We start from the raw sequence: 71,793 nt of genomic DNA on the forward strand, positions 1-71,793 counted from the left end.
ATGTTGTATAAATGGAATTATACAGAATGTACCCTCTTGGTACTGGCTTCTCTCACTCAACATGATACTTTGAGATTCATCCACGCTGTTGCTTGACTCGAGCGTGTTAACATTTACTGCAGAGTAGTATTCCCTTGTGTGAACATACTATCTTTTTTTTTTTAATTCATACCCCTGTTGAAGGACATTTGGGTTGTCTTCAGTTCTTGGTGATGATGAATAATGATGCTATAAACATTTGTGCGCAGATTTTGTGTGAACGTAAAATTTTCACTTCTCTAGGATAAGTACCTAGAAGTGGGATTGCTGTGTCCTCTGGCAGGTGTATGTGGGATCTCAATTTTCAGTTTCGTCTCCTCTGACAGCTGTGTCCTGTCCACGTGGTTCCCTTCTCCAACACGTCACGCTGACCACTCACTGACCTCACTAAGACTTCCAATTCACTGAGCCTACCAGTTTTTCACTATCAACCTCTTTATTTCTTTTCCTTCCTCCTCACCCAACCTGGTATTTCTGGTCCATGCCCTTCTCCTGGAAATGTTCCTAACTCCCTCAAATATATGCTCCTGGCTGAACCATAGCCTGGTAAACTCAACTACCCACCCAGCCAGCCTCCATTAGAGTAGAGCGATGTGGCTGGAGAAAAACCCACAACTGTGCCAATAGGTCGATTCATGACAACACATCTCACTTGAGCTCTCAGTCCTGACTATCAATCTGACCTTCTAAAGTGACTATTTTATACTTGCATCTCTTCAAACCTCTGCCAGCCTCATACATCACTGAGGGAAATAGAAGCGATTAGAGGTTGTTGGGCATCTTTCCAACCACCAGTTTCACCTGACAGACTATGTATGCCCCAACCCCACTCTCTGGGTTCCCCACTTTAAGTCATGAGCTGCCCATGCTTCTACCCAAGCCACCTCCCCACGGTGTGCTGGATTCCATCCACTCCCACCATACTTTTTTTTAACAACTTCACTCTTGCAATTATCCCTTCTCTTTCCTCCTTCATCAATTTCTCCCTCTGTTATCACCATACAAACATTTCGTAATATAGTTTGTCTTAAAAAATGACATCCTGTTGGGCGCGGTGGCTCACACCTATAATCCTAGTACTTTGGGAGGCTGAGGCATGAGGATTGCTTGAGGCCAGGAGTTCAAGACCAGCCTGAGCAAGAGCGAGACCCTGTCTCTGCAAAAAATAGAAAAAATTAGCCAGGCATGGTGGTGCGTGCCTGTAGTCCTGGCTACTTGGGAGGCTGAGGCAAGAGGATCACTTGAGCCCAGGAGTTCAAGGTTGCAGTGAGCTATGATGATGTCACTGCACTCTAGCCCAGGCAACAGTGAGACTCTGTCTCAAAAAATAAAAAAATAACATCCCTGAAAAAAACAGTAACTTTACAGAAGAGAAACATGACAAACACTACCTCGGCTAAGTGATCAAGGTTAAAATCAACAGTGATAAGTCAACAGTGATAAGTACATGTTGACAGCATGTACCCTTGATGCAATGGGATGTGATAAGAATGGCACTTTGCCTCTGTGGTCTTCCTCTGCCAAACCAGCAGCCCCATCTAATCAGAAAAACATCAGAGAAATCCAAATTGAAGGATGCACTACAAAGTACCTGACCAGAACTCCTCAAAACTGTCAAGGTCATCAAAACCAAGGTGACATGATGACTAAATGTAATGTGATATCCTAGATAGGATCCTGGAACAGAAAAAAAGTAAAAACTAAGGAAACCTGAATAAAGTACAGATGTTAGATGATAATGTACCAATATTGGTTATTAATTGTGACATGTGTACCACAGTAATGTTAATAATAGAGTAAACTGGGTGCAGGGAACTCTCTTAGTCTTATAACTTTTCTGTAAATTTAAAAGTATTCTAAAATAAGTTTATTAAATATTAAGCCCCCTTCCCATGTGCAAATCCCCCTGACCCATGCCTTCCTCCAGCTCCACTCCATTCCACTGCTTTCCCTCACAAAGAACCTTCTCGAAAGAGCTGGATATTGCTACCATATCTGTGCCCCCACCCCAGCCAGCTCATTCCTTAGTCCACTCCAACCAAGCTCTGTCCTTAACCCCAGCCAAAACTGCTCTTGTTAACGTCGATGACGGCCTCCATGTTGGCAAATCCTGGAGTCAGTGTTCTCCCCCATCTTACCTTTCAGTCCAGTGTGTGGCCCAGTTCTCCATTCCCTCCTTCCTGCAGCACTCTCTTTTCTTGGCTTTTGGGATACTATACTCCTGGATTTTCTCCTACTCCTTGGCTGTTCCTCCTCTGACTTCTACCAGGGGCCCAGGTTCTGTCTTAGGACCTTTGTTCTTCATTGTCTATGCTCTTGTCTTGTAGGTATATTTCATCTCATCTCATGGATTTAAGTACAACTTACCTACTGTCGATTCCCACACTGGCACCTCCAGCCTTAATGCTACAAGATAGGGACTCCCATCATGCCCATGTGACAGAACAGCAGACATGGCCTCTCAGATGTTAAGGAGCTTCCTTGAGGCTACACAGCGGCAGACAGCAGGGATGGGATTTGAACCCAAGTCTGTCTGACTCTAGGCCTTTGCTGCAAGCTGCCAGGTACCCTGCTGCCCCCTCCCTCTATCCCAGCCCCTGTCCCAACTGGTCCTGGGACCTCCTGCATTTGCTGCTCATTCCAGCTTCAGGCTTTTCTCCCCCTGGTCCACTCATGGAATGACCTCTTTTCTTGCCCCCACCTCTCTAACTGTCTTCCATCCGAGCTGCGGTGGGGAGTTTCTGTACTCCTGAGACCCAGGCTGGTCTTGCCCGGCCTACTCTGAACTCTGCAGGAGCTGGATCTACCCTAAAGAAACTGAGGGCTCGTTTGCATCTACCATTGTCTTGCTTTCTGGCCCAAATACAGCTGCACACTTGGGGACAGGCAAGCACAGTAACACTGGCACGGTTGGGGCAAATGCGGGCCATGGGCTGCCACCGTCACACACCATCTCATACAGTGGTCTGAGTTGCCCAGGGTGGCTTCTGTTTCCTCTACTAGCTGGTAAGGTTTTCGAGAAAGGGATCACGACTTCACTGAGTAAGTATCATTTTAAAAGCTGTGTGTGTGTATTAGATGGGATTCGGGGAGTACTCCAAAACCCTTTTCTGCTGGGTCATGGGGGGCCACGGAAGGTTCAGTCTAGTGATAAAGGAATTGAGTTAGACTTCACTGAGGTCACAGAGAAGTCAAGCAGTTCCCACAGGGGTTGCTGAGTTTAAAGGAACATTTGGAAGAAATGGGGGTGACTTGCGATCATGATCATTTTGCAAGAACTGAAAGTGCCCGAGGGACATGACAAGGAAGAGGCCAGGACTTGCAGGCTGTGGTGGAAAGGGCAGTGTGGCAGGCCCGTGTGCTGGCTGAGAGAGCGAGAACTGACCTCAGGGCAGAGGATGCAGTCCCTCTCATCTGCATGGGTTCAGTCTCAGTCCCCACAGTGCTGGCCTGGACTATGCCTTCCGCCCTGCCCTCAACTCACTCTGAGACTGCTCACTCTGTTTCCCTGGGCCTCGGTTTCCTCATCTCTAGAATGAGGAGGTTGAAAATACAAACGAGGGGCTTGGGTGACATCATTTCTCGGCCCCTCTCAGCATCCTGAGTCAGTCTGAGATGACACATCCAGAGCTGTCTCACTAGCCCTGGGCCACCCCTGCCTTGAAAGAGGAAGAGCTACGTTAACCTGACCACTCTTATGTAGGCTTCCTGGTAAAAGTTCTTTTTCACAAAAAGTAGGGGATGGGCAGGGGTCCGGGAGAGGAAGGCTGTAGGTGGTTGAGTCTGCATTTCCTTGATCTCCAGATAAGCCATAGTTCATCCCCATCCGCAGTGGGAATGTGCACCAGAGACCATGCTGAAGAACAGGGTCAGAGCGGACAGGCTTGGCCTCCACCAGGTGGAGCCTCCTTGGTGCTCTCTTGGTGTCTGGGGTCTGAGTCCCCCTCCTAGAGAAATTTCTCACCCAAGGCTGCCAACCAAGGCAAATGCTGAGATGCCACACCCCACTGGGGTTTACTTGCCTAGTATCTACAGTGAGGAGGAACCTCAGTGGCTGAACGAGTGCCCATGTGTGCAGAAGTGTGTGTGTGCCAGCATGGCTCCTCTGCCCTTGCACACCCAGCCATGCAGGCACAAACCCACTCCGAAGCCACCTGCATTTTGAAAATAAAATATACAATCAGGAGCATTTCAGTCAGTCTTCACTGGATTGCTTGAGACAAAACATGAAGCAGTGATGGCTTGTGTGGGTCCTGTGTCTTATGCTTGAGTTCCGTAGGGAGGCTGAGCCCCTCTAAGCCATCAGGAACCATGGTTTTGTTGTGCTCCTTCTTGCTAGACTCGGAAGCAAGAAGAGCTTGGAGCTGCCCTGCACCCTCAGGGGCAGCAGGGTATACTCACAGCCTTTGGTATGGGTAAGGCCATAGGTTTTGCCCAGGGGCAGCATCGTGGACCCCATGGACTCACTGAAGTTGTTTGTTGGGGGCTGGGATGGTGTCCTACCCAGGCCTGAATCCTGAAACTGCCAATGCTTGGAGGCAACTCTGCTCCCGAAGGATGTGCTGAGATGTGTCATTTACAGTTAGAAAAGAACAGGAGGCTGGGAGCCTGGCAGAGCCCAGAAACCACAACCTGAGGGTCCGGGCCCCAAGTTTGGGAAGTGAAGAGTGAGCAAAAGAACCAGAGGAGGTCTAAAGGTTACAGTAATAAAGACATGAATTTTCTATTTGAAAATGAAAACAGGGTCTTTTCATAGACTCTATCTCCCAGTCAGCAGTGTAGGATATGAGAGGAGAGAAGCTGGTCAAGAACTTATTTTTCCCATCAACCAGCTGACTTGTGTAAGTCACTTAGTAAGATTCTCAGTTTCTTCTGCAAAATGGGTGCTCACAGCATGGCTTAGACGGGATCAAGTGAGCTAACAAGGTAACATGTGAAACCACACCGCATGGACCAAAGTGCTAGGCACAATGCATGCTGCTGGAATGGCTGGTTCTAGGACTAACAACGTGAGCAGAGGGCAGCAGGGACTGCAGGTCACCATTTGGCAAAATAAAATTTAGGGAACACATTGTGCTCGTGTTTAATTCTGGGCTTCCACTGTGCCGTCTCTGGCCAAAGTTATCTTTGCTTTTCCCATCCACATTATACGTGGGAAGGCCCCATCCCACCCCAGCCACCTCCAAGTTGAAGGCCTTTCTGACCGCTAGAGCCCAGGCTGCCCCCTTGCCTTTAGAACCTCCATCCCAAAGGGCAGTGTGTGACACATATGGACCAGCATAGCTCTCAGACTGCTTTGTATCATTTTCTGAAAGCAAGGACCATGACTTCTTTCCTTGGGATCCTTACAGGATACGAAAAAGCAACCCTGAGGCAGATGGAAAAATACCTACAGAAATATGGAAAATACAATATGGCTTCTCAGTCTTAGATAACTGCCAAGTATTAACAATAGCCTGTCCTCCCTTCACCCGCTTCCTGGACGCTCAACTGTTGGCTCATGTGTAAAGGTCAGTGCCAATGTTCATTTTCTATGAACTATTTAATATATACTTGACATCGGTGTAGCCCATGATAAATCCACAGGAAATAAGAGCCACCAGCAGTGGTAGGATCAGAATACTTTAATAAGATATCAGTGTCAAAATACATTTCCTTATAAAGTTAAGCTCCCATATAGTTATAATGTCAGTAGGAATTCGACAATATAATAATGTTCATGAAAACGTTACATTGACAGGTAAGGTTAATATGAAGCCTGGAATATTTTTCAGAGTGTTTTAGTAAAACTGCAAGGGTAAAATGCCCTTAACGCCTGGGCAACACACACAGGAAATCAAATACCAGCGTTTGCATGTCAGTAACCCTTCAAGTCCTGCTGCCGTGTGTTGGGCAACGCTGTGACTAATTTTTCTCATATAACTTAAATTTGTTTTGAAAGTTAATTTTTGTTTTTGGCGATAAGTCCATCTGGGCTCACCAAATTCTTGGCCTGATGTGCTTTGTGTGTGTTTAGAATCTTCCTTGTACCCATGACAGAAAAGTTCCATATAATCGGTATTTAAAAACCAAAGGGGTCGTCCCTCTTACCCAGTGAGTTACAGAGTGCTCTGAGAACACTGTTTTCAGTGCTTTCTACCTATACATATCACCTCCTGTGATCCCGAGACCTCAGCGAGGGCCCGAGGCTGGGGGCCGGCCCGCTGCTCGCCGACAGGGGGCGCTTCACCTCGGCCGCGCCGTCCTCCCTTGTGTGCACCCGCCCTCATCCAGCGCCACGTGCTCCCAGGTGGTGAGCTAGGAGGACGTGGACCAGATCACTGCACCGTTGCTGAATCCTTCGCTTTCTTTCTTGGATTCCCATCTCAACCATTTCATGGTAGTCTGGAAATGCTCAAATGTGCCGCGTGAAAGACCATCAGAGTCACAGAGCTCAGTGCACTTGAAGGGCTAGCAACAGAACCTTAAGAAAAGTTAAAGCACTTCCCCTCCCTTAGCATTCTCTCCACCCCCGCCCCCCTGCCGTGCCATCAGACCCTCCTGGCAGCGATAATAATACATACATAGCACATAGAGAACGTGAGGAGACAGCGCGCAATTATCCCACTCAGTGATTCCACGTCTCGGATTGTTTGTCACACCTATGGCGTGTCGCAAAAGCAAAAAGCCACTAGAGAGACCTTGAGCAGTGTTAGCACAGGCCTGAGGGAGTACTGTACAGTTCTGCAGTGACGGCAACACTAAGAAAGATAAAATTAACAGCTTAAAAAAGGATCTTAAAGTGATTTTGTGAGCAAGATTCCATTTCCGTTTCTAAGTTTTTAGATATTACAAAGTACCCATATATATGATAAACACTTAACCCAGATATAAATTCTTTTTTTAAAAAACTCAGTTATGTTTTTGAATAATAATAATAAATCCACCGAATGGGGGTGGGGAAAACACCAAACAGTTTAGGAAAAGCCACACTGTGCAACCTTCACAGATAACCACAGACGTTGGAGTTCACCCTTCACATTTCTTTTTGTCTGAAAGTCATATCAAAATTAGAGCAAAGAGTCGGCTTAAAAAAAGAGATTGAAATTTACAATATGGTGATTAGTTTTACAAAAGAAAGAAGGGCTTTGAGAGGGAGAAGCCACAAATCAAGTTTGGAAAGCGAAATCCTTTCGTTTCTCTTTGGCAACAACAATAACAAAAAAATCTTTTTGATTAAATGAAGCCAAAGCTTTCCCTACAGAGAACAAACATACACCAAAAGTGTTAGTATCAATATTTGTGTGTGTTGAGGGGAGAGAGGGTGGGTGGGGAAGGAGAGGAAAAAAAAAAAAACTATGGATAATATAAATTAGAAGTAATTGAAGGTTGGGAGAAAAAATTTAAGAACATTTTCATTGACAGAGCAAAACGGAACAGGTAAAACAATTGTGTATTTTAAAAATATAGATAAAGTGAGCATCTCAGAAAAAAGGCCACTGCTTGGTGACCTGGGCAAGTCTGCCAGGTTAAGTCCATCCTGTAAAAAGTGTGCTGGCGTTAGAAATACCTAGTTGCAAATACAGACGGAGAGAGTGAAGCTGGTGGGACGGCATCGGCAGAGGTGCTGCCGGGCGGGAGGGCCTGGCTCAGGTGGCCTGGTCCAGGGCTCTGAGGAGGTCCCCTCCTTGCAGGAGTGTGGAGCTTCCCGGCACGGGCACGTTCACCTCACAGTCATATCTGGTCAGTTCGGGCAGCAGGTAGGGCTCAAATGAGGGCCCCAGCAGCCGGCTTGCTATGCCTGCAAGAATGGTTGGTATCGTATTATATTTTAAAAGGCCTAGACCAAACATCTGGAAAAGTGTCTGTTCCGTAAGAGGCTGGTGGGGATGAGAAGGGCAAATGCAGAAAGAGGCGTGTCCAGTTTCTGTGACTGGTGGGTAGGGATGGGGCGGCCCTCGTTTCGCTCTGCTCCCTCGGTGTCGCCTTTCCTGTGACCTGCTCAGGGATGGACCCCGCAGAGAATGCATCTGCCTCCAGACCCCTCGCCCAGGTAGGGTGCTGAGACCCAAGGAAGGGAGAAGCTCCAGTTGCAGACAGCAGCACAGGCGTGTGTGTGGGAGGCTGGGTAGAAGGAGCCCTCAGGAAGTCTTCCTGGGCATGGAGGATGAGGCTTTCTGGAAGAGCCTGGGTTGCCCACCCCATGCCTGCCAGGCACTGGCAGCAGCGAGGGAAGGCTGGGCAGAGGGGAATTCTGAACCATCTGGCACCTGCACATACACACATGTGCACACACATGCACACACACACAGAACATACACATGGCCTCCTCTGAGATTCAAGGGCCTGAAAATCCAGTTTCCTCACTACCTGGCAGCCCCTCCTCTTCGCCCCTGGGCCTTTCTCTGAGTAGGTGGATGGGAAGGACAGAGGGGAGACTCCCAGCACTCAGGAAGGGAAAGCTCAGGCAGCAGCAAACGGCCTGGAAGTGGTGCATTCTGCCCCTCCGTCAGGGGCCTGCCCGTCAGGGGCCTGCTTTCCCTTCCTTTCAATATTCAAGGTAACTGTGGGCTTCATAACGGGAAGAATAACACTGGCTTCCTTTTACTGAACACAAATGTATAGCAGTCACTGAACTCAACACTTGATGTGCAAATCTCTCATCTAAACTTACATGGTCAACAGCAGAGCTGGAATTTGAGCCCTGGTGACGCTGCAGCCTGGACTCTGAAGCACAGAACTATGATCTGGCCCAAAGTATGTTGCTGAGGAAGTTGCCATCTTTTAGGACAGGGATCTGGTATGTTTTTACAAAACTACAAATTATGTTCTTGCCAAACAGAAACCATTCTCGTGAAGAGATCTATGTTTTGCAAGATGCTATCAGACTAAGGCAGCCCAGGGTCACAGGCAGGCAGGCATGCTGCAGCCGAACCTTCCAGAAAACAAATCCTGTGAGGCAGGCCTGCCAGAGCTCTCAGCTCACCCTCCCCACAGTGTATTCTCTGGAACGTTCTCAGCCCAGATCCTGCCTGAACTCAGGCCCTTGGGGTGTCAGAGGGGCTTTAGGCAGTAAGGCGACCTGAAGACCTGAGTAAAGGTCTCAGGCTCTGGGACTCTCAAGGCGGAGAGAGCCCTGGAGGTCACCTGACCATGGGAGAGCTCCTTCTAAAACACGGAGGACAAATGGCCTTCCAGCCTCTGCTGCACTACTTCTGGGGAAGGAGGGCTCGCTCCTCTCGGGTTAGCTGCCTTTCCACGCAGCAAGCTCGTCCCCGCAGGGAGCCGAGATCTGCCTTGTGCAGTCTGTGCCTGGCCCTCCTCACCCTCACTGCTCCCCAGCAGTTCCTGGCCACCCCTTCTTCACTCCTGTCAGCCAGTAACCTTCAATTTGCAGAACAATGTCCTAGCAGTGGCCAAACCAGTGTCCAGCCTTCTCGTCTGCCTTCTCTCCTTTGGTTTCTCTAGCCTGAGTTTGTATTAGTTTTTTTTGCCATTTTAGTCATGTCTTAGACCCACCTCCTGGAAGGCCTGTCACCAGTGTGTCAGAAGGAACTTGTGAAGAGGTGCCCTGAACCCTGGGAATCTGGCAGCTCTTTTGGTAAGTCATCGCCAACCATCCCCTGCCTGCTCTGGAAGAAAGGTGGGCTCGGCCCTAGGGGACCCAGGGCTGTGGCAGGCTGAGGAATCCTGCTAATAGATTCATTATGGCACCTGGGAATGGGCACTCAGCAAAGGCAATTGTCTTAAGTCTCTGATGCTTCTCCCAGTACCTAACTCCTGTTCTGGGAAGGCGCTGGCCTCTCGTCTCCCTGCCCCCTCAGGCCTCTCACACACAGCAGACCCCAGGATAGGGCGCCAGTGCCTGGGTGCACTCACCTGACACCTTGTGAGCCGATGGCAGGCCATAGTCCTGGTACTGGGTGGCATAGCACGGCAGGGGGAACCTACTCTTCGTGTTTTCCCCAGGACTCATGGTAGACGGTGGCTGTGGCGGCGGCAGGTGTCTCAGGGGCTGGTCCAGGCCCCGCATGGGGTTTTGGGGGAACTCATCTGAAAGGCCAAAGCCAGAGAGTGAGGGTAGCACTGGCCCAGAGAGGACGGGAGAGGCCGCCACACCCCCAGCATGCCCTTTCCTTCGCAAAGGTGCTCAGAGCCCGGAGATTTCTGACAGCCTCATCCCAGCCAGAACGGGGGAGTGGGGTGTGTGGAAGGCAGGGCAGAGGACACCATCTGTTCTGATGAGGCCCAGAGAGGCAGGTGAGGCCAGCGGTGAGCAGAGGGTGGGCCCCTGAGCCGCGGCCCTTCCAGCAGAACCCCCAGAGGCCCTGGCCTGCTGCTCACCATTGGGGACGTTTGCGTTCAGTGGCTTGTCGGGCATCAAAGGGCAGCTCCCACCCCTGAGGTTCTTCATCCGTTTCCACATCAAATGTGAAGTGCTGCTGCCTGGTGGATCCCCCTGGGTGTGGGAAGGGCAGAGGTAGAGGGGAGAGGGCCTTGGAACCAGTCCCCAGGCTGCGTCAGGGCGGGTGAGTGCGGAACGGCTCCACATCCCACCCCTCCCTGCAGCCCTCACAGCCAGCCTCCCTCCCAGCCTGCCCTTGTGGCCAGTCAGGGGATGGCTCACCCCACTCATGTCCTGGAAGGCTTGCTCCTCATACTCCAGCTGTCGCTTCAGCTTCAGCTTGTTGGAGAGGGCTACCATGGCTGGGCTCATCACATCTGGGCCCCGAGACCCATAGCCCTTTGCAGACCTGCCAAGCCCAAGAGAGCGGGCCGTGAGGGAGTCTGGAGCCCCGTGCCACCCCGGCCTTCGCCTGGTCTCTAGGCCTTTCCAGACCTAATACTCATGACTGCGGTGACTTGAAGACCCCGAGGGCATAGTCTATGGGCTGAGCACCTGCCCTGTGTCCCTCCTCAGATGCGAATGGCTTGAGCCACCTGCACACATGCCCAGACAGTCCTGGCCTCCTGTGTGGTGCCCAGCTGAGCAATGTCCGTCCTGAGGAGGGTTTCTTCTGCCTCTGTCTCTCCCTTGCCATGCCCAAACCACTCCCCTGTCTTTTTCTCCCACTGAAGACCAGTCAGGTACTCCATGAAGGGCAGGTACCCCAGACAAGCATCCCCAGTGGACCCTGGGAGCTGCAAGCCATAGACCAACCACTGTGGCTTGGCCCAGCAAGCTCTTAGTTTGGTGAAATGGGGCACGTGGGGGAGATCAGAAGGTGGGAAGGGGACAGCAACACTGGCACCTGGGCGCAACCCAGAGAGGCTGCTGCAGTGGGGGCCCCAAGCAGTCAGGGAGGAGGCATGGGCATCTTTTTACTTTTCTTAACCAGGGTTTCAGGAGAGAATTGAGAATATAGTCACTCCAACAATTTTCTGTGTTCTGTGGCTCAGATGATGAGCCCTGGGTGAGAAAGGCACTCTCGGGTGGTCTGAAGGGAGACAGCCATACAGTTTCAGGGCTCTCAGTAAGCCCCTTCTCTTCTTTTCCTGTCCTCATTCCTGGTAAGAACCTGTCCCACTCTGGGCCTCACTTACCTCGAGGTGATCCCCCCAAAGCCTGAGCTGTCCGAGTGCAGAGAAGGGCTAAATGCAGTGTCAGCTATCCCCCCAGCCCAGTGGTACTTCTCTGCCCCCTCCCCACACAACCACACTGAGCGCCTCTGCCACTGACCTTGTCTTGAACATGGAGACGTGGGGTGAGGAGATGGGGGGCCCCACTGGCGGTGATCCCAAGGACTCCGTGTGCTGATCCCCAACAGGCCACTTGGTGGGCCCGAAATGTAATGGTGGATCTGGGGGCCACTGTGTGTTGGATCTGCCCCCCATGGAAGAGAGAGGAGTGCTGGCCTGGCCACAGCACGGTGGCAGGGATGCCTTGCTTCCGGCATCAAAGAAGATAGAGGACATGGGCCGGTGCTCGGGCTCTGTCTTCTTGCTTCCCAGCTGCTGCTGATACTTGTCCAGGAGGAAGGGACTGTGCGATGCTACAGGGGCCAGTGGCTGGAAGATGTTTGTCATGGTACTGAAGCAGGGCTGGGGGGTGGGCTGCGGGCTCTCTGGCAAGGGCTGCTCCTCGGGGCAGATGGGGCTCAGCTGGAAGTCTTCCCCATCCATGGGGATGTAGGGCGCCAGTGTCTCCAAGTCCAGCTCATTGAAGTCCGTCTGGGGGAAGCAAAGCACAGCCTCACGAACACTATTCCAGCTCAGCCCCTCATCCTTCCCAGGCCCCTGCCAGAGCCATTTATCCCAAGCACAGCTTCACAGCTGCTCAAACACCTCTACCCACTCCCTAGGGCCTACCGGGAAGTACTTCTATCTCGTGACACTAGCCTTTTGCCACATTTGTCCCCTCTTCACCCTGCACTATGACTCTCCATGTTCCACACTGGTGCCACTTTCCCAACTGACCAGAAACTCTCCTTTCTTCCACCTTCTCTCTGGTGGCCAGGCCAGCCCACCTCTTCCACAAAGCCACCCTGCCTACTCCAGGCTGCGCTGGTTCTCCCATGACACTTAGGCCTGCGGGGCATTGAGGATGGCTTGTCTTCATCTCCCTCCTACACCCTGGCACAGACCTAAGCAAGCAGGAAGAGCCCCGGGTGCATCCGTGGACTCTCCCCGAGTAACAGCCAGGGGCAGAGGGACTTTTGTTCCAATCAGCAGATACTCAGAGAGCATCCCTTAGGTCGACAGTGGCACGATGGACACTATAGGGAATACTCAAAGGAGATGCAGAAGACAGTGTCTGCCTCCAGAGACTGACGTCTTCCCTGGGGAGATACTGCTTACTAATGAGCACAACTCTAGGAAGGGTTGAAGGAGCAGCAGCAGACAGCTGTGATTAAGCACTAAGTGATAAATCCTAGAGGAGTTCCCAGGAGAGAAAGAGGGCCACAGAAAGGCTGGAATGGGAAGTTTTGCTAAAGAGCTGGAACTAGTGCCAGGTAGGGTATGAGGAGCAAGGTGGCCATCTGGACAGACAGCCCAGACTAAGACAAATGGGGAATGCGTGGTCTTCCCTGAGGTTTTGTGAACATGCACCCATCTGCCCACTTCCTCCCTGAGTGCATAGTTTTTGCAAGAACATTAGGCCTTATGTAATAATGAATGTGTTCCTAAAAAGTTGTAGGTAAATGAAAATTTATCAAATAGTTGTCAAACTGCATTTCAAATAAAATGATTACTAAAAAAAAAAACCCAAGATGAATGTCTTTGTGAAGAGATGAATTGTCCTCTATGTTTACAAATGTTTTATAAATCTGGATATGCTTTTTGAATGTAGAAATGTAGAATGTAGAAATGTTAAGTAGTGTATTTTTTTCACTGAGAAAGTTATCCAAGTAGGAGATAATTAAAGAACTAGATGTGACAGAGGGCACAGGGGTGACCACAGGCTCCATTTGCCTGCACCCACACCCATTTAGGGAACCGGAGTCTTTGCCCCACCAAACAGTGGGCACGCACCTTCTCCATGCCACCTACCTGGGTGCTGCACTGGTCCTTTGCTTCTGTATCCATGGCAAAGAGCTTCTCAATCACTTCAATCTTCAGGTTATCATCCAGAGATGAGTAGTAGTCTCCAGGGCTGCTGGGCTGGGGGCCAGGAAGGAGGGGGATGGAGTCAAGGATATGGCCTGAGGTCTCCTTGGAAGTTCAGCATGGAAGGAGAAGTACGTCCTTGGACCCACAGATTCAACTCTATTCCACCAAATAAGTATTTGTAGAGGGGCCACTACTAACAAGCCATGTGAATTGGGCCAATGCATCAACCTCTCTGAACCTCAGTCTCCTCAGCACAAAACGAGGCTAGTATCCATTCACAGGCTATCTTGAGCAAACAAGATAAAGGCTGTGACCGTCAGGACTCTGTAAACTGCAGCTCTACACCCTGCACAGGACACTCACTGCCCCACACTGTGGCTGACCTTGGGGCTCTTCAGTGGGGGTGGGGGAAGGACACTAAAAGCAAAGAAACGCTTCTAATACCTGGCAGCTAAGTGTCCCGGCCACTCTAGGGGGCTCTGTGATAACTCGAGGAGGAGGAAGATAGTACTTCTGTCCCATATATTCCTTTAGCCATCTGGCAGGAGCCAGAGGAGGAGCCCACCCTCTCCATATCCTCACGCAAAAGGTGGCGGGGTGGGGCAGCTCACCGTGGAACAGCTGCTGTTGCTGGTGGCACTGGGGGTGGTGCTGCCCGGGGCAGCTGCCTGGGGCACGGTGAAGGCAGGCAGCCTCCCAGCCTCGCTCTGGGTGCTGTGGCTCCTCACCTCTGCCCCCCATGGCTGGCTTGGGGGCAGGATGGCCTTGCCATAGGCTGAGGACTCCTCGAAGTTCTGGCACCCTGTGGAGACAAGGGCCTGGTGGTGAGCACCCATAATCCTTGGGCTCACCTCAAGGCAGAGAAAGCCCAAATGTTGCACAAAACGTCCTACAAGGGTCTGGAAGGGCTGAGAGCCCTGCTGGAGACCACAGTGACTTGCATTCCAAGGAACAGGCAGGCATTTTAATGAAGTCGTGCATTTGAGGGCTTAATCCTGGGCCTCAATCTGTTCTCTGTCCTTGTTTCGGGAATTATCCCTCTCAGCATCATTCCAATTCAGCTCCCTTCCTAAACAAGCAATCTGTCTTTTGAGACCCAGGTAGAGATCTGCCCTCACTCTGTGATAACTCCCCTCCCTCTCATCGCGACCGTCCTGCCTGTGGTTCAGAATGGACCTCTCAGGGGATGTCCTCTCTTAACCTCTCGTCACTCAGCACGCCATGGGATCACATCTGGGAGGGTGTTGCTCAGTGGCAGGTGTATATATTGCTCTTTTGTGCCCAGAAGTGCCTGGTCTCTAACAGGTGATTAGCAAGAGCTGGGGAAGGGGCAGGGTAGCTTTGGTTAAGGAAAGGCTGTAGCCCGGCAGGCCTGTTAAGGTAACAACTTCCCCCCCACCCCCCAAGAGGGCTCCATGGGCCCAGCTCAGCTAAGAAGCACCCACCGAAATCCAGAGAAATGATGGCATCTCCCGGGGTGGGGGCCAGCTGGGCTAGCTCCTCAGGCTCCTCCTTCAGCTTGGTGAACAGGAAGTTACTCTTCTCAGACACGGCTACGTCACCACTGCTGTCAAAGATGCTGTTCATGGCCATCAGGTGGGGCTTGAACAGGGACTCCGTCTGGTCCATGGAGAACACCACATCGTTCTTCTCAATCTCGCTAATGGGACAAGAGAGCCGGTCAGGCCTGCCACATTTTCTAGCAAGATCCTTCTGCTCCCCCAGACACATGGAAACCCTGATAGTTAAGCTCTCAAACAAAAAGACGGGTGGGGACCGTGTGTGCTGGCATTTTGTAAAGACCTACACAATGGAAGTGTGACTTGTGGGGGCAGTGACCATGAGAGTGGCCCCTGAACATGGCTGTTTAGATGCTGTTTACTCTCAGACTTGAGCTGGGTGGTGTGCAGAGGCCAGAATGCTCTTGCTCGTTTGTTTCACCCTAGCAATGACTTCCTCCAGCTTTCTTCCCAGATGTTACAGGGTGGAGGCATTACATCTTTTTTTTCCCAAAAGGCAAGAGCAATTTTTTTCCCTTTTTCCCCATTCAGAAAATATTTAAGTGACAACTATGTGCCATCTGCCCGCCCCCGTCAGAGGCATGGCATAAATGACAGGGGTGGGGGGAAGGGCAGAACAAATCTCACGTGTCCCACTGCTCCCAAGCGTCCAGAGGCGGCTGAGGCTCAGCACTGTGAGGAGCTCCCGGACGTGGTGCTGTGCGCCGATCGCCCTCCCTCGGGGAAGCTGAGGCGCCCACACAGGGCCGCGAGGCCCCGCCCCGTCCCGCTCACCTCAGGACGTAGTTGACGCACATGACGCACTGCGGCTGCAGGTTGCGAGGGTTGTAGATGACCGTCCCCTGGGTCTCCAGCCACACGTAGCCCCCGTGCTTGGCGAGCATGCGGTACTGGCCACTCACCACCTGACCCTTGGTGCACACTGCGGGAGGAGAAACGGAGCCCGAGCTCAGGAGGAGGGGGAGCGGCGTGCACCGGCTCTGGAGACCCCACAGGAGGGCAGTCTGCAGGGGGGCGGACAGGACCAGGCGCCAGGACAGCGAGGACCAGGGAAAGTGACCTGGACGAGGGCTTGGAGATCATCCCAGCCAGCTCTCCATTTTCAATACAGGAAAAGGAGGTTAAGAAAGGTTAAGTGACTCGCCCAAGGCTGTCTAGTGAGAGAGTGGCCTCTCGCCCATCCCTTGACGAGGCAGGCGGCTCACAGACCGGCTCAGCAGTAAGCAAGAACCGGCCCTATTTCCCTCAAGGGGTTCAAGGAGAGGAAGTCCCTCCATGCCGGGTAAGGAAGAGCCTCCTCTGCCAAACTCCCCAGGCCGTGGGGACTTGCAAGCAGGCTGCTTGGAGAAAGCCCGACCTTGTTGCAAACCCACCATCAATGTCCTGCTTGTAAATAAAAGCTTTTTTTTTTTAATTAACACGCTTGATTTTTCCAGGTCATCTGTCAGGCCTGCCACCTTTTGGGCCGTAGAAGGTTTGTGACCCACGGCAAGGCGGAGGCAAACCACTCCACCCTTTCCCAACGGGGTGGAGAAAGGGATGGGACTCCAGCAGCCTACAGTTTCTTCATAAGCCCTGACAAGTCCTTTACACTCCTTCCAACTGCCCAGTGAGGCTTCCAGATTGTTCTAAATGGTCGTTTAAAAGATGTTTTTACCATCTAAAAACATTGAGGAAGGAGTTCCACATCCCAGACTCTCTTCCTCCCCCCTCCGGAGTATTCTATCCACTCCCATTAAAAAGGGATCGATAAATCCCTTTACATTAAGGTCTACTAATGTTAGAATTTCTGGTATTTTTCTGGACTGCCCATTGACTTTCATTCTTTGGGAATTCAATCTTCAGAATTCTAGCCTAGAAGTCTCCAACTCACAGAGAATTGGGAAGAGGCATGGTGGAAGGATCAGGAAATCCTGCTAGAATGGGGACTTTGGGAAAGGAACAATTCTTCTTGGTTTTGGTTTTTCTCCTCTGTAAAATGGGACATCGATGATAATAGTAGCAATGATGATAATTGTCATTATTAGCTACCCACTATACCACTGCTAGTTGTACTGAGCATCAAATGTACCTGCCCGGCTTACTGGGCACACACATGTTGACTGAAGGCCATGGACAAATGTATAGGAAAAGCCACCTTCTTCCCAAAGCTACTAATATGTATGGTGCCCAGGCCCTGTCACTGACAGTTTGTAACACGTTTGTAGATGATGTCCTGAGCGTCCCTGTGGGAGAATACCCAGGTTCTCTGTAAATACAGAGAGTCTCCTCAGTTCCTCTGGGAGGCTGGTGGGCCACCTCCCCATTGACCAGCCCCGCACAGCTGAGGAATGCAGCTTGGTTTGTACTAATGCTGCCTGTAATCCTTCACACTTATGTCTTGCGTGGCACATTTTACCCTCTTGGAAAATTTAACAAGCACTCGTAAGGTGCAGCAATGACTGTAACTTACACTGTGTAGTGCTTTGCAGTATCCAAAACTGTCTCATAAGATGAATTCATTTCTGCAAAGCACTTAGAACAGTGTCTGGCACATAAAACACTCCAGGAGGGCCAGTGTCGCTGTTACCTCATTTACTAAGCAACACCATCAGGTATCTATTATTATTCCTATTTTACAGCAAAGAAATCAAGGCTGAAAATTATTGAGTGATTTGCTGAAAAATCCCCTCAGTGGAAACAACAGACAGGATTATAGTCCCAATTAAAGACTGTTTGTCTAGGCTTTTTTCATTTTTAAAAATCAACTTTATTGAGGTTTAATTTACCTTCAATCAAAAATGCACCCATTTTAAGCACATAGTTCAATGAGTTTTGACAAATGTATGCACCTATGTAACCTTCACCACGGTCAAGGTACAGAACTTTTCCATCACCCCCAAAATTCCTCATGCTTCTTAGCAGCTAATCCTCATTCTCACCCCTGGTTCCAGGCAACCACTGACCTGCTTTTTGTCACTATATGTTGGAATCGTCTTTTCTAGATTTTCATATAAGTGGAATCATATAGGAGTATTTACTCTTTTTCTCTGGCTTCCTTATACTCAGCATGTTTCTGAGATTCAACACATTGTTGTAGGTATTTGTGGTTCATTCCTTTTCACTGCTGAGTAGTATTCCACTGCATGGATGTACCATCATTAGTTTATTAAATCTCCTGTTGATGGGTGTTTGAGTCATTTTCAGTTTTGGGTTATTATGAACAAAGTTGCTATACACACTTGTGTATAAATCTTTGTATGGACAAATATTTTCATTTCTTGTGGGTGCAGCTAGGAATGTAACTGCTGGATTATATGCTAAATATAAGTTTACTTCATAAGAAGCTGCCAAATTATTTTCCAAAGCGGTTGTATCATCTTAAGTCTTTTTAACAAAATGCTCTGCTGTAGAGAGGACAGATATCCTCTTTTAACATGAGGAAACAGGCCACAGGATTGTGACTTGCTTAACATCACACAGGATGAGTGACAGAGTCTAGGCTAAGACAACAGGTCTTATGGTTCCTAGCACAATGTTGTCTTACTACCATACCTTGAGCCACGACTCACTGGAAAGACTAAATTTGCTGTTGCCACTGTCCTAGGCCATCGTGGACTCCTCGACCCAGGAAATAACTTTTGTCCTCTTAGCTCTCCCTTTTCTCTGTGCTAGTGAGGCTTCCCTGCTGTAGTAAAATGACTCTTGCACAATTTCAAGAGCCTGGAGTTAACTTATTTAGACGGTTCTTAATGCAAACCCAATTCAGGCTCTTATTCTTTTTGATCAAACAGTGCAGCAAGCAAAGGTTTTAACTGCATTTCTAGCAATTGCAGGTGAGGGCCTGCTCTGTCAGGAGAATATAATTAATGCCAGCCTTCTAATGATCTGCTCATTAATGCCAGCCATGGTGAGGGGCCTGCTACTTGGTAGATAGGCTTTTTATGGTCTTTAATCTTGTTTTCCTAAGAGCACATAATATTCTCAATACAACAAAGAGAAGCCGGCCCCCAACCTCCACCCTCTGAGAATAACAATGTATAAATTATTAATCCATTTGGAAATTAGGGCTTTCAATGATCTAAATCTGGTTTTGGACTGAGCTTTCCCAGTCATTTCAACCATACACCTTCACAGGCTAAGACACGCACACGCATAAATTTGGGACCCCAGTGTGTGAACCTGGACCAGCCTAAAACCTGAGCCTCCACTTATGCCACAGCATGAATGTGAGTCTGAAGTGCAACTTTATTTGCAAAAACCCAAAGATAAATGAGAGAGAGAGAAAGATAGGCTCCTGTCATAACTGACATTAAATCAATTCTAGCCCATGTAGATTTCCCTTTGCTGGATGTGGGCTTGTTGGCTGGGCACAGGGCTCAGAGCTCAGGGCAACTGTACTTGGCTCCATCAGGGGAAGACGACAGCCTGTGATTTCTGTTTGGGCTGTGAATTACCTTTAAGTGTACCTAATGCTTAAATACATGGATCCACAGTAAAAAGCACCATATTTTCCCTGGAGTCAGCAGAAAACTGGTAAGAAAAAATTTTTATCCCAGCCCTTTTTATGGATCAAGGATGTTCTAAGAAGAAGAAGGGGGAAAAGCCCTTTTTATATGCCAAGTGAGAAGTCATAATTTTTGTTTCCTTTGACAGTAGCTTCTTCCGCTTTCCCATCCCAGAAGATAAAGTACAATGATGCTGTCCTCCAAGAATTCCCATAAACTTTTTACGTTTCTCCCCTGCTTTGACTTCACCCTTGGCTTGGAAGGAAGGCTAGTCTTTCCCCCAATTTTACATTTAAAAGCAGGAAGGCCCACATAGCCAGACCCTGGGGAATCAGTGCGTCAGCGGGGCCAGAGCCAGGGCCCCTGTGTCCCAGTGCCTGGATGATTCTGTCAAACTGCCTTTGGGAGCAAGAACCCCTCAGGGACCAGAAAAATATGGGGGAATCCCAAAGGGAAGGCTGGAACCAGATCCTCCAATCTCAAAGCTGGGGCAGGTTAGGTAGGGCTGGGTCACATTCATGGGCGTACAAGAGTACCTCCACCTCCCTCTCCCCACCCATGGTCCCTGAATGGGGCTGAATCTAGTTTATTTGTTTTTTGTTTTGTTTTTTTTTGTCAGAGAGCACAGTGAGAAACTTCTCCGAGATATCATAACGAGCCCTGTTGTCAGATCAAACTCATAAGCCGTGGGGAAGCAGTGGAACCAATCAGAAGGAGATGTCGCTCCTCAAGAAAGCATTAACCATGCTCACGGATGGCTTACAGGATTGCTGACCTGTCCTAACGTTGGAATAGGTGGATGGATTTAGAAACGATGGAAACATAGCTGCACATCCATTTTCTTCATTGCCAGCAGGGCCGCTGGGAATCTTTTCAGACTTAATTTACCCATTTTTAATCCTCCTATAATCCCCTTGGCACCACCACTGTGGGCACTTGTTTTGAAGCATTCTTTTCCAAATATAAGTTTTGCCCATCGGTTTATTAATCTTTAATGCTTGTACTGTACCAGACGCTATGCGAAATGCTGAGGTTAAAGATACGAAAATAGGAGCCACCCTGCTCCCAAGGAGCCCACAGTCCTCTTTTTTCCTCAGAAATAAGATCCAATTTCTATTGCCCCCAGTGGGCCAAGTATAGGGTTATAGGCCCAGAGTCCTTGCACACAGAGGAGTTGTATGGATTCAAGGAAATTGTCCTGGATTGCCTGCATATGGGAAGCCTGAATTGGGAACATGGCCAAGTCAACACTCAAGAACTGCTCTGTCCCATATGGTAGCTGCAAGCCAAGCATGACTATTTAAATTTAAGTTAATCAAAATTAAATTTATAAAGTTCAGTTTCTCAGTTGTACTAGTCATATTTCAAATACTGAAGAGGCCATAAGTGGACGATGTAGAAATAGAACATTTCCAAAGCAGAAATTGGGCAACCCCATTCTAGAATCCTTGCACAGCTCAAGTTTCTTTCAAGCTGCAGAGTTTCCATATGCCATCACTGGGTTGCCTGGACAACCTTTTCTCGACCCAGCAAGCAAGCTATCAGAGACCCATGGCCTGCCTCTGCACCTGCAGTAAGTTGGTCCCATACTACCTTCCTCTGTTCAGCCCGATCCTTCCCCATCCTTCAAGTGCAACTAAAGGGCCTTTTCCTCTCCTTTCCTTAACTCTCCCAGTCCTCCTCTTCTATGAACATGCATACTTGCACCTATAGTGTATACCCAAGTTGATTACATGCTGTCTAATAATACTCTCTACAGGGCTGTGCCATAGGGTATACAAACCGTTGACCACACAGGGGCACTCAGTGGAGGTGGTATGTGGGACGGAGATTCAGCCCACTCTCCCCTCTGCAAGCTGTGTGCCCTGGAGTGAGTCTGTCCCCCAGGAAGATGGGTCCTTTTTATAAAGTGCATGAAGGTGTCATATAGGCTGCCTTGTTCTCTAACCATCTGGAGGGCATGAGTCTGGTCTGCCACACAGGATGGTGTCCCTATGACGGATGTGACTTGGTCATCTTCTCATCAGTCACATCCCACTCAAGGCCAGATTCCACAGACACAAGGAAGCTGCAGGGGCACTCCCGGAACTTACGGTTCTGGTGACTTTTGGTCATGTGCTCTGAGTCCAGCGCATGGTAGAATTCGTAGGCTGAGCGGCCGAGCAGCTCCTCAGGATGGTAACCAATCAGTTCCGTGATTCTGAATTAAAAAAAAAAAGTAGCATGTGGGGAAGGAAGACCACATGAACTTAGCACAGGACGTGGGCAGGAGCTCGAAGGGCTAAATCCAGAAGATAAATCAAATGCACACATTCAGATGAACACAATCCAGACTTTCTGCTTGTGCCATTTATTGGAGCAAAACAACATTGTGCTCAACTTACCATTGTGGGTTTGCCCAAACACTATCTTCCCTCCCCTTCCTGAAGTCAAGTCTGGGAGGAAGGAAAAGTACCTATTCAGAAGACTCCCTTCCTGCCACCCCCACTGTATACACAGGCCGTTCTCCACCGACCTCTGGAAGGACTCACACACCCTCAACCCCAGTTTTTGCAGATGAGGGAGCAGAGATCCAGGGAAGGCAGACAATTCGCTAGATGTCCAGGGGCAGAGCAAGAATGAAAACTGGGGCCTCCAGTTGCTAGGTCAAGCTCATTCTAGTAGAAGGTGATATAAATGAAAAGTGAAAATTATGTGGCCCTGGGTGGGGACGCGGCATGGAGCCACCATTGTCTCTGTGTTAACCACAGCGTGAGGAGCTTGGGCAAGGAGAACCCGTCTGTGCTTAAACCTTCACTCCTTTGGTTGCTGCCCTGCAGGTCTTGCCTGGGACCTCAGGTACCCCTGGACATCAGGTTTTCCTTCCATGGCTTCTTCTATCTGTCCCTCCCTATTTTAAGGAAAGGAGGGAGGGTGGGAGATGCTGAGAGGAAGAAATATTAAGTCATAGTCATAGAAATGTGCCCCTCATTACACTTTCTGATAAATAGGCAGTTCTGAAATGACAGGGCTTGGCTGTCCCAAATGTCCCTGTCTTCATTCTGTGAGGTGTCTGGCTTTGAAGGGAAGTGGCCAGGGAAAAGGCAAATGTGGAGAACCATAAAGAATCACTTAACGCTCTTAGGACCCTTTGCTCTGTGCTGAAATCATAAAATAAATAAAGCCCTACCCAAGAACCACCAGATTGGCTGCTTCACCTAATTTAATACCTAAATATTATTTTTCAAAATCTTGATTATCTTACTAATTTTTACTAATGGGTTCACTGTCTTGTTGACTTGGCCTATCACAAGTTAGAAGTGATGCTGTAGTTTCATTATTACAGCTCTATTTCAGAATGCATGGCTTCTGGGTCAGTCCTGTCATTTATCCACACTGGGGATTAATAACACAGAGAAGAAGGCAGACAGCAGAAGCAGAGCTTCCTTAGTTTCCCTTCTACTCTCAGCATCCCCTCCAAACAGGTTAGCTTGCATACATCTGTCAGACTAAATCGTCCTAAAATAGCACATCCATCCTGCCACTCCCCTACTTAAGCATCTACTGCTTTCCCTTACTGCCAACCACATAGAGAGTAAATGCTGCTTAACTTCACCCCAGGATCTAGTCTCTATCTTCTGAGCAATTTGATTTTCAAATCATCTGCAGCACATCACGCACCCTCTGCCCTGGCAGACCCCTCTCGTTGCAGTTCCCCACACCTGGCAAACCCGTTTTTGCTGCAGAACCTTTATGCCTTCTCTCCTTTCCTCCCCAAGCCCTGACTCTTGCAGGGCCAGCTCAAGGCCTCACCTCCTCCACAGAGCCCTCTCCAGTTCCTCCAGCCCTCACCGATGTCTCTCATGAAGTCCTAAGGGAGGTGCACAATGCCACCGAGAAATACATTTGTCTCTTCACATTAGGCTGTCAACTCCCGAAATCGGGGAGGACTTTCTCCTTTTGCCTCTCCCATACGGCTCTTAATAAATACCTGAGCAACTGACCAGAAGAGCCCTGTATATCCCAGCACTGCTAAAGAACCTGGGCACTGCGGATCTACTTATCTTCCTGCAACATGATTAACTGTCTCAACGCACACCGTGTGCTGAGTCCTACACACACACACAGCCTTCCACGGAAACCCTCATGACATTCAATCTACTCTTTCTTCATTCTACAAGACGTCTGGTTTTGAAGTGGGCAGAGAAGAGGCAAGTTCTCTGTCTGGGTGACTCTGGGGGTTAAAGCTTTTGTCAAACGGGGCAGCTCAATGGGGCTGAGAGGCTTAGGGCTCAGCTGATTCAGCCCAGTGGAGATTTCTTCAGTGAGATCCCAGCAGCTCACTTGTGCCAGCCAGCTGGTCTCAGAGTAGAAGGATCTGTCCCCTCGGTTGGCCGCGAGCAGAGAGGTGTCTGAACTCATTGGCAATGGACGTATTCTCTGGCACCCTGAACCTGCTACTGGCACCCAAGGGTGGATATTGAGGGGAACAAGACAGAATAGTGCTCGTCTTACAACCAGCCAGCTTTGCTGTTGGGTCAGATGCCTTTCAAGCTTAGCCTGGGAACCAGAACTGCACTGGTGAGCCCTGCTGACAATAGGCTGGGCATTTACAGGCTCACTGATTTGCCAGATAAACTGCTTCTATTCCTGGGCAAGTCTAGAATTTTCTAGAGACCCTCCAAAATGAGTCTATGGGCATTCTCGGAAAGATACAATTCTACTCCCTGAAGAAATTAAATTTCCTTTCACGATTAGAATCTTTAAATTAAAATGTTCAAAGTAAATATTTATTATAATCAGCCTCATAATAATGTGGTTTTTTTATTATCTAATTAGTGTATCATCCATTCAAAGGCACACAATGGGCATGTTTTGGAAGTGGAAAAACAAACCTAGATTTCAGAATTGCCAGATATCTTCCCAGTAGCAGCTTTCATTTATCTTGTCAACTAAAATAAATATTTAATGTCTCTTTCTTCATTCCTCTAAACAGACTACTATAAAAACTGGGAAATACACATATCCCAAACACAATTGAAGAACATTTGAGTTGTCAAACTTCACAAAGCCAGGAAACCCCAACTTAAAGCTCATGGTCATTCGCCCCCATGTGCAGGCACGTAGACGCCAGTGGGGAGGTTAATGAACCGGGCTTGTTTATAAGGTCACTGCGACAGCACAGAAGGGCCTTCCCCGCTCATTTCCCTGGGCTCCCGACAAGCCTCCAGAGCTGGGCCACGATAACATTTCCATCTGTGCTCTCAATCAGGGGCAGGGGAACTATTTTTTTCTTTATGTCTAATTAAGGGCCCCTAACTCACTGAAAAAAAAAAAAATCAGTTTGGCATCACTGATAAATTTAAAAGTCAACTCAGTAGGGCTGTTCTAAGAGGGGAGAGAAATGTGAAAGGACTTAATTCACCAGATTTCAAAAATGAGAAGATACTTTTTAATAATAAAGTGGAAAAAGAAGCAGACCAAGGATGAAGTGAGGAAAGAGATACAGACACAAGGCAGCCACAGGAGGCAGAAGAAGAAGAAAATAGAAAATACAGAGAAAAAAGGGTTATTAAATTCTGAAGTTAGTGTTGCCCAAGTAAACATGTGGGTCAGATCTTTGGGCTTTGGACTTCAGACTGGGATATGCCTTCAAGATTTTACATTTTACATTTCAGCAAGATTCTGCTGAAATGTAAAATGAATTATTCATTGCTCTTCAGTTGTTTTTTATCCTAAGAAAGGTTCAGAAGCTCTGTTCAAAATGAAGAACCTGTAGCTGAGTGCTAGGAAGAAAATTATTCTCTTGGCTACAGTGTCAGTTGCTGTCGCCTCAAAAGGCAGAAGAAATCCAGCCAGAGCTCTAAGATGGCTCGCTCTTCTCATCCATGGGGGGCACCATAGCCACTTCCGTGCCACTGCCACTGCCTGGAGTCACGCGAGGACCGGCTGCGTTTCTTACCCCTGCTCCCCACGCGGGTAAAGGATTTGCTAGGTAAATTAATCAACTGAACAAGATGGCTAGAGAGTATTTAAACTATTTAAGAGGATAAAGTTTTAAGTACTTGATAACCACCTATTTGTTTTCAAAAGAATGTGTTTGCTCATAAATACCTGTATTAAAGTCTGCTCTCTTTCCGTCCACCCTGCTGGCAATGGCCTTCCCTAGGCACCCCTTGAGCCACCTCATTTTCTCTATGTGCAGTTATAAACTTTGACACTGCATTTCCTTAATAATTTCTGGACTCTTTGCTACCTCGGATTTCAATGCCGTGTGTTAGCTTTCATATATTTTCATCCAGATTTTGTTTGCTTTAAACAACAGTACTTCAGTCTTGCGTTTTCCTCAAATATTACATGATTATATGAAATCTATACAACTAGCCTTGTAATTAATGGGAAATCAATTTCCATCCTGTCTGTGGAGTATTCCAGGCTCCCCGTGGGGTAAATTTATACCTATGAAGGTAGTGTGTGTGTGTCTGTGTGTGTGTGTGTGTGTGTGTGTGTTGTACAACTCATGGCTCTTTGCAATTTTCTTTATTGACATTCTATGATCATCCATCTTTTCTTCACTTTACCATCTTTGCTATTCCCAACTCCTTTGTGCAAAACAAATTCATCGTAAGTTTACCCACAGAATGTTGAGTACAGGCATCTTAACTTACTCAACTGTCGTCCTGATATGATTATGTCCTATGTTGCCTTAGTCCAATGACAAAACAGGGTTGCCCTTAAATTCTTTATTTGTAAAGATTACGTGACCCTCTTTCTTAATTTGAAATGTTTACTGTAATTTTGAAACATTTTTCCCCAGTGATACTTCTCCTATCCACATAATTTGCTTTTATAATTCATTTCTAAGATACAGAAAGAATCGTAACACTGACAAAATCACAGCAGGGTTACGTGTGGATTAGAAAGACTGCCCAGCCTCCCTGATGGCCTGGCTTCCTTCACAGTTATTCTCTTTTGCCACTAGATGGCACCTCCACATGAATTTAAGAACCACCCCATTTTAAAGTTAAACTACTTGGGAACCACTTTTGTCTTCCTTTTGGATGAATGGAATGTTCTATTTTGTACCATTCACTGTAGTTTCGTTAAGTTGCTTATGTCTCAAGCTCTAAAATCCTGGAGATCAGGAATTATCTTTTACTTCTTTGATATGATAGTCTCTGGCACAGGGTCAGACACATAGCAGATGCTCAATAAATTACGGTTCATTACTGGTTGAGTATTGTTTTACTGGAACAGAATAATGCCTGTGTTTGAGTCATAAATGGAAGAGACATCACTAATGACATTGTTCTTCTTTAACCTTGCTACTCAATTTGATTCCCTGTCTAGTGCAGTTGACCGTATACACATAAATATGATTGACATATAAATTGTTACAGAATTTGCTTTAAAAATATTTACTATGTTTCAAATAATTAATACAGGACATAATATGTTCCTCTGATCCTTTGTTAAGGGGAGGACAAATGCATTTTAAACCATCCGTACTCCTTTATTCAATTTCAGATGTTTCACAACAGGTTGTTTAGGTTCAATTGATTTTGGGAAGCTGGGAGTTTAACACAAGATTAGAGTCATTTTTTCACTCTTTTTTCTGTTTTATTTCTCTCCCCCCTTTCCTCTCTGTTCTCCCTGCTCTCTTTCTCCCTGAACCTTTTGTTTGATTGTGCCTGTGGTCTCAATACATCCAAGGAAAGTCTCAAACTGCTTCAAAAGTGATTTTGTGGATTCTAATTGCCTTACATTTTCTTCAGGTGCTTTCTAACTTTCCTTATGGGAAAACAGTCCCCTTTGTGGGAAATCATAGCCCCTCATGTGTGTCAGATGTCATTAAACCTAGTGAATTTCCTAATTAACATGGACAACTACACCCACCATTAGCGTCATATGTAGGTGTTGGTTTTAGAAGGATTTCTCTCTGAAGGGTATTAAGGAGAGAGAGTGTGTGCGTGTGTGCACTTCTCCCCATCCCAACACAAAGAGTGAAAACAAAACAAGCTACCAAAACCAAAAAAATCTCAGTCCTCATCAAAGCAATTGAGAAATAACACTTAGGGATTAAGGACTTAAAATAGTCATTTCATAAACTGTCTAAGCCATGTCTGTGCCCTTGTTAACTAATCTGCTAATCGGTTAAACACCACTTCTGTGTGGCACAGCATTCTATGTCTTTAAATGCCTCTACATTCAGCTCTGCAGCACCACTGAATGCAGACTTGGGGCCATGTAATTAGGTTTCTTGAAAGGCAAGATTCTGCTGAAAATGCAATGTGTCCTGCACAACTTATAAGCAATATCACCCTCCACACCATGACTCACAAAGCCCTAAATCATAGGTTCCTTTCAGCCAGCATCTACTCTGCCTACAAGTCCTGAACCAAAGTAAAATGTCAGCACAGTGTCTCTCCCCTTTCTGTGTATACTTCCTCTCCCACCACATTTAGGCGCCCAGTTCTTTGTGGTTTTCTCCCCTCTTCTTTTATCCAAAGGTTAGTGCTTTCAGGAAATTACCTGAAATGCATTCAAACCGAGATAATAAATAAAAGATAATGTTGAATTACCCTTTCCAAGGGATTTTTTCCCTCGCTTTAACAAGGATCAGAGTCCTAAGCTCTTTTTAAAAATTCTTCTTTTCTATTAGCTGAGGAGGGCAAGTTATTTTCTAGGACAGAGGGTTTTCCCAGCACTTATGGAGTCACATTAGGGATGTGTTCGCTCACCAAGGGCTACATCGGCTATCCTCATCCACAGCACTGGAGACACTCCCAGGCCATGTGGCTGAGGCATCCTGAGCCACTTCACCTCAAAGCCAGTGGCGTGTGGGCTCTGATTGGGATTTTGCACATTATCTCAGGAGACTACTGAGAGGTGCATGGAACAAGACTATGTCTTTTGCCCAGAATGTTTATTTGACTACGAAGACTGCATCTGATAAATAACCTTACCTATAACATGGATTCCTTCGGTGTCTGGGAGCAATCTTTCTGTCTAATCATCATCATCGTCATCATCAACCATACTCACAACTATAATAAATGCTGACTGTGTCAAAGTTCCAGGACAAAAGGCTTCACTCATGACATCTTCTCTGAGGTTAGAGCACTTCTTCCTGTTTATATAACTACCCACAATATCCAAAAACCTTGAGTCTGGACCCCACTGTGGTCAGAACTGGGGCACAGGAATGACCCAAGGATACTTTAACAAAAGTTCTGAAACTGTGCCACAAGTGGTGGTCAATTCTAAGAAGGGGTCAACCACCAACACCAGGTCGATCTGCAGTCACAGGGGAGAAACAGATACCCAGGGATGCCCAGCTGATGGGAGAAAGGTGGGTGGGCCTGGGGGTGGCTGAGCAGGAACTCTCTCCCTGGGGTCTGCTGGTTTCCTGCTGCCTGGGGAAGACAAGGCAGATTCCAGCTGGTGGTCTCTCCTTCCTCTTCCAGGCCCTCAGCCACCAAATGCCTTCAGAAGCGATCTTGTCTCCGTGAGTTTAGTGGGAGATTTTGCTTTGGGGGAGGCCAACGACAGGAAGCAAGATATAAGCAATAACAAGAAGCCTCCCTGTGTTATGGTGTTTGTACTTTTCAAAGTGCTTTCATAGCCATCATCTCATTCTACAATGACCCTAGAAGATGAGAGGAGAGTGGGAAAGAACTGCCACAGGAACTGTGACCCTGGCAAAAAAATGATGACTCTAGATACTGCAGAAAGCTGAGGTCAGGCTGGGTGATCTCTGCCCTGAAGGCACATCTGGGATGTGAGTCAGCAGCCATAGTGCACTTACTCCAGCCAGGCCCGGCCCAGGCCCAGGCCTTTCACCTGGCTTTCCCTCCTTCCCCGGGCCCAGCCATTGCCTGCGGCATCTCTTCTCTCTAGGTGCCTCCTCCCATCTCTGGTCATCAGGCCCCACGTTCCCAGAGGCAGGGCCAATGGGCAGTTAGGAGCTGCAGGGCGGTTTAAACACACCCTCCCACAACACCCCAGCCCTTCCCCACCTGTTCCTACCCTCACCTTGAGCTAAGAACTAGGGAGGAGATAGCTTGCATGTACAGTCTTTAGGTGCCCTTTCAACAACTTTAATAAAGACGAGAGTAAGAGCTAACACTGAACATTTATTGCTGGATTTGAACCTAGGCTGTTTATGCTCTTAACCACCACCACTACTATGTCCCCTAAGAGAACTTCCAGCTGGGCCTGGCATTGGGGGTTTGACTCTGGCTTATCTCCCTCTACCAAAAAGCCTTTGAGACCAGGCTGGACAAAGGTCAGAATGGGGCCACACACAGGAAGGGCAGAGGCGGAGGGAAAGTCAGTAATGACAGCCACGCAGCCGTAGGTCAGTTTCCAGGCCAGAAGCCGATGCTCCCACTGGCTTCCTCACTGCAAATACTGATGGAAATCTCCAGGCTCTTCTCTCCTGGGGCAGGAGTCAGGAGCCTGGTACATACATAGAGAAGTATGTACACACCACAATGATGACAACAGAGTTGAGTACCAGAACAGCTCTGCAGACAGACCCTGAAGCTGCGTCAGTTGCAGACCACCCAATACAGTACAGAGAACCTCGGAGGTGGACTGAAACAGTGACACAGGCCCACAAACCTGCATCTGGCAATACCATGTTTACGTCCCAGTCCCACACCTTTAACACAGGCACAAGCACACACACCTGCAGGTAAGACCCAGCCCTACCTTCGGCACACACTGTTGGACCCTCACCTGTCATCACAGTAGGTGAACTTCATGTCCATGCTGTGGCGGCTCAGGAAGGTCTTGCTGTCCAGGGGGATGTCCATGTGGGACGGGTGCTGGATCGGTTCACACATGATGATGAGGCAGGAGAGCAGCGGCTCCTTGTAGCCACAGAGGCTACTGTGAGGAGGGCAGTTGTCATAGACTTTCACTTGGCCAGTGCAGTGCAAGACCTGGGGACCAGTAACAGAGGGCCAGACGTGGGGCTGACAGTGCTAGGGTAGGGGCAGGGCTTTAGGCATTCTACTCCCACCCCGCCGCCCCACACCTGGAACCCCAGCCCAGGCCCATTGGCCTACCTTCCAGGTGGCTGACTTGAGGTTGACAGTTCGGCCTCTGTTGGTGACTGTGCACTTCATCCTCATGAAGAAGTCCCTTTCTGTGGACATGTCTTTGCTTTTCTTCCCAAAACCAGAGCCTGGATGGGGAAGGGTGTGAGGGGTGGTGGAATCAGTTGAACTTAGCTTTATGTTTATGCTCACGGGAGGGCCCCAGCTGCAGTTTTTCTGGGAAGCTTATCGTTTGTGTTTCCCAAACATCTGCTCTCTTTGCTCCTGTGGCCTGTGTGAGCACTGAGCTCCACCTTGGCCTGTAGACTGATGGTTTCTCATCTCCAGTTTGTCTCCTCCACCAAAGCATAAACTCCTGAAAGGCAGGAACTGTTCTGTCATTTGATTTCCCATTGCACCTGGCACACGGTCTGTGGTCACTTCAGAGCAGCAAGGCAATGAGGGACTACTAGCCACCGTCTCAGCAAGCCCCTGCTGGGGCAGACCCAGGGTCTCTAGCGGGAATTTCAAGGGACAGTCTGGTTGAGGCCACTCCAAGGGTATAACCTCACAGGTTAGAATGTCCCTCGGACACTGCTATCTTCTTTATAACCTGTTTCCCAGGAAATTAAACCCTCTTGCACCCTATTTGCAACCTGCAATAGGTGCATTTGGGATAACATGCCATTAGCTTCCTCCCTGAAGTGACATATACATCAAGGCTCTAGAGAGACCTCTGGTCCAAATCTCCTGGGATTTGGTAAGCAAGTCCACTTTGAAGATTAACTCAACATGGACCATGTCTTCTCTCAGCCAGAATTAAATAAATCACAAACAGTATAGCTTTCTTCCTTAGAGTCTCCAAACTGCCTACTCACTCAGAACATTTCCCACTTTCTGTAAAACAAAGCAATAAATGCAATGCCATCTGAATCCCTCTTGTCCACGTTTAAATTCTGCCTACACCGCCATCCCTGTCCTGGGCTTGCCAAGGTACACTCCTGCCCCCTTCCAGCATTACAGAATAATCTAGAACCTTGTTTCAAATAGTCACATTCCTCCCTCCAGGCAAAGCCACCACCTCTGCACTTAAACTTTCAGAGAACCTTGATTTATTTGACTGACATATTTCTGAAAAGCAATTTGTCAAAGGAATTGTGGCACCTACACTGAACTTAAACATCCTTAGGGGAGCCCACTAAGTAACAGACTGAATGGTGAATCTTTTTTTTTTTTTTAAGAGACAATACTTCTCCATCATGGTAATAAAGCCATCTCTCCCATTCTTAATTATGTTTCTTACAATTTTGATTTTCACAGGTGGGATTTACATCTAGTGAGATATGCCTGTATCTTGGGGCCTGGCCCCACTGCTAGGACCAGCCCAGGTGTTGAGGATGAGGGTGCTGGAGGAATCCACTTGTGCTGTTTGGGTTATTATTGAGGCCTCCTAACTGGATTCTCCCCATTCTGACATTTGATCATGATTTCTAAGCATAGCTCCAAGCAGATCACCCCATCCTTGCCCAAAAACTTTCAATAGCTCCCCACCGTCCACAGAATAAAGTTGAAAGGCCTTCACCTGGCCTTCAAAGCCTCCCGCAATCCGCCTCATGGCCTTATCTTCCTCTCAGAACTCACACTAACTCTTTAATTCCAGATCGTGAGTCCACGACAGGCCTGCACGTTCAATGAGGATTTGCTGATTCACTGTGTGACCAGTCCCAAGGCCCTGATACATGGACCAAGAGATCTGAAGTTCTACTCAGATCAATAGAGGCCACTTGGCTGTGAATCATGCACTTGAGAGCGGGAAGGTCCTAGACTTTGCCTAGTCCAATACCATAAACATGAAAAGAATGACTCCAAGGAACAAAGAAGTGAGGAACTTGGTTTAGGTCACAGAGTCAAACTGAGACTATAGTCACTGGTTGAACTAAAAACCCAAAGGTCAAAGGGTTTCTGGAGTAGAGAAGACATCAGAGACTTTTTGGTGTTCTCAGGCTTCAAGCACCTGCTCTAGAAAGTGATTCAGAAAGTCTGGTACCAAATGTTCCATGCAGCACAGACTTTCTCAGCAGCCCAGACAAGGCAGTGAACAGCCACGGGATGCTTTCCAGCCTTGTGCTCTATGATCCAGGTGGCCCAAGGCCTTTGGCAGGTATAGCAGAGGGGATGGGTGGGAGGGCAGTGGCGGTAGGGGAAGGAAGGTGGTTGTAACTCTGTTTTGCAGGCCCGTACATGGATTGTAGGTTCTGTCTGCAACAAGGGTGGAGGTGAGCCAATGAAACATATGCTTTTGCAGTGTGGTTACTAACAGGAACAAAACCTCATAGGTTTAGTACCCCTGTCTCTGTTACTCAGCTTGGACAAGCACAAGCCCCATGGCAGTGACAGGTAAGGGAGGTTAAAGAGGACATCTAGACATAGGCAGAATCTGCCCAGAACAATGATAGAGTCTCAGGTTTGGAACAGACCTTGACAGCCATCAAGCCCTGCTGCTGCCCAAAGATTCAGTCTTCTGGACAATATCCCCATTCATGCCTTTTCCCAAATGGCCCCAGTTACGAGAGATGAAGTTCTACTGTCATTGCAAAGTGCTTGTGTAGGTCCTTTGATCCACTGGCACCTGCTGGGTACCCCCACAGGTGAGGTCCTGTATGCTAGAACTTTAAAAATCTCTTCTGCATCAAACCTACCTGTCCTATGTCTCCAAAGGTGGCCCCAAATAAGCCACACCTTCTGCCACTCACAGCCTTGTATAGTTCCCTCTGACGCTGGCCTGTCAAGTGCTCTAACCAATAAAATAGGGCAGAAGTGATACTGTGCCAACTTCGGAACTAAGTCTTGGGAAGGCATGGAAGCTTCCACTTTTGTACTTCTGGGAGCCCTGAGCTGCCAGGTAACACGTCTGGCTGCCCTGGAGACAGCACGTGAAGAGGGAGAGGCTCTAGGACTCCACAAAGTGAGAAAGCAGTCCAGCTCTTCCAACTTTCCAGCTGAGCCCAGGGTTCCAGCCACCTGCCACAAGGTCCCAGACCTACGGGTGAGCCATCTTGATCACCTCAGCCTAGTCCAGCCACTGCATGATGACAGCCCAGTCAGACATCACTTAGAGCACAAGACCCACCCACAGAACCTACAAAATCCTGAAATCTAATAAATGATTGTTTAAGACCTATGTTTTGGGTGGTTTGCTACACAGCAATAGACAACTACAGTGGTTACTACAGGAACTTTGGCTCACAGAAGAGTTTATTGGTTTGCCATCATTTGGCAGAGATGCTTCACTTCCAAGTGCTGAAACCTCCTAGAGACAGTGTCCTAACCCAAAGGAGTCCCCTAAGTAGTGTGGTATCAGCAGGAGATATTTTTGAGTAATGCGTCCTTTCCACGCCCCCCAATCTCATTTCACAGGCGACATGCTTACACAGAGGGCCAGCCTAGCAGATTATTTTATGGTTGTCAGTTTTTCCTGCATCATAATGGTCTTGAGCCATGTCTCCTATAGTCTAGACAAAGGGAAGGCAGATTCCCTCCCAGGTGGGGCAAGAAGGAAGTAAACATACAATTAAGGATACCATTTTTGAGACTCAGGTTTTCACGGATCTCCTCGTGGTCACAGGGATGAGTGAAGTCAAAGATACTGTGTCCTGTTAGCTCCACCTGTTTTGAAAACAAGGTTAGGCTTCATTATTCCTAACACCAAAGTAAAAGACCCCGAGAGGAAGCTGAGCCACCTTCCAGATCTAGAGTCAGGGAGGAGATTGAACCAGGTCTTCTCATAATCCCAGTCCAGCGTTACGTGAACACACATAAGGATGTAATAGGGGACTACTGATGAGGACAGACTTGACTCACAGGGTTGACCTGTTAAATCCAGTGAGCAGAGAGCTGTCCGCCAGGACACCACAAGCAATGCCAAACCCAACACCAGGAAGGGGGAGCACATGTGTTACTGAGCCTGTGACCTGAGGTCAGTGAGGGTCAGAGCGGGCATGGGCAGGGGGCAGTCAAGGGTCATTGTTACCAGCACCTTCCACTAACTTCCACCCCCAAATGGAAACATTTCCCTTTTTTGAAAGAGACAGAGGAGGGTGTCACCTGTGTGAGTCCCATGAACTTGCTGATGTTTTCTGACAGGAAGATCATGTCACCATCTTGGGTCACCACAGCAATGAACCCCTCCAAGGCTTTCAGGTACAAGTTATCCATCTGCTGGTCAGCTTCAGCTTCAGATTCATTTTCAGAGCAAACTGGAGAGAGACGGGGTTAGATGGCTTGTGTGAACGTGATGTAAAAACAGCCATGACTCGCCTGGGTAGGTGTCTGCTAGGGATGGCTCAAAGGCATCAAATGAACTTTTCTGGAAACACATAACTACAACCCATCTATATGTCTGTCACATGCCCAAGCAGCACAGATGAGCACTGCCACATAAAGAACACCCTGGCAGGGGCGTGGAGGACAGTGTGCTTGCAGTGACAACAGTGCTTGTGGTACTAGCGGTCATGGTGGCAGTAGTAGTCATAGATGTAACAGTCATAGTATAGTAAGAACAAAGATTTTAGCTGCTAACATGTATTGAGTAGTGTAGTACATATGCTAATACGTACTACACGAAAGGTATTGCACTAAGCATGCTATACCATCCTCACAAGGACCTACAAGGCAGGTACTACTCTTAGGTGTGTTTTACATATGCAGCTTAGAGAGGTTAAGCCATCTGCCCAAGGTTGGGAAGCTTGGAGAGCTAGCAAGCCCCAGCAGCTAAATCCAGAAGCCACACTCAACCATTTACAGGCTTTGAAGTTAAACACAAATTCTATTCCTAGATCAGCCTCTTATCAGGATATGACTTCGGGTAAGTAACAACCTCTATGGAACATTGGTTTCCTCATCAGCTAAATGGAGATAATAATTTCCATCTCTTTGAATGGTAAGCATTAAATAAGTATGTAAAATGCCTAAAATGATACCAACAATAGTGAATTCTTTCCCCCTCTGCTCCCTCCAAGACACCATCACTACCCTCAAATTACTCGAAGCGTAGGTGAGAAATATGTTGCGTTCAGAGATGTAAAGCTGAATACAAGTTCAAAGGTGTCATAGCGGGGTGCCCAAGGAAGGTTATAGATAGTACATGCTCTAGGGAGCAGAGGAGGAAGGAGGAGGGGTCACTGTGGGGTGCTCAGAGACAACTGTACCAAAGAAGAAGTATTTGAGGAAATTAATGAAAAATAGAGATTTCACTCTGTAGAATAAAAGAAAGGCCTACTGGGCTGGATAGGGTTGGGTGAACCTGGAAGACATGTGGAGCAAGCTCCCTCCTAGGACTGAGGAGAGGCCCATCTGGCTGAAGAGGAGGATGCATTTCCTAGTCTCAGATATTGGACTGGTGGGGTAGGTCTGGTGTCCTGAAGGGGCCTCACATTTCAGGCAAAGGAGGAGAGAAGTGGCTTTGCTTTAGGGAGATTAATCTGGCAATGGCATGGAGAACAGTTTGGAAAAAGTGAAGCCCAGAGGTGCCAGCCAGAGTGAGGAGGCAACTGCATCACTGGCAGGCTGGAGAGGTGCTAGAAGCAGCCTGAGAAAACATCACCCCAAACCATCCACTTTAAGTACCCTGGCCTATCAAGTATACCTCTGCTATCTGCAGAATGTAGACTCAGCTCTGGTCCCAGACAAGAAAACCTCTCAGGCCCCTGGCCCTTGGTTCTTACACTCAGGCCACAGACTTTACTTCAGCCCCTCCTTTATTTAGTTCATTATTTAACTGCAAAGATACATTTACTTATGAAAATTTGTATTCATCCAGTGTAAACATCAATCCAAGTATGCCTCACTTGATTTCTAGAACAAGGTGATTAGAGAGTAATTTGTCACTCTCTTAACTAAAAGGAGTCTTTCAAATGGAGACTATTCTAGGGAATGTAAAATGCAATTCAATTTATGGGCCACTTGGCAAGGGACACATCCATGCTGTGAAGCATGGTTCAAGGCCCTTGTTGCAAGGGCACTGGACTTCTCTTTTCTGTTTTGCCCCAAGCCCCTTACATTTAAGCTCTGGGCTATCTGCCGTCATTCCTCAAGGAGAACAAGTCCAAATTAGGAGATGTTCCTACCAAGGGGCTTCCATGGCACCAGTCATTTTTCAGGACATAGGATCAGAGAATGTGCTGGAGTCACAGAGGCTATTTCTGCAGAGGAACAGAACAGGGCCTGTCCCTGCCTTCAGAGTCAAGAGTTGGGTTGTACAGAGCAGTGTCCTATTGGATTTCTCTCTGTTTTACTAAAATGGTGAAACAAAATGAGAGAAATTCTTTCCTTTTCACACTCTGTTTCAGGCGGCTAACTTATGGGGGGGAGGACCACAGGCCACGAGAAGGGCCCTTCCCCACCCCACCTCCCAACACCTGTTCCCTGCTAGGGTCTGCGGACAGATCAGCTCTTTGCCATCTAACTAATCAGCTGAACTGGCGATGAACCAATGTCCTGGGTGCAGGTGCTGCCACTACTAATGTTAGCTTTCCCAGGTAACATCTTCATTAAAATGGGGCTTCAGGAGAGACAATTACTTAACACTTCCAAGTGTGAGTACGCAGCAGAATCACCTGCACGGCTGGCTAACACAAAGACTACCGGGACCAGGATTGCTATATAATTTGCGTGGCCCAGTGCAAAGTAAAAACACTGGATTTCTTATTGAAAACTTAAAACCTTGCCTGGGACCCTTCTAGGTATGGAGCCCACTGAGACTGTACAGGTACACACCCACATGCTGGCACCACCCCAGAGTTCCTGACCCAGTAGGTCTCGGGTGGGGGCTGAGAATCTGCTTTTCTAACAAGTTCCCAGGTGATGTTGATGCTGCTACTCGAGGACCACATGCTGAGCATCACTGCCTCAACTCAAGGTCCTAGAGTGACCCTAACCGTGGGGAGATCAGCCTATTTTGGCAGGTGGTGACTTATTTGGGGGATGGGTGAGAAGAGGTTTTCAGCACCATCTAAATCACACCAGATAGGTGACCACCTTCTACAGACAAGCACAGGCCAGCCCTGTGGTTTCTGGTCTATTGAGAAGATATTTTCTCTTCAATTTCTTTGATCTCAGTGGTAACACTGACTTCAAAATCTGGAGGAATCCCAAAACAACCCTATTTGGGTTAACTAGACCCAGAGGAAATAGTCCTGCTTAAAATTTCCTGTTTTTAACAGTTCCAACACAGCCAAACGGGTTTCCACCCATGCCCAGCACACTTGCTTCCAGGAGGTGGCGAAATTGGCTACAGCAGCATGGGGTCAGGAGGCCTCTGGGAGGGAGGGACAAGGGCACTCTAGGGCCATGAAGGGAAACAGAACGTCTTGAAACTGAAGGCACAATGGCTGGAGAACCAGGAAGCCAGCAGGCAGCCCCCAGGGACCCTGGGACAGAGGGCTAGGGAGGCCTTCCCTCTGCAGAACTCCTTGCTCTCACAGCACCTGCCCACTCTTCTGGGAGCTTCTGCAGGAGCCTGGCCAGGTCGCTTGCACTTTGGGAGCTGAGAGTGAACTAGGTCCAAGAGACAGACTCTCACCCAGGACACCAGGGGGCTCGTGCCATAAATCTGCTGAAGACTCCTCTGCCTTTTTTCCTGTAAACATCGTGTCTTCCCTGATGCATCATTAATAAGCAACTCAGTGTTAGGCATGTGGAAAAATGCACTCATGCCCTACACAGTTATTAGGTTTCTACTATGTATATGTCTGCCTCATGGTAGGCACAAAGTAATCTGTCCCCAGGTGTCACTGTGTGCTCAGTCCTGTCCTAGGGAGACTCGGGGATTCTGAGAGGTGTAAGAGCAATCCTTTCCCTCAAGGAATCTACAGACTGGCAGGGAAGACAAAGACAAACCACCGTAAGGCCACACAATACTCAAGCAGAAACCCTCAGTGCAGGATAAAGCGAGCAGACTACAGTAATGCTCAATGAAGCCGCCAACGGGACCTTTAAATCTCCTTGGGCACTAGGTCTCAGTTACATGCGTCCCAGGACCCCTCAGGGTCTGACCCCAAAGGAGGAGGACGGGTCATTAAATCCAGAGGCGCTCTGCATAAGACGGCACATGCTCGGCCTGGGGAGCAAAAGATTCTTTAATGCTAAAAATAACCACAGTAAACAGGCTTTGATGACTCCCCACAGCCAGGATATGCGCGGGGGGCTGAGGTTCTGGAGCACTTTTTCCGGAGCACCACTCATTTCCTTCAGGCAGCACTGCCCCTGTGGGGCGGGGCCTCCCGGGCAGCGGGAGCTGTGCACCTGGGCTGAGCGGGCAAGGCGGCAGGGCAGAAGCCTCCCGGCGGTCTCTCAGGCCAGGCTGCCCTGATGGAGCTGCTGGTCAGAATGCTGGCTACGTTTTACTCCCCCAAGGTCACTTTCTTTCTGCTTCCTACTCTGAGAAGTTCCAGGACTGCTGTGACTGTACTTAAAACCATTCTGACGGGGTCTTCCCAGTTCAGATGTGCTTGGCAGTTACCACTTGGTTATCGCACAAGCTTTCCTGCTAAGGGCTTTGCCTAAACTGATTTGTCCCCTCCACCTCTCCCAGGGCCTGGACCCCCACACCCACCGTCTGGGTGTGCTGACTGCAAAAGCAGTGTCAGTCAAGCCAGGAGGAAATTATTTTTGGAACACTTACTGGATCATTGGCCACAGCATTAAACCCCGCCACTAGCAGGCTTGGAGCATGCTCACACCTTTGGCGGAAGATACTATGTACTACCTGATCTTGCTGGGCTCCCAGAGAGCCCTGAAAGTCCACCAGCAGAGAGGCATCCCTTTGCTCTTCACATATCTTACTATCCTCTCTAACCCTCTGTATAACCCTTCAAAAGATGTAGCACAGGGTGGGCTCAGCAAACACCCACAGATTGAACGGACTTTTTAGTCTGGGCTAAGGGAATGATCTGAACAAGGTCAGTGTCTGTGGAAGAAATCGTACATTAGCTACTCTCAGCCATTAGCATCCTTGCATGAATCAGTGTATTGGCTTCTTTCCAAACAGGATGAAAAAGGCCTTGATTGGAGAGTGGGTGGGAAAGGGGGTGGAGCAGTGAAAACGTGGGGGTGAAAGCCTGGGAAAAGAAGTCTGAAAGTAGGGTGTAAGAGGGCACCAGAAAACATATCTGCCTCCACAATTCTGCCTCCTTTGTCCCACTTTTCCTGCATGGAAAGACTACGGTAAACTTTAAAATCCCTTGTCCCACATTTGAATGTCTTTTCCTTAGTAGTCTAAAGATCAGGAAGTCAAATCTCTCGTTAAGACTGATGCCTTCACTACACAAACGCCAGTGAATCAATAATAAGCCTCCCGTTTCTCCTCAGAAACCTCACTTCATGCTGATCTCCAGCTCCATGTAAAATGAATTTGATTTCACCATCATGAGTTTGGGGAAGATTGAAATCAATTTTACAGTGAAAATCAAATTTTGTATATTTACTGCTGTTTAACGCCCTCAGAATGCAGAACTGACCCCTGTTGGGTCACGTTTCGTTGGGGCCCATCCTGAAAGAGGATTTGAGACAATCAAGCGGTATTTCCACTGATGTTCCTGTGAGAGTGTGTTCTGTCCTCGCCCAGCGTGGAAGCTCATATCATAAAGCTATTGTTTCAGTTTGCTTCCTGTGATATGAATCTCAATTTGGTGGCCCAGACCCACAGCCTGAATTTCTCAGCGTTGAGGTTTCCTCTCCAACATTCCCACACAGAAGAGCCTACTGTGAAAATCAAAGGGAAACGTGTTACTAAGTAAAGAAGAAATTTTCTAAAGCAAAACTTGGTATTTTTTAGCCTTTTGAACTCTGAGGTATGCAACCAGTTATTTCCTATTATAAAGGGAGCCAAAATTGGTACTCACCTTTGTTAGAAATGCTTAAATAATGAATTTGTGGTTTGTTTTGATTTGGAAAAGCATGGCAACTCTGCATTTTGATAGAAATTGCTAAAAGGTGGGTAAGAGAATAGTAAGGGTTTACATTGGGTTTCTGTTTATATCATTTCTCCAGAAGCCTATACTTACTATAAATCAATATACTTGCTTGTAATAATTTTTATTTCTAAGCTATAACTTAAGAGCTTAATATGTGGCAGGCTACGGGATAAGGCCTTTTATATCTATTATCTCAATCCTACAACAACATTGCAGAGTGAATACCATTATCACCTTTGTGCAGATGAGGAAACTAAAGCTCAAAGAGAGAAAGAAATTTGTACAAGGTTGCAGAGAAAGAAGGCAGCCAACTGAGATTCCAATGCAGGTCTATCTGCCCACAAATCCTGTGCTCCCCTTCATTATCCTACATGTGTGGGGAAAAGTAAAATATGATTAAAAAGGAAAAAGATCCTGCCTTACAATTTCTGAAAACAATTCAACAGTTGGTCTAGAGCAGGGGTTCCCAACCTATAGTGAGTTGTATAATTATTTCATTATATATTACAATGTAATAATAATAGAAATAAAGTACACAATAAATGTAATATGCTTGAATCATCCTGAAACCATCCCCCCTCCCTGAACTGTGGAAAACGGTCCCTGGTGCCAAAAAGGTTGGGGACCACTGGTCTAGAGAATGTGTGGCAGGACCCTGAGAGAGAAGTCAGAGAAAAGGAGATGTTGAGAAGCCATCTCCTCCTCCACTGGCTGTGTGTGTTTTATGAGAACTTCTCCTTCAAGGACACCAGGACCAGATGGCCAAAAGTGGAAACTTTTTATCCTTTTCCATCATTTCTTTCCTTGGGACAGAGAAGACCACAGCTGACATGCTGAGGGCTGTGGTCTATCTGGGGCCGAGCCAGAGGGCAGGCAGTCTGTGTCCACAACTTTCAACAGCTCCTGAGTTGGGACATGTGATGTCCTGCCGTGGTCACTCTGGTCTTATCTCTGTGAGTGTGTCTAGCACACAGGGGTTCACACGAGCACACGGAGGTTCACACCAGCACACATACAGGCAGATGTGCTCAGAGGGCTCAGCCCCCAAATTGTGGCTCTCTCTAGGCCAACCTCCAAACCACTGAGGAGGAGAGCAGGCTCCTGTACGGGCAAGCATGGAAAGCAAGGCCCTGCACCATGCTAAAAGATAGGAACAATGCTCTGAACATGTGAGGACCTCCTCCTCAGCCCATGGCTTGCGGCCAGCCCCCTGGTGCCTCCATTTGACTTTGGTTCCCTGCTTTCTCCCTCTCCCCAGCCCCCACCCCATTAACATCTGTGCCTGACCAGGTTTGCAGAATGCTCCCGTCACCTCATGTCTGTCTTTCCGATGGACCAAGATTCAAAAGGAGTTGAATTCCACATGCAGGTTCACCAAGTGCTAAATGTGTGACTTTGAGCAACCTTAATTTTTTTGTGCCTCACTTATCTATGAAACAAGGAGAAACACCCTGTAAGTCCAAATTCAGTCGAGGGGTACCTTAGGATTGATATACAGTTTGAGCATGCCAAATCTGAAAATCCAAAATCTGAAATGCTCCAAAATCAGACATGATGCTCAAAAGAAATGCTTATTGGAGCATTTAGGATTTTGGATTTCAGATTAGGGATGCTCAAATAGTAATTATAATGCAAATATTCCAAAATCTGAAAAATTCCAAAATCTGAAATATTTCTGGTCCCACGCATTTTGGATAAGGGATATTCAACCTGTATCACTCCTTCTGGAGCTCTCTGTTGGTGGAGGAATGGGGGTGGTGATGAAGGAAGCAATAGTTAACCCAAAGGAATTAATATCTAAGAGTAGGATTCCAAGTACCATAGCAGGGAAGTAGAGGAGACAGTTCTGGGTATAGGGAAGGGTGTCCATCTAATTATTAAATCCTCCACTGTCTGCTCCGTGTATATGTAAAGATGATTCCAACATTACCAGACATTGCCCTTGGCTGTCCAGGAGGATAAGCCTCTCTAAAAGAAGGAGGTACACAAGTGCCCTGTGATGGAGTCTCTAAGCCTTTTTTACATCGGGCGAAGCAAGCCTTGCCAGGGCTTCAGCCCAGGGTTCCCTTTCTCCAGCATCCATGACTATGAATCTGCCACTGCCCTGCATTGTTTCTTTGGAAGTATTCAGAGAGCATGTCTTTGCCCTTGGTTCTCCCCGTCCTGCCTGCACAATTGGCCTCACTGGGCTCATGGTACAGGCTTAGCCCTCTAACCCTTGGGCCCACAGAGCCGTCCTATTTTCTGAAAGTCTTTCCCCCATATCCTTCCTGTGCTGCAGGGCCCAGAATAGCACATGCTGGTCTGGCCTCCCCGCCTCACGCTGGATTCCCTCTGCTCAGGGTTTCTTTCCCAGAATAGCCACTTCATAACAGGATGGCAGAATCAACCCGTCTCCACGGCACCAGCTCACTCAGGAAAACCAACCACAAAAGAACCTTCCCTCCCTGACGGTCTCTCACCCCCTCAGACACTGCCCACCTGTAGCATCAGACCAGCATGGGGAGGGGCACTTCGTGCTGCCCAGTTTCCGTACAGAACTGACACACTAGATGATATTTTTACATGGGATCTGAAGCTGGAAGACTCCTCAGAACACCTCTCTCTGGTCAGGACTAACAGGAAATGGCTTTTTGAAGTATGTAGCTCTCTGAGAAAAAAAATGCTTTGTGAGCTTACGGGTTGCAGAGATACTAGGGAGGGTGAGAACTAGTTGGTTCCTGGAGAGGGTGATGCCTCAGGCTGTCATTTGTCAAGGACTCCCCAGGGTGAATGAGTGAAGCTGGGCCAGGTGCTTCACAGACATCACCTCGGTCAATACTCACAGACACCCTGAGCAATAAGTATCTTGAACCCCACTTTACAGATAAGGAAACCAGCATTCAAAGAGATAAATGATTGGCCTGGCTCAGCTGGCTAGTAAGAGGGAAAAGATCGTATGGGCACACCTCCTCGCCACTCTGGAGAAGGCAGTTGGAAGATAAGGTTAAAATGCTTCCTATGGATTCAATCTAGTGTACAATACAGGTCTTATGGCCAGAGGGCCACACACTGCGGAGTCAACAAAAGCTGTTCTTGGTTCTCACAGCCTCCAGGTGCCCATGCTCTTCTTTGGTCCTGCCTGCCCGGCCCTTGCCCTTTGCTTGATTCATTGCAAAGGTCATTGCTGGAGAGGAGGTGTTTAGCACGGAGCAAAGCACTAATGACAGCATTTCGGAACGTTCTGCAGATTGGACGTTCCTAGGAAGGAAAACTTTCCAACTCTTGCATGACACGGGCCCCCTGTGTGTAGGGACATGCTGGTAAGGCTGCCCTCTGCCTAGCCTGAGGGCCTGCCAGCCTCACCTGAGGACAGGAGCTTTTGTGTTCGCAGGAAGCTGATAGCCAGCCGCATGATGGAGGCCTTGTCCAGGTGGGAGCTCACGCTGTGAGGCAGAGGCAGCTCATGGGCCAGCTCGTAGAACACCTCCGTCTCCTTGCTCCGCCGGCACCTCGCAGCATCTCGGGACTTCTCCTTCCTCCTCTCCGAGCTACTCCTAAATTGAGAGAGAGGGGGTTAAGCCCTAAAAGGTCACTGTCATCCTATCACATCCCTCGCCAAGATATCTCCCTGGCCCCCCAACCTCAGTGCAGTCAGACTCTTCCACTGCACTGATCTGGGCCTACACCAGTCATCTGAGCCACATGTGAGCCACATGAAACCTGCTTTATATCGTTAGCTCTGCTTTCGTGTGCATTGGTGTCTTCTCAACCACCTTCCTCCTCTTGCATTCCTCATGGTGTCCAGAACAGGCCTTCACGCGGGTGGGGGCTGGGCAAAGACTTGCTGATTAAATGACGTAACTAGCAATGCCTTGGACCTGACCTGGTCCTGGGTTATCTGGGGACAGGGGTGCGTATCCAGGGATAGAAAGAGAAGGGCGAGGAAGCTATGACCAGGGGCCCAGGTGGCTCTGTCAAAGGCTCTGGAGAACAAGATAAAAAACTATTCTCTTCTTCTGGATAAGACACATTGAGAAAAAGTGAAGCCTAGTACTGGACCTTAGATGCCATTTCACATCAAAGAGTGATTTCCGCAGTTAAAATTGAAAATGCCATCATAGCCCAAGAAGAACACTGAGTCAGACATTCATCAGTCCGGAGTACCAAAGGGCATACCTGTGAAGGGTTAAAAAGGAGTGGGCACAAATGTGTTTTCTCCCCAAACCCTGCCAGAACAGGCTGCCACCCTGTCTCATGCTCATTGTCCTTTTTGTTGCAGGATGGAAAGAAAGGTGACACACACCAAAGCATGCCTCTTTTAGGAAAGCCTCAAGAAATCCTAGATCTTCTTATAAAGCCTGTGTCCTGTTCTAACACAGGCAAGTTTAAAAGCCAGAATGTCTGGGTTGGAATTCTAACTTTTCTGCTTGCTAGCTCTGTAAACAAATTATTTAAAATACTTAGCCTCAGTTTCCTAATTTGGAAAATGATAATAATAGTATTATACTTCAGAGTTATAGTGAGGACCAAATGTAGCAATTTAGGTAAAATCTTTAGCACCAGGCCTACCCCAACTATAAGCAATCAATGTTAGTTAATACTAATTTAAAAATCTGTCCATGAAAAGATGATTATGAGAGGTAAGAAGTTACAAAATAGTACAGGACAATTCCATTTTCTAGAAATTTATGTATTATACATACTAGTTCCTATAAACTATATAGAAAAAGCCTAGAATAAAATAATATTATTATAGGTATCACATAGTCCTTACAATAGTCCAGGTACTATTCTAAGCAGTACATTAGCATCTTTAACTCACACAACTACCTTTGGAAGCAAGTATTATTACTATTCCTAATTTACAGATGAGGAAGCTGGCCCCTAGAGGTTGAGTAATCTACCCATGGCCTCTAGCAGGTAAACGCCCACTGCCCAGGCTTTGCACTGGGCCCAGGCTTTGCACTGGGCAGGTGGGCTCCAGAATCCAGGCACTTAACCACCAATGACCACCCTGTCTTTCTCTACTCAAAACTGTTAGCAGTCGAAGGGAACTGAGGTTGGGGGGAAAGTGTTTTTGTTTTGTTTTTTGCTTTGTTTTGTAGTGCTTATCAGTATTTTCTTATGTTTCTAAAAATAACCTATATTGCTTGTTTAATAAAGAAACAAGCTTGTTTTTTATTTTTTAAAAAAGTGTCCAATGCAGTTGATGGCTCCCAAGGCCTCAGTCCAGCCAGCTCCAGCAGGCTCACTCTGTCCTGCCCTCCAAGATTTCCAAATCCAGGGGCTGCTTCTCCTTTTGTTTGGCTTTGCAGCCTGTTATCTGGACAGAAAAATCAGTATTTTGGGATTTATGGAATGTCGACATGCCTCTCAAACCCCTTGAGATTTGGGGCAGAAGCACTGTTTTGACTTTACGACATGCTTCACTTAAAAAGAATTTCCAGTTCCATAGATGGGTGAAGCCTGATGTACTCAGACTACAGGAAGAATTGTCCAGTAGTTGTTGATGGCTGGGAAGAACCTTCAGAAAAATTGTGAAATGAGCAAAACTGTTTTTCTTGTCCCATGTCCCTTTTTTGTTTCCTTTATCTAACCCCTGTTTCCCTCTCTCCCTGACTTCCAAATCTCAAGACTCCTACCCCTACCCCTGTACCCCACCCTTTCCCATCCTTAGAACTTGCCCCAACTAAACCTTTAGTGGCAGTTTGCACATTAGTCCCTCCCGTTTACATTTTAATCCTGACCTCCAGTTGTGGATGAAAGGTTTGCAGGCATTCTGGCACAGGAGAGGAAAGTGGGAAGGGGACAGGACACTGAAATTGCACACATCATGCCTTGGGTCACGAGGGCTGGGTAAAAGGTGCTGAATTCCATTCTCCAGCATTAACCCCCACACTCTCCAACAAAAGCACCATCAACGTGTAACCCAGTCATTGGCGGCACCTAGAGAAGCCATCCTGGGGTGGAGGAGATCCCAGCACAGGCTGTGGCATTCACACTGACATCTGCATGCACAAGCTTCCCTTGGCCATTGCTCCTTCTTACGAGTAGAAGAGCTGACAAGGCAGAGAGGAAGAGCCAGGTAGGGAAAAGGCAATCAGAGTCAGTGCTCTGTCTGACAATAGCATTTGACATTTGAGTCCTGCTGTGTTCTTCCAACCATGCAAATGTTTATTGACACCAACTTTTGTGCCTGGTGCTGCACCAAGAACTTTACATATATTATTTCATTATAATCTCCCTAACAGCGCAATATGGTAGGTATTGTTTGCACAGTTTACAGATGTGGAAACCGAGGCTCAGATATAATACGTCGTTTGCCTAAGGTCACAAAGCCAATGCCAACAGAAGCCCGTGGAGGGTCTATAGTCAGTGAGCAGACACACTCAGAAGCCCTGAGACACACGGAGGCTCCCTATCTAATTCATCCTTGCGACCAAGGTGAGCAAGATAGGCATTACCATCGCCCCCCTTTCACAGATCTGGAAACTGAGACCAGTCCAGGCTCAGTTACATGCTTAGGGCAATCCAGCTAATCAGTGGCAGAGCTAGGGCTAGACCCTACTCTTCCTGGGCCAATGCTCTTTTCACTGCTTAACTGTAGGAGTGAGTGGCTTTAGCAAGAAATAAAGGAACAGCAACATCTTAACTTTTAGAAAAAAAAAAGATTGAGAATCTTAGGCAGTTTCTCAGTTTAAAAGCCAGGGAGGTAGAATTTCAGCTGAACCTAGGACAAATAACAAAGTCCTTACAATGTTTTAGGGGTTCAGAAAGCACTTTTTTTTTTTTTACATGTGTTATCTCATTTGATTCTCTCAACAACCCTGAGAGATAGGAACTATTATTCCCACTTAATAGATGAGGATGTGGAGATTTAGAGAGATTAAATAATTTGCTAAAAACATTGTCTCAGATCTAGTTCTTCTGGGCCTAAAATCAGAAGTTTTTCCATTGGCAGCAAGGAAACTAGTATTTATTGTACAATTTTGACATGCCCAGTGCTGTGTTAGATAATTTCCCACGAATTGCATGCTCATACACACTATGGGGGGGGGGAAACGAAGGACAACACACATAACCTAAACATCTGTACCCCATAATATGCTGAAAAAAAGAAAAAAAAAAGATATAGTGACAAAAATTCTGTGGGGCAAGCCTCTGTCCTTAAGCGAGTACCCATTCACCTTAGGAAAGACCTGGAACCTTAGGAGTAGGATTAAGAACCAGTGTCTAAGTTCCAATGGGGTGTTGCGGGAGGAAGGGGAATCGGAGCTGTGGGCCTCAGCAGATGCAGGCCCCTTGCCGTAGGGCTGGGTGTGTGGTGGGTGTTATCTCCGTACAAGCAGGAAGTCTGACCCTGCTGCAGTACCTATCCACACTGCAGGTGGAGAACAAGCAGTTTCTGTTTTTTTTCTTTTTTGACATTTTAATATGCACAGACATACTTATTCTCCCCAAGTTGGAAACTCACATTCTGAGACATTTGATCCCAACTAAAGGAAGCAACCACATAAGAACCCGGCAGGCAGTCAAAAGATAAAACAAAACTGTCCAGAAAAAGGTCAGCAGGTATGTGCTACAGCTTGACCAGGAAAAACCTCTTTGCCCAGAGCTTCATTATCTTAAAAACACCTTAACTTTTAGGTCAGTGCTCCAAGCATGGCTTAGGGATCCCTACTTAAGTCATTAATCTAAAGATGATCTGCTTTTGGTCAAGATGATCCTGGCTTCTGACTTCCACATGAACACAGCCTCAAGCGAGGCCCTAAGATGTCACCAGCTGCACCAAGAGGACGGTTGCTTAATTAGCTAGATTCCTGGCATTTAGAGTGATTAGGACTCACGTGCCTAATGCCTGGGGCCATCCGGGTATCCAAACAATATGCCTGTTAACCTATACAGTTAAATGGCTTAGAAGCAGAATGGATTTCAGCACGTCACTGAAGCTAATTAAGCCAGCTTGGATCAGTCTATTGGTTGGTGGTGAAACTGTGAGCTGGTGCCAATTCACAGGAGGCTGTGAATGGAGGAGGTGAAGGTCAAATGCAATTGGGAGGGATCTAGTGACCCTTCAATAGGGCAGTGTGGCTGCTGCACAGAGGCTGCCCGATGGGAGAAACACACCCAGCTTCAGGTCCCAGAGGCCAGGAGTCATCACAGGCCCCCACTTTAGCAGCTGATTACTTCACAGATTAACTTAGAACAGAACCAAAGCTGGTGGTTCTCAGTCTTAGTTGCTCACTGGAATCACCAGAAGACCCTTAAAAATCTGATGCCTGGGTCCCGCCCCTGGAGATTGTGATTTAATAGGTCTGAGGCGCAGGCTGGGCATTGGCGTTTAAAAGCTCCCCACGTACAGCCAGGGCTGAGGACCACTGTTCAAAGCAGTCTGTTTCAAAGGGCTTTTTTGGGGTATAGGGGGTGTAATTTGGAATTAAATGTTTTTGGAGATGCAAACAGCTGTGTCACCTTCTTAAAGAGTAGGAGGAAAAGGAAATTGGGGCTAGATGCATTTCATAAACAATCTTGTTTGATCCTCCCTTAAATTACTCAGTGTTCTTGGTCCCATTGTGCAGAGCAGTGGTTCTCAACTTTGGTTTGCATCAGAATCACCTGGAAGACTTATTAACACAGAGATTCTTGGGCCTGTGATCACATATCTGCAGAAGACTGAAAACCCAATTTACTTCTAAAACCTAACCACGGTCTTTCCCTCTATCACGCACTGCACCCATATTCATTGTGTCCAGCCAATTTGGAGTCATCTTTATAAGCTAAACAGTTATTTATCTAGGAGCTGGTGTGACTATCAGTGTACCAGATGCTGTGGCTGATAGAAAGAGGGAGGTGAAAATAATGAGACAGAGATTTGAAATAGAGGACACAAAAAAGGCAGCTACTCCCTAAAACCACCATCTTGGGAGAAGCCTATAACTTAGTCCCAGCAGGTGGCCATGGCTCTAAGTACCTAGAGTAGTAGTTAGAGTGCATTTCAGAGCCACATAAGAAAATCAGTCACGACTCTTCATAGGACACACTTCACTTGAAACTCCAAACAATATCATCCAGCCTACCCACCCTTTCAGTCACCAGACTTGGCCGTGGATGGATCATGGTTGTTTGAAAGAACACAATGTGCCCTCAAAAGATAAGGCTTATGCCACAATTGAAGGTATTCAAAAGAATGGTCCTGGCTCTGAGAGCAATTCCAAAGGAGTGGCAAAAATATTTTACATGAAGGCAATGTTTCAGTGGCCAACTTTCTGGGTACATTCTGATGTTCAAAGCCTGTAGTGATTAGTAGGGGAATCTATTCTACAGAGGAGGGAAAGGCATCAATGTTAGCCAGCCAAAATGGAAGATATTAAGTTAGCAAATTCAGGAGGAACTGGGCAGATCAGACAGACCTTGACAAAGGTAAAACGGCATCAATACACTTTAATATACACATATACCTCTTGTGAGGGCATGGGCTCTGTCCTCAAGGAGACCACAGCCCAGCTGCGAGATTAATAATACAGACTAGTATATCGAAAGTCCTACAAGAGGGGACAAAGAAGAGGGAAGACATGAGGGCTGGAGTGGCTAAAATAGGAATGGATGCTTCCACTCGCCCCTTCCCTGGAGGAAGAATCCTTGAAAGTCTCCCGTATCTCAACCTCCCCATGCCCCTCCTCTGAGGCAGAGCCGCAGCTCCCTGACTTGCTCGGATAGTCTGTGTCCCTGGAGCGGAGGGCCTGGACTGCATTCAGAACTGACAGTAATGTCTGGGGCCCACCCAACATGGCTCTCTAATGGTCAATTCTGCTTGGGGCTGGCTGGAAATGCTTATCTGCTGGTCTTCTCTGCCCCAGGCAGCCTCAGAGAAGAGAGCAGCAGATTCAATTACCAAGTAGCCCATCTGGGGCTCCAGATAACGCAGCTCCTTGCATAACCTGAGGACATGTGGTGTCCCCAGCCCAGCTGGGAAAGCTGTGCATGAACTGTCCCTGTGCTTGGCTTCACCAAGCCTGAACCTTAGCAGATGTTATGGTCTGAATGTTTGTATCGCCCCCAAAATTCATATGTTGAAATCTTCACTACCAATGTGATGGTATTTGAAGACAGGGTCGTGATTAGGGGTGGGGGTGATTAGGTCATGAGGATAGAGCCCTCGTGTATGGGATTAGTGCCCTTTCAAAGGGGCCCAAGTAAGACCCTTTGCCTCTTCCACCATGCAGAGACACAGTGAGAAAGCACCATCTATGAACCAGAAAGTGGACCCCCACTAGATGTTGACTCTTCTGGCACCTTGACCTTAGACTTCCCAGGCTCCAGAACCATGAGAAATAAATATCTATTGTTTATAAGCCACTCCATTTATGGTATTTTGTTGTAACAGACAAAGCAGACTAAGACAGTGGGGCACTCTTTATTCTACACACTAGTGAATAATACCACTCTACATTTGTATCACACATTACAGCTGATAAAGCACGTTATAAGTGAATCTGTAAGTAAATCTGTACATGTTACACAGTAGGATAGAAACAGCAGCTACCATTATCCCCATTTTAGAGATGAGAAAATTGAGGCTTAGAAAAATAATGAGAATAGGTGAAACTGGAAATCCCTCGAGTTCTGACTTTCTCAAGGCCCCACGAACAGAGAGCAGGCTGCCAAGTAGCACTAAACATATCACACGATTACAAACAGACCTTCATTAGCCGTCCATCTGGTAACTTAGCTTTTTCTAATACACGATTCGCTTTAAAAAATGCTTTGGTGAAGATAAGGGTAATATATATTTAGTATAGGCAGCTTAAAAAACACAGATAGGTATGAAGAAAACAAACTGAGATCTCCTTGGATTTATGGATTTTTACTTTGCTCTTTTTACTCAACATTATGTCACATTATTAAGAATTCTTTCAAAATGTTCCTGATAGCCAGCAATATCACGCTGTGCAGATGGATCACAATGCATTTTACTCTTCTTTGATTGTTGTTCAGTTATGGCTTCTAATTTTTAGCTGTTGTAAATAACACTATGATGACTACCTTTGTATCAGGTATTGCTTTTAAATTATTTTTTATAAAAGATGATATGCATCCAGCTTGCTGCCAGCTTCCTGTAGCGACCTCACAGTGCCATCCCCCTGCCCTGCCCCTCTGAAAGCTGAGTAGACAGATTTGGCAGCATCAGCATCCTTGGGACCACAGCCAGCACCACCGAGCCCAGGAAGAGGTGCTTCAGAGGGAGAGATCAGAGGGAAGGAAAACAGAATGTGCAACTGTCTCAGCCTTGGACTGGGGCTCAGCCTCCTTTCCCTATCTAGTTACCAGCTCTCTTGGGCTTCCTCTTTTCCTCATGTCATACACATGGTAGAACATCTGAAGAGAGATGGCCATAACATTCACTATGCTGAACCGGAGTTCTCCTTTGACTCCATCCAGCTTCAGCCCTGAGAAGATGGCCACTCTTCTTGGTCAGCAGGATCTCTTCCCCCAACGCAAAAATAAAGCGTTCTTTCCATCTTCTCCACCCCTCACCATATCCAGTGCAGTGACGTGTACAGAAGACTTGGTGGCACCCTCACCCACGAAAAGGGGGGGAAGCAAGCAGCCGCAGGGGCACGTGCCTGGCTCTCCATTGCTCTCCGTGGCCTCGATGTTCGCTACCACCCAACCCCTGACACTGTGCAGACTCCAGCTAAGGGACTAATTAAAGCAAGCTGAGATAATGCCGCTGCTACTATACAACTAGGAAACAACCACGTATAATACTCTCCAGGAATAAAGAACTCTCATCATACTGCCTCTAGTTTAATCCTGGAACAATCTTGCGATGTAGCTGTAACACCATTTCCATTTTACACATGAGGAAACAGACCCCAAGGATGTGAGTGGCACAGCCTGCCCCCTCACCAGTGATGGAGCCAGCACTCAAACCTGCATCATCTGGCCCTAAATCCCACACTCTGGATTGTAATTGGGCCACCTTTCCCCAAATGCCGACAAGCAGGTCCCTCTTACTGATTCCAAAGATTTAGCTGAGCTGGGTATACTGGGGGTAAAGCTCCCAGGATACTTACTTTGATGAGCTTTTGGATATGTACACTCAGTCTGGGAAGCAGCAAAGAGGGACATCCTAGCCACCCTCTTGCCCTAGGTCAGCCTGTCGACTGGCAAACTAGCCCCTGTGGGATAGTTTTCTTTCCTCAGCTTGGAGATATCTGTCTTTAAAAAAAGCAAAGAACAAACTCTTACTTTGCTAGCAGAGCCTACGGATGTCACAGGTTAAGCATTCCATTCTCACTAGACTGTTTTCTTTGGTGCCACTTCTCTGGGCTTGAGGGTATTTCCCCACACCAAAGCTGCTACCAGATCTGATTTAGACTTTTTTCCTTGGGGCTTCTACCCATCAGCAGCCTTCTTCCATTGGATCTTTCAGGCTTCCAACAGCATAATCCGTGGTTTGGCTCAAACCTTTCTGTGTGTACAGCCATCCTGTTCCTACAACACTGCCTTCAGCTAAGTAAGCTGACAAACAAGTCACATGGCAGCACGATAAAGGAAAAGGTGGCTGAGGGGTACAAGGGATTCCCCAGCATGGAGCACTCTTTCTGGTGCACGTGGGAGCAGCCCCTGGCTCCCCTTCAGCCTCTACGACAGATCCTGCTCTTGCTCCTCCCCATGCCCTCCGTGGAAGACACTCTCTTCATCTCCTAGACCTGTCTAAATCAGGTGTGGACTTCAAGACCACCCACGTGTCCGTTTCTCCAGGAAGGCCCCACTGGCACTGACTTCTCCGCGTCCACTTCAGAGACTCCACGTTGTACCTTTCAGCCCTCATTTCACTGCTGTAGCTTTTACCTCCTTAAATAGACCACACATTCTTCCTGGAAAGGCCCCTGCCGCCTGTCTTTTGGTGTCCTCTAAAGCAGCGGTCCCTAACCTTTTTGGCACCAGGGAATGATTTCATGGAAGACAATTTTTCTATGGAAGCTCAGGTGCTGCTGTGGGCTTCACCCCTCTGGGACCACGCGACCCAGAGCGTTTGTAGCCTCACAGCTGGGCTTGCCAGCGAGGACTGCTGAGCCCCAAGGCCATGCAGCTGCAGTTTGTGCTTGGTTTTTATTCCAAGGATAGGCAGGCTGACATTAGTCTGCCCACCTGCCTATGACCTTGACCTCTTCACCTAGATTGGGCTGTGTGCTCCAGCTGCCCAGCTGTACCACTGCTGGCTGGGAGCACCTGCCAGGGCCACCCCACACAGACTTCATATTACTTTAATCACCTCTTTTAAAATCCCACCTTAAGGATCACCTGAGGTCAGGAGTTTGAGACCAGCCTGAGCCACATAGCAAGATCCCATCTCTACAAAAAATTTAAAAGTTACCAGGCATGGTGGCATGCCTGTAGTCCCAGCTACTGAGGAGGGTGAGGCAGGAGGATTGCTTGAGCCTAGGAGTTTTAGGTCACAGCGAGCTGTGATGATGCCACTGCACTCTAGCCCAGGCAAAAGAGGGAGACCCTGTCTGTCTCAAAAAATAATAATAAAATAAAATACAGGAAGAGGTTAAGAATTAGTATCCATAGGAATACGGGCATTACAGTTGAAATTTTAAGCAAGAGGTGTTAAAGTGATTTGAAAGATTTAAAGCACTTCAAGGAAATTACTTCTGTGTTGGCAAAACTTGAGAATAAATTGGTCTTGAATCAAAAAAAAATAAAGCATAAGTAGTACAAATTGGTACAAATTGGAGACCATTGGATTAAAACCACTTCAGTGACTTAAGTTCTGCAAATTCCTCAAAGCCGTTCACTGTTCTAGATGTTTCATAGGAATTCTAATCCAACTCTTAATTAGAATAAAAGGTTTCCATCTGGGAAGAGTCATGGTGCATACACACTCAAAGGTGTGTGTGTGTTTGTGTGTGTGTGTGTGTGTGTGTGTGTGTGTGTCAGTGTTTTGTCAACTCTGAATCAAATCTGGGTCTGAACTAGTGCTGCTGACAGCTGCCTGTGGAGTCTGGCACAGCAGCCCTTCCCAACCTCTGCTGTGCACGCGCATCACCCAGGGATCTCGTTAGAGGGCAGTTTCTGATCCGGCAGCGTCTGGCTGGAACCTGAGAGTCTGCATTTCTAACCGCCTCCCAGATGATGCTGATGCTACTGGTCTGTGACCTCACACTTTGAATAGAAAGAGACCCAGGGACACGTGAGATCTTTACGCCAAAGACACAACGAAGATGCCTTGCGGCAGGGTGTCACCTGATGCCATCTTTATACCCAGGCACCTGAAGTCTAACAAGTCAGCTCTTCTCTTCTGCTAGGAAGAATCCTGTTCTCTTTATACCTTTCTTTATGGGATTTCACTAAGCCCTACTTTGATGTCCCTCCCTATTTCTTAAAAATCCATCCCTCAGGGCCAGCTAAAGCCCCACTTCATGTAGGAGTGTCCCTGGCCCCCTAGCAGCCTTCCCTGTGGCACTTCCTGTCCACATTACTTACTCACTGGCCCTTATTAAAGGCCCCCCTCTCTTGCTGGCGTTTCTATGCAAACATCCTGCCCCTATAACTGGACTGTAAGTAGAAGACACAACATCTTCTACTTTTGTGTATCCTTCACAGGACCTTGGGCCAGGACAGACAAACCGTGTAAATATTTGCTAATTGCCTGTAGGGACAATTCAAGTGTGCGCTTTACTCTTTTCCTTTCCCTCTCAGGAAAGAAAAAGTGATCCCAGCTGCCTTGGCCTCCATTCCCAGCCCAGGGCCATTGCTCCTCTCCCAGGAGCAGCAGCTGGGCCAGCTTACATTTTATTTTGCTCTCTGCTGCTCCTCTTCCTTTTAGTGAAGAGTTAAAGCATTGGGAAGGCTTCTTCCCGCTTGGAAATCTCCATTTCCTCCTGCAGCATGAACAAGAGAACTCTATGGACAGAGGCTGTGCGAGCCAACTGTGCAGGGAGTGAACTCATTCTGAATGGGGCTCTTCTAACAGCCGCCAAGTCGAGTCATTAAGATGCCATCCCCGAGGTGCAGCCCCCCGCGTCACCTCTGGGTATCCATATCCTCATGCCTGCCTGCGAAAAGGATGAATGGTGAGCACAGAGCTAGTGAAAGCAAGCTCTTTCATGAGCAGGCATGAGAGGACCCCATCGTCCCTGCTATGGTGGGGGTGGGGCACTGCAGAGCAGCAGAAGTAGGAGTCGGTCCTCCTCTCTCCCACCCACCCCCTTTACCACACTGAACTAAAATGAACCCTCTGATTTACATGAGGTTGCTTAATGATGGCTCCCCAAAAGGCAACCAAGGAGGTCGGGGAGGCTAATAACATTAGAGAAAATATCTGCAATGCCAAAAATAATCCCTGTGTCATGAGAAAACAGAGCTGGTCTGCCTCAGAGGCCAGCGCTGGGTATACTCAGGAAGGAGGGGGCAGAAATTCCCCTGGCAGTGTCGTCAGACGTTCTGGGTGGAAAAAAAAAAAAAAAAGGCCATAACCGGAATGGAGAGTTGTCAGAGAGAACTCTTTTCAAGTACAGAATATGATTTTAAGGGGTCAGGCACTTTAATTTCAAAGAAAATAACATTTGCTTAGTCTTTTAATTTATTGCAGACACTTAAATTTCAAAGAAAATAACATTTGTAGTCTTTTAATCAGGACTGATGCTTGATCACAAGCTAATCGTGAAATATCCTAGGATCTGCCTTACTAATCCCAATTTGATGCCAGAACTTCTGGTGCCTGGAATTTAAAGTATTTCAACACAGCAAGAGAGGGGGGGAAAAAGCACAGGATCCCTCACTCTTCCGTCCCCATCCCATAACCCCTTCTCCCCACCCTATTAAAGAAAGAAAAAGAAAAAAGAAAGCAAAGAAAAAGGAAAAAAGGAGAACTAGAGAAAGGAGAATCTCTCCTGGACTTTATAAAGCACCCGATTCGGGGCCCATTTACAAGGTTGCATGTCCAGCCCTGTGGGATCTGGTTCACCGCCAAAGGGCAAGCGCTCACTTTCTCCCAATTCTTCCCCCTTCTACTCTGATGAGAAGTGAGATGTCTGGTCATTTGGGAAGCTATACTCCATTCCTTTGCAAAGAAGTCATCAAAAGCCACAGGAAATGCTAAAAGTCTTTCCCAAATTACCATGATGCTGTCAAATGATAACATTGAGCAATTTGGGAAATGAGACTGTATTTTTTTTCCCCCTGCAATGGCTTATTCCCTCCACTCATTCAACAAATACTTATGATTCCCTCTTCATGTGCTGGGGCTGTGAGCACTAGAATGGAACGTGGAAAAATGATTCCTGACCTCAGGGAGCTTGTAGAGAAGTGAAGAGTTACGTCCTGAAGGGACTGGCTTAGTAGTGAGTCAGTGCTGTAGGAGTTTGAGAAAGCCTGCACGCCTAGAGCAGACAGGGACAGCTCTGTGCTGGAGGTGGGAGTGGAAGGGGGGAGGCAGTCAGGAGGGCAGAGGGATGACAAAGGCCAAGATACCACTGCAGGCATGAGTCTGGGGGGGGGGGCGGGGAGTGTGCTACTGGTCAGGCGACAGGCTACAGCAGGGTGCAAAGTGGTGGAAGTCAGGGTGGGGAGAATCCATTCATTAAACAAACCCTGCTGAGCATCCACGAGGCCCCAAGCACAACGGAGGCAGGTATAAAGTCAGATGATCAGATAACGGCCTATCCTGTTGATGAATTAGTGGCCGAAATGCCAGGTAGTGGGCAGTGCGAGCACCCAGCCTCCATGCCCCTTCTGCTGGTTATACCTTTGTCATGCAGTGTGAGAAACCCTCTTTTTTGGCACCAAAGCCAGGGAAAATGAATCCCTTTGTTAGAAGCTCTAAATATGGCAGCAACCCTTGGGCTGCCACAGACTATAGCTTTGGCACAGTCCACAGAGACCTCTGCAAGGCATTCCCGCTGAGCAGTAACTCATAAATGTTATCCATGGGATGGAAAACAAACTGCATCCAGGGCACATGCCTCCTCTGGCTCCAGTGGTGTTTCATTTATGTCCAGACTTTAGCCCCCATCTCCCGGCTGTTTCCCCTTTTTCTCTCTTTACTGCTCCTCAAGAATAAGATTTGAATCAGACCTTGGAGAGAGGAACAGCTCACAAGCCCACCACCCTTCCCCACAAACCTCTTTCAGCATGGAAATGGCCCCCTAATGCTCTCATGACAAAGTCCAAGCTCAACATGCCCCACAGGTCCCCCAGCTCCGACCTTGCTTTCCAAACTTATTAATAGCTCCCACTGGTCGGTGGCTGTGTGCCTGCTCCAGCCAGACCACATTGTGCATCGACACCCCCAAACTCAGCACCCCAGCTGCTGCCCAGCCATGTCCCCGGTGGACTTGTTCCACCTGAAATGCTCTCCTTCCTTTCTGATCTTCCAAATCCTATACTTTGAGAGCCAACATAGGCTTCCACCTCCACCCAGCCTACGCTGGTCTCTCCTCCACAACCCTGCCCTGAACACCTAGAGAATCAATCTGTGCCACTTAACTGCAAGGCACCATCACCCTATTATCCCTTATCTTAAGGGTCTCCTCTGAGGGCACAGGAAAATGTCAAACTTCTTAACTATCACAGTACCTTACCCCATGTAGCTCCTTCAGACATGGTATGGTGAGCTAGAGTGAAGATTAAACCAGCCACCCGGTCCCCCAGCTGTTGGATCAGCATGGCAGAGTTCTAACGTTTCAGTGCTTTCCAGTAGAAAGTGGATGAATAAAGAGGAGTGAGGGTGGCTGTATCCATCACTAGGTTATTTAACATCCCATGACTCCTCACTGTCCCCAGGAAATAGATTTGCATATCCTCAGGATATTTTCACACAGAAGTGGCTGGCTGTGCCTGCTGTCCACATCACAGGTGTGTTCAGTGAGCCAGGTGCCAGTCAGCTTTTACTGACACAGGTGAACAAGCCCTGACAAGGGCGGACCCAAGAAGCCAGGCAAGTTTCTGCCTCAGATCCCACCTCCTTGACACAACAGAACAATCTGTTGCCCAATACCACCGACGGCCCAGAGCCCTCACCTCACATGTGTAGGTACCCTGCTTGGAGTCAGATTGCTGGCAGATGGATGCCAGGGCTTGGCCAGGGTTCCACCCTTTGGGTAATATAACATGGAGGTGAGAAAACGGGCCAAGCCTCAGGAAAAACACACATACATACACCATATACACATACATGCGCGCGTGCACTACTAAACAAAAATCCTGAGAAACAAAAACAAACAAATTAAGAACCCAATGGCAACCCTAAAGACCAGCAAGAGGGGTTAAAGAATGACCTACACTTTGGCATAAACACTATTAGTCCAAACTTCAATTTTTAAAATTCTACTCCCCCAACCTTCTGCCTCCCCCGACCCCAACACACACACACCAGACCAAGAGGGGTTAACAGAACCCAGCTGCTCCTCTTATCTGGCTAACCTGCTAATGGCAAGTTTCTGCCATGGAGGTTCTGCCAGTGGTTTGTGCAAATCACTTTTATTAGAGATAATGTCATTTTTACTTCATTATCTATCCCAGCAGTCAAAGAGAAAACAAATTGATTTTTGTTCTGTGAAACACCAGTTCTGTCATTAATGCTGACAGGTGACAGGGAACTGAAACTCCTGGGCCACACTTCTCAAGAGCTTTTGGTTAAAAGACTTGGCACTTAGCACTCTGTTTCCTGGATGGAGCAGAGCACACCTGGCAGCCTCTTCGCACTTGGTTAGTTTCTGTGTGGGTGATGCTTGCTGCCCTGACTGTTCAAGAAGGGACCGCTGGCGACACCATGGCCAGCCCGCCTGCATACTCAGCTCTGCCCCGGCAGATAAGACAGTTGTATAACATCCAGGCAGGCGAGTGCAGGAGCACTGTTAATTCTACTTTGTGGAAAGCAATAATTAACATGTGAGTCAGCAGCAGAGAAAGACTTTAAGCCTGGGGAAAAAACCACCCCAAAGTCCTGAAGCCTCAGAGGCAGCGCCGTGTTCGATTAAATGATTTAGAAGATTAGCCCAAGTGTGGGGGGACCAGAGTGGAGGTGGCTGTGTAACCCCATTGGCTCTCCTAAGTTGTCTCTCAGCTGCTTCTGGGACATCCCAAATCCTGCTCCCAGAGGACAGAAAGAAAATAGGTTCATTTTTCCAGAACCAACTAAAAAGTGGTCTTTTCTGTTTTCCTTAGTTGTTTCCCTTAATTCTTTTAAAAATGTTAGATTTAGCTTTGGTTTCATCGGAGTGATTTCTGATAGCCATAAAGGTTCTGACGAATGCATCTGTCCTTTTCCCATGGCAGTCTGCCACCCTACGCCATCTAGAAGAAAGTTCCGAAGCCACTCTCACTTAGCTTAAAAAAAAAAAAAAAAAAAAAAAAAGCAAGCACTCTTCTGTACTTTGGCATTTTTATAAAAAGTGTGGCTCTTTGGGATTTAAATCCCATCTGGTATTTATGTTTGGTGAGCTTTAGCTTTTGTTAACTTAACATTTAGTGAGTGCCTACCATGCTCCAGGCACTGGGGATGCAGAAGGGAAGACAGGTCCCTGCCCTCCAGGAGCTGACAGCCTGTGGGAGGTGGACAAGCAGACCAGGCCAAGGGGCACACACCAGGCAGATGCAGCTGGACTACCTGGGCTTGAAGGCTCCGAAACTTACTCTGTGCCCTGGAGCAAGTGACTTAAGTTTCTCTAAACCTCAATGTCCTGTGAAACAGTCATTCTACAAGTATCTGTCTCATAGAGCTCTTGTGAGAAATAAATTATACATGTAACATGCTTAGAATCATGCCTAACACATACCATGCATTCAACAATGTGGAAGCTATTGCTGCAGAAGTCAGTAGCAAGTGCTTTGGGAGCAAAAAAGATGCCATAACCCAAAGTGGGGAGAAAAGGCGGCTCCTGGAGGGCTTTCTCAGTTGAGATTTTAAGGACAAAAGGGAGTCAGCCAAAACAAGGAGGTGGTGGAGGAGTCCCAACAAGATGGGGCAGAATCAGGCCTGGTGAGGCTCAGGTTGTAGGTGCACAGGCCTTACTGATGGGGGGGCTGACCTCCAGAACGATGACTGGGACCATCCCTCCTGAGGTGTCCCAAGGTGCCCTCAGCCGGAAGCAGAATCCTGGGTCAGCTGAACCATGGGGCAACCTTATTGTGGTATTTCTTCTCTTTTTTTTGCATTCCTCGTGCTTTGACAATGAGATGATTGTGTGGATATTACAAGAGGTGATTATCTCCATGGGCACTGAGCCTGTTTTAGCGCAAAGACCTTGCCATGCCAGAGCCAAGACTTCTGAGGTCACAGCTAAGTTGCCAATTGTAGAGAACCTCTGACAAACCTCAAGGCCACCAGGGAATCTGCTCTTTACAGGATGGCTTATTTTATTAACATAAGCTACACTGCACAGGTGCTGGGCAGAAGATAGCCTATGCATGGGATAGCTTCAATTCAGGAACTGTGCACTAGACATCTATGTGTGCCCAGCTTTGTGTGCAGGGATTTGAGGGAAGAGAAAAGGCAGCCTGTGCTGTGAAGCGATAACAGCTCAGAGAGGGAGCTGGATTCTGGATTCTGTAAAGCCTTTTATCCCAGATCTCTGTGGGAATGGGAGAGCCTGGTGAAGCTCATGCCCTCGCAGGGGCGGGGGCGGGGGAGGAGGGGTTCAGAGCTTGTTTGCTTCTGTCATGATTAAAAGCATTAAGATAGAAACTTGGAGTAAAAGTTTCAAGAAAAGGTAAACAAAATATTACGGATACTTCTACGTGTTACAACAAACACGGGGCATCATAAATGTTCTAGGACCTCAATCAGAATATTTTCAGCCGTTACACATTCTTAGTTGTTTTTAATTCATTCTGTGACTGATTCATCTCGATGCCTGCAGGTGAACTTCATGGCTGTGGGGCAATAGCTAGGGAAATTAAAATGTGTAATATTCCATAGAGGCAGGCAGAGGTTATACAGACATCAGTGGTGTTTTTGCTTTTAAGAAATATTTTTGTTTTTTTTAAAAAAATAGAAAGGATACAGAGATGAGCATGGGCTAAGGAATAGGCAAGGTCTCCAGGAAAAAAAACTTGTCTTGGAGAACTTCTCGGTCAACTTGCCTTTTAGCTGCAGCTTCCCTTGAGCATCTTCCTGTTCCTTCCTGGATATCCCCTTACCTGAAACTAGGATAGCCTACCTGTTCCTCTCCTGCCTTGCAAGGACCATCAGAGTAGGGGCTGAGTCCTAGGAAGGAAAGAGCATTCTAGAAACGGTGCCTCCTACCCTGTGGTTGCCTAGCACCTAGATGACAATCCTGGAGCCAGAGGTCAGTAACCAACCCCAGCTCTCCACTTTGAGACATGGCCTAACCATCCAGGAAGGATTTCTGGAACTGCCCTTATTAAGGAAAAAAAATGTAATATGTAACTCCACTTAGAAAACCCAGGAAGCTCTAACACTCTGTCAAGTTCTTAAGACTTTTTCTTTTCTCCATAATCTTTGGCCAAGTTCAAAGGTGAGCACTTTCCCAGAGGCTCATTAGGAATAATGTTTATTTCATACATTTCGAGGTTGCAAAGTTTGACTCCATCTTGCTTATTTGGAAAAAAGAAAAAAACGAGTTTTTTATGAACAAAAAGGAGGAGGGAACAGGGAATGAGGCAAGGGTAAAATTTGGGAGAGAAGAAAAAGGTGCTTGGAAGACTAGCCTGGAAGGCAGACTCGTGTTCCGAGCTTGTTCACCTGATTTGCTCTGAAGAGTTATAACGGGAAGTCATTGTGCCTTTCGCCTTTCTGAACCTCCATGACCCCATCTGTCCCCCCTATTGTGGTAAGTGCTTGTGTGAAGGTGTGTTTTGATGCAAATACGATATATGCTTGTGCCTTCACAGAGGCTGCTATATACATGAAAAGTAGTGACATGTCATCGCCAGGATTTCTGGGTTCTGTACCAGGAAGGAAATTCAGCAGAGAGCTCTGTGAGGGGCTGTAATCTGATCTGAAGCCAGGAAGTCACACACTGGGCCATCAAGCTGGGCCGTGGGTGCTGACTGCTTGGGTGACGGGTGGGAATTGTCAGTCCATCAGGGAGTTCATGCTTGCACCTCACTTGTCATTTCCATCTCATTTCCTCCCCCAGAATAAAGCACTAGATCTAAATAGACTGCTACCTCCCATGTTTGGTTAGTGAGGAGTGGGATGGGGGTACGGGTGGGGGCACAGGAAGTATTTGATGCCTCCACCCATCTTACCTGCCAACGTGGCTTCTACTCACTCAAGGTACACGCAAGACCCTAGCTCACATCTTCGAGAAGGGGCCCCTACTCCCTGCAAGTGACCTCACTCACACCACTCTTGGCACTTAGCAGTCTCTGTCAAGTATGAAGTCTCTTGTCACCTGTGTATGCCAGGGTCACTAACAGCCCAATCTGCATATAAACCCTGAGGGACCAGAGGACAGTTAGACTGCAGAGAAACTTGAGGTTGTTGCCAAGTTTTCTCAGAAACTAAGTTCAGACACTGCTGGGGAGGGAGTGTCTGTAGCTCCCCACCAGCCCCTAAGGTGGGGAAACCTTAGGGCGCAGAAGAATTCATCTTTGATAAATGGGTCTGGCTCCAATGAGGAAGGACTAAGCTCTTCACAGAGCTGTGGCCAGGGGCTCTGCAGAGCCTCCTCCACGCTGCCCTCCAGAGGTGGGGCTGAGAACCTCCAGAGTCCATAGCTGTTCCAAGCTGAACAGTGCAGAGCACTGGGTTTTTCCACAAGTCACTCCACAGACGAATTTTTTTTTTTCGTGCCTACTTTTTGCCAGACACTATATTCTAATGGAATTATCATCCAAGAATATACGGAAAACTAGTTTAAACTTCTTTATAGTTTCAATCCATCCTACTGTTTTAGGCAAGGAGTTTTATAAACTTTGTCCCACCTTAAATCCCACATACGAAACTTTTTTTCTACAGTTCAACTTTAACTTAAATATTAATGCCTATGTTCCAAGTCTCAGAATTCTGGGATTTGGTAAACAAGTCTGAGCTCCTGTCTAAAGTCTTTGTGGATCTAAATACTGGATAGGTTGCTATGAAATCTCCTAACTACTCTGGTCCACTCTAAACTCTCTATTCCTATTTTCCTGCCGTCCATGCCACCAGGTTTTTAATTTCTACTGTCCTTTTATATGCTCCTGTATATTAATGTTCTGTCCTCACTTAGATTATAGCTCCTCGAGAGCAGGAACCACATATTCTACTTTTTCTCTTTTCCATTATGCCTAGCACGGTGCTGGGCACACAGTAGGCACTTAATACATACTCAACCACAGAATCATGGCATTTTAGAATAAACAAACGTTAGCATTTGTCCAGTCTAATCCCTTTATTGTACAGATGAGGAAACAGAGACTTAGAGGTTGTAAGTCACTAATTCAAGGTCAGCGCAGCCTCTCCTTTCTGGTCTTGGAGCTAAGACCAACCTTTATGAGCATTAAGCCATTGTCTTCTGATGTAGGGACTACAGTGACCCCCATTTTATGGTTGAGGAAACAGAAGTACAGAGTGTTTAAGTAATTTATCCAAGATACCACAGCTAATAAGATGCAGGACTTGAACTTAGGCAATCTGGCTCCAGAGCCTGTACACTTAGCCTCCTCTCCTGTGTTTCCTCCTTAAAACCCCTACAACCATTCCCATATCGTGGTACAGTATTTACCATCTCCTGCCTTGACTGTGATCACCTGTATGCCTATCCTACCCCTACCTGGCTCCCACTAGACTGTAGCTCCTATGGGTGGGAACAAAGGTGTGTCCTTTAATTCTCTGACATCTTGAGCCTAGTGCCCTCCCTACAGTGGGTGCTTAGTGAATAAAACTCCAAGAAAAGTACAAAGGAAGCATGCTAGGCTAGTAAGGCAATCAACTTCTTCCTCCTAAAATGTTGTGCAGAACTTTAAATACTTGTTTTTCCCCATGGAGGAGATAGGAATCTATTAGGAGAGCAAACGCCTTTGCCAAGACCTCTCCACCCTGGCCAAATGTTGCCCAATTCTTGCACAACCATGAAGTCACATGGGAGGCTCATCCCCCAGGCAGGTGATCCAGCCACTCCTTTCTGTACCCATTCATGGTTTTTACCACCATATTCTTTCACTCTGCACAGAGGACTTCATCCTGGACCCCATACTTAAGCCACGTCAGGAAGTCTTAGTTCCCTTGATATCAGCCAGCTGGGACTGGAAGCTTAAAGGGAAAAGCAGATTGCACACTCCCTCAGCTTCTCCCAGGAGTATAAGTTGATCCCCTGCTGGGGGAAGAGTCAGCAACAACTACACGATTTGAGTGTTTCCCAAATCCACACAGGAGGGGAAACTAGGCTATTCCCAGGAGAAACTAACACCTGGGGGGAACTGCCCCAATCCCAGAAGCACAGAATCATTTCTATTTCAGATCGAATGTCACTCTTTTCTCAAATATTCAAAATAGCACCCATGCTATTCCAAGGCTGCCCCTTATGAAGAATAACTGGGCCCCATAATTATAGTTTTGTTTGCAGGAAGTAATCACTACAGCTTAGCCATTTTCTCTCTTCAGGATTTAAATAGGGTGAAGGTGAGGGGCTTTCATTAACCTTGTATATAACAGTTTTCTGTTTATTGTGTATTTTATGTCCTTGTTTTAAAAACAAAAAGTCTTGGCCAGGTGTGATGGCTCATGCCTGTTATCTTAGCACTTTGGAAGACTGAGGCAAGAGTATCACTTGAGGCCAGGAGGTCGAGATCAGTCTGAGCAACATAGTGAGACCCACCCACCCCCCTACACTGTCTCAAAAAAACATTGTGGGTGCAATGGCACAGCCTGTAGTCCAAGCTACTCAGGAGACTGAGGCAGGAGGATTGCTTGAGTCTAGGAGTTCAAGGCTGCAGTGAGCTATGATCATGCCACTACACTCCAGCCTGGGCAACAGAATGAGACTCTGTCTCAATTTAAAAACAAAAAAAAACCCAGAAAACAAAGTCCTAACATGAATTCTAAAAATCATCATGGTAGCAGAATGTCAAGTTTTTCGCCAAATTTATCCATGCAGTAGTTATAGATGAATATAAAACACACTGGAAGTGAGGGTATATATCCCAATGAAGTTTTTCTGTGACAATTGGCAAGAACAAAGAAAATGGTTATGGAATTCATCTTCTGACACCTGCCTGACACCACCAGCACAGAGGCCAGAATTGTCCTGCTGAGCAATGGAAAGGCTGACAAACCACCACACAATTAGCCTCTCCTGATCCTACCTGCCTGGATTCTCAGCTGAACTCCTAGGAGGTCACCACCAGAGTGAGTCACGCCATCCTTCACCTGCCTACAGGACTTTCTTACACTTGAGGTTATTAGGGCTTTTACTACGAATGAAGCACACCCTTGGTGCCTCTCCTAGTCCCTTAGCCCCAAGGAAACACCCACATCAGCAGAATTTTTCTTTATACTGTCTTGCATGCTCTCTTTCCCATCTCCAATGGACAGGGCAAAACAGATTTTCCCCCAAAAGGAACTAAAAAATTCCAAAGGATATTAATATTCTAATGTAATGCAATAATGGTTTTTAAAATCCCTTCTTATGTAAGGCTCTAATCTAGAACATCCAAGAACCACTGCCCCCTGGAGAGCACTGGTTCAAACAGGTTGGAGGGGGCTTCCTTGCAGTGCTATTACATGGAAGAGTGGGCTCCTCCCAGGGGCCTGTCCTTAGGAGATTTCCCTGCTCCATCTGGAAAGGTCAGCCCACCCTAAAGATAATGTTAGAAGAGCTACAGAACATACGGAAATATTAAACAACCTCTCTGTCAATGGGGAGCTGCCCAATCCAATAGTAAGCCTGTACCTCAGCTGGGTCAGACAGAAGACAGACTCAGGCAGGCTGTGAAACTGGCTCCAGCCCAATGTGTTTTCAGTACAGAGCAGAACCATCAACCAGTTTGGATTTCTCTATCCTTGACATTTAACAAAATAGCTCCAAATGGAGGACTCTGCCTCTCCTGTTAAGCCTTTTATAAGGTGCAGTTAGTTTCCCACTTACGTAACTGCTTTTAATACATGCCTTTAAAACTTACTGTGGAAAAAGTCTGGCATATGGGAGCTGCCCAAGGATGACCATTTTTCATTCTAACCAGCCCGCTCCAGTCTTGCCCACCACGGGGCATGTCACAGCCAAAGTGGGACATAAATGCTCCCTGTAATTGTGTCCTGGTTTGGCCAGAGACAGCCCTGGGCCAATCTGTTCTCATGGTTACTTTTCTTTTCCCCACCTCCAACATACATGCTTTGTATTTTCATAAATAAGATTTGTATTTTCAGATAATGAATATTTATTGGTCATCTACTGCACACAGGCCTTGCTAAGCACTGTAGGGAGCTTGAGACATATAAAAACAATTCATCCTGCCCTTGCTTTTAAGCTGCTTACCAACAGCAAATGAGACAAGAGGTCACCCTGTATACACAATAACCATAGACTAAATATTTGTTGTTTGTAGTGATGAAGGCCAGACATCATGTGGGCTGGCAGAATCATGCAAAAGATAGTTGTAGGTTATTTCAGAAAACAGGAGACTCACACCCAATACAGTTTGGTTTGATCACTCACGTATATCTTTGCAAAATTCTGCTTTGCCTTCCCTTTGGAAAACATACAAGCAAGTGCCCTAGGGATACAATAGTGGCAACACCTCATACAATTCACACCTTTTAGAGGGGGAGAAAAAAAAGAATTATTCTCTTTATGAGTCTGGTCAGCTTTCTAACAAACTCTAATTTCATAAGAACAAAGAAAAGATGTAAATCTATGGATGACTTGGGACTCAGATATTACGGAAATTCAAGGTGTTATTCCCCTGTTCAATCTTGTTTATTGCTCCTGTCCATTTGTTAGAAGACCTCACTGAGTGCGGACACGGCTGCCTCTGGCACCCACTTTATCATTCTTACCATGTATTTATTGAGTACTATTTTATATCCATCACTGAACTTAGCCACAACTAATGGAATAACTAATTTTTAGAACAAAATGTAACATGTATGAATTAGACAAAATACAGCAGCTTAAAAAAAAATCTCTTTATTACCTTCATCTAGATTTTAAACTTTTAAACTCTAGTTATGACCCATGAGGTCCTAGCACAATTTGGGAATATTGAGCTTCTCAGAGCTCCCGATCCACCAATCGCTTCCCTCCTAAGCAGACTAGACTAGATAGAGCTCAGGCAAGGTCCCTTTTCAGCTGTTAACAGATTGATTTCGTGGTAACATCTCCATTTGAGAGAGGCTGTGTAGGTTGGTACAGGGATAACAAACTTCAGCTCCCACGGATGGGTATATCCGGCTGTCCAGAACAGCATGTGAGGGATTCTAAGACCACCTCTGGGCTCAAAGGTGCTGTGATGGATTAATACCGCCTGTCCTGGGGGTGGACCAGATGAAGGAATCTCCAGTGCCCTTCCTGATACAATGGAAACAGCAGCAGCTTTGAAGTGAGGCCCCCAGCTTCAAATCTGGGCTCTGGTACCCATGGTCTATACGACCTGAGGCAAGTCATTTGGCCACTCTACATGTCAGCTCCTTGTCTATAAATGGAATAATACCTACTTCACAGGGTCGATAGAAAGCAGTGGTTCTCAAAGTGTGGTCCAGGGACCAGCAACATCGGCATCACCTGGGAACTTGTCAGAAACACAAATTCTCAGGCCCCATCCCAGACCTACCGAATAAGAAACTCTGCGGATGATGTGCAGTAATCTGAGTTTTAATAAGCCCCCCAGGTGGTCCTGATGCATGCTAAAGTTTGGAACCTCTGTTGTAGAAAGTTACGTATCAAACTACAAGTCCTGCGGTACTTACAAGGATAGAAGTCATGTTTTTCATCAGCTACACGGTGACTAGCACAGTGCTAGGCTTTTACAACAGGTGCTTGACAAATTCTAACTTCTTTTCCTTTCTTGTCAAAATACATGCTGCCAACATAAGAACCTATGGGGTGGGGAAGGGAAGGGGTTTGCATATTGCTTCAGGCAGAGAAATTAGCTGTGGGGCTGTTCAAAAACCTAAGCAAACGCTTGACAAGATTGTCTGGGTGATTTCCTCCCCAAGAAGAGGGAAGAAAATAGACTCAGGCTGCTGAAACAGATGACAACAGTGATTATTCTCAGGGAAGAATGTCAGGGAAAGGTACCGAAACATCACCCTAAACCAGGAAGGATTATGCAGGGTACATCCAGCCCCCAGCAGGCTTGCCTCAGTCTCATTCAGAGAGGTTCAGTTATTTAAGTCCCAAAGGCCTCTATTTAAAATAGTTTCACCTGCTGCACAGTACAAACTTCGAAAACAAGTCTACGAGGTGCCTGTACTATAAATAATAATAATATGGTGACTTCCTTCCTCCTGACACCTTTCATTCACAACAAATTTCATTACTTTGATAATCTCTCTTGCCTCACAGGTATAAACAGTGGGGCAGTGATTTCCATTCCCACATAGGCCATCGTGTGTGTGTGTGTGTGTGTGTGTGTGTGTGTGTGTGCATATGCATGTATGTATGCATGTGTGTGTGCGCCCGGGGTGGTGGTGGGGCAATATGTTTACAAAGACAAATAAATCACTAATCATTCAGAAAATGCAAATCAGAACCACAATGAGATGGAACTTCACACCCACTAGGATGGCTATTATGTAAAAAACAAAATGACAAGTGCTGGCAAGGAAGTGGAGAAACTGGAACCCCTGTGCATTGCTGGTGGGAAGTAAAATGGCATGGCCGCTGTGGAGAACAGTTCCGCAGTTCCTCAAAAAATTAAACAGAATTACCATATGACCCAGCAGTTTTCCCTGTAGGTATATACACAAAATAACTGAAGCAGAGACTCAAACAGATATTTGTATGCCCACGTTCACCATTATTCACGACAGCCAAAAGTGGAAACAACCCAAATGTCCGTTGACAGAAGAATGGATACACAAAACGTGGTATATACATGCAATGGAATATTATTCAGCCTTAAAAAAGAACGAAATTTTGATACATGTCATCACTTGGATAAACCTGGAAAACATTATGCTAAGTGAAATAAGCCAGACACAAAAGGACAAATATTTTATATTTCCATATATACAAGCTACTTAGAATAATCGAATTCATAGAGAAGGTAGAACCGTGGCTGCCAGGGGCTGGGGGACAGGGGAAGAAGAATGAAGACTTATTGTTCAATAAGTACAGAGTTTCCATTTTGGATGATGAAAAATCCAAATGGAAGCACAACAATGTAAATGTACTTAATGCCACACAACTGTACACTTACAAATGGTTTAAATGGTAAATTTTATGTTACGTATATTTTACCACAGTAAAAAGAAGAGTAGTTAACCACTTTAACCCCACCACTACCAAAGGAAAAAGACAACCCAATGCAAACCTACGGTACTCTTAAATTAAACTCCCACACATTAAAGTCAATGTCTTGAATTGAAAGGGCTCCGAAACCTCTCCATGCTTGAAATACAAAATGATAACAGTAGGTACATCCTTTCAAGGCAAACAGTTTTCCTAATTTACTTTGGCTTGCCACACTCCAAACATATCTGCTGAAAATGGAGATCTGGCTGTGGCTTTCCGGTGTGTTCACCCAGTGGCTTCAACATCCCATCCTCCTTTCCATTAATGAAGGTTTGCTTCGACCTTTCCATTAGCCCACAAACTACTATTAAAAAAGCCATTTATCACATTAACACTGGGTACTGCAAAAGTCATCTGCAAGCGGCGTGCACTTTTCCACGTAGGAGTTGCCATGCCAACAGCTGCTCCATGTTTATTGTACAGAGGTATCAATTTCAACAAAGTCTCGTTTCATAATTCTGAGGACCAATTCAGTCTTTTTGTCCCTCTCCACTCCCCAAATATGCACACATGGCAAGGACCCCACCAAAATCAGGTAATGACCAAGTAAGGGAGCAATTACAAAATCAACTTGCTAAATTTCTACACACTGGAAACTCTGAAAAGCAGGCAAAGATTATTATTTCCTCTTTTTAACTCTTATTTTCATCCTCATTCTTTAGGAGTAGAGAGTCAAGGAATTTGACGTAATAACAGTCTGGCCAGTAATTCTAGAAAAAGGAGTCTGAGGTGAATAAACTGAAGGAGAGACTATAATTATGCAAATTGTTGAAATAGATCATTTGCCTGGAGAGCGGACAACTATAAACAAAATGAGGCAAAATCCTTGGATTCTACTGCTGACAAATTTTGTTGCAAAGTTTTCTCTAAAAGATGCCTGTGAGCTTTTAAATGTTCAAACTGAGTGGCATTATCATGCTTTCTGATTTAGACAAAAAATCTGAAACAGAGAGTTTTAGGAATCAATTTGTCTTGACTAAAAAGTAAACCTAACAGGCAATTCCCAGCCATAAGCAATTATCCGCAGCCTAATACTAAAATTTCTGATTCAATCAAAGAAACATTGTATCCAGTTAAAAAAATGAATCCAAGAAAGCAAGCAAATGCTAACTTCATTATGTTGAAGTTTACTGTAAACCGCTACCACACTTCCAACTACGACCAGCAATGGAAGAGAAAAAGCTAATCACAACCCTTAAAAATATACAATTTTCAGGGATGAGATAGAAACATTGTGTTGACAGCATCTTTTTCAGGTAGACTGTTGGGTTTTTAAAATAATGCCCCAACTGTAAGCAAGCTGGAATGCTACTATGTATTCTTTAAAGTTTTCAGTAGCATGAAAACACTACGGTATAAAGAAGAAAGGTGCCTTTTTAGAGACATGGATTGTGTCACAAAATTTCAGGAGGGCAATAACCAATTAGAATTTAAAATGGAGCTTATTTGAAATCTTGGTCACAGGAACACCACTTCAGAAAAACTTGTTCTACCAGGTAGTGGCTCCTTGCTCAAAGCATACACATGGGCCACATTGGGAGATCATTTTACCCAGAGTGAGACCCAGCCCAGCCCTGGAAGCTGTCATCATTGCATCCTCTTCCTATGTAATCAAGTGAATTATTCTAAGCCTACAGAAAGGCCTACATGGCACATAACCTTTTATTTTGTAGTTATTTCTGGGACACCGGAGCTAACACATTGGTCAGAAATATAGGAGAGATGCTGCTTTTCAGGTTTGAAAATAATCTTTGGGCTGGTTATAGCTTGTTTTCTGAGCCTGGACATGTCAATGAATAGGGGTTTCATTATGATACTTCTGCAAG

At 46.9% G+C, this 71,793-nt stretch overlaps 1 protein-coding gene across 1 annotated transcript; it reads right to left on the reverse strand.

The window, feature by feature from the left end:
- Positions 1-5,647: 5,647 nt before the first annotated feature.
- EPAS1 (endothelial PAS domain protein 1) lies at positions 5,648-44,107 on the reverse strand. Its single transcript, XM_012653832.1, has 15 exons — positions 43,917-44,107; positions 34,705-34,856; positions 34,170-34,266; positions 30,631-30,749; positions 30,299-30,504; positions 21,670-21,776; positions 15,864-16,011; positions 15,015-15,229; positions 14,181-14,371; positions 13,510-13,620; positions 11,699-12,189; positions 10,646-10,772; positions 10,363-10,477; positions 9,898-10,071; positions 5,648-7,819 (listed from the first exon to the last, which is right to left on the reverse strand). Exons 1-15 carry the CDS (start codon positions 43,963-43,965, stop codon positions 7,668-7,670), a joined length of 2,454 nt encoding a protein of 817 aa, XP_012509286.1. The 5' UTR covers positions 43,966-44,107; the 3' UTR covers positions 5,648-7,667.
- Positions 44,108-71,793: the final 27,686 nt, after the last annotated feature.

This window comes from Propithecus coquereli, unplaced genomic scaffold (genome assembly GCF_000956105.1).
Source record: "Propithecus coquereli isolate 6110/MARCELLA unplaced genomic scaffold, Pcoq_1.0 Scaffold43, whole genome shotgun sequence".
Classification (NCBI taxonomy): domain Eukaryota; kingdom Metazoa; phylum Chordata; class Mammalia; order Primates; family Indriidae; genus Propithecus; species Propithecus coquereli.

Excerpts from the sequence above, each read along its gene's own strand:
- EPAS1 (XM_012653832.1), bottom strand. The coding sequence starts at position 43,965 with ATGCGGCTGGCTATCAGCTTCCTGCGAACACAAAAGCTCCTGTCCTCA. Across the intron at positions 34,267-34,704 it reads AGTTCATGGGACTCACACAG|GTGGAGCTAACAGGACACAG; the intron begins GTGACACCCTCC and ends TTTTCAAAACAG. Across the intron at positions 14,372-15,014 it reads CATCATTTCTCTGGATTTCG|GGTGCCAGAACTTCGAGGAG; the intron begins GTGGGTGCTTCT and ends TTGTCTCCACAG.